The sequence below is a fragment of the Thermobia domestica genome, chromosome 18 (genome assembly GCF_964235325.1).
Source record: "Thermobia domestica chromosome 18, izTheDome1.hap1.1, whole genome shotgun sequence".
Classification (NCBI taxonomy): Eukaryota; Metazoa; Arthropoda; class Insecta; order Zygentoma; family Lepismatidae; genus Thermobia; species Thermobia domestica.
In genome coordinates this window covers 138925209-138994750 of record NC_137471.1, presented here as the reverse complement: position 1 = coordinate 138994750, position 69542 = coordinate 138925209, and the positions used below count along the sequence as shown (strand labels likewise).

The window sequence follows — 69542 nt, the reverse complement described above, 5'->3', positions numbered from 1 at the left end:
CTATTTTCCAAGTGGATTTGTATACAACCAATGGTAGTTTTGTCAAGTTTAACAAAACTAATGTAAACCTAATGAAAACAGCTCTTATTTGTAAAAGAATACATAATGATCGCTTTCAGCTGTTGCAATGGTCTATCCAAGCAGCTTGATAAAAATTCAGCGTAGTGTTAACGCAGAAAAGTGTTTCTCTTATATGTTTTAAAAAAAAAAATCTTGATAAGGTGTGTATGGGGCGCCGAATTCTACTTTGCCTGGGCGGAAAAATCTAGCTACGGCTCTGGTCGTACCACTGAAACAGTTTATAAACTGTGGAGAATATATACGTGTGTGTTGTAAAACTTTTAAATTTTTTTTTCTAATGTACTTCTTATTATTTCTGAAACCTTAAAGATGATTAAGAGAGAGAAGTGAGAAATGATCATTTACAAATTGTCACTCAATGTTGCCTTCCCATTCGAACTATCAGTCATATAATAATAATTGTAGCACTATAGTCCACTATGATATTCAATTTCGAGAGATAGACAATCGAATGTACGAGGGATGTCCAGTAAGTTGTCTACCTAGACAGGAAGGAATGCAGATAGGCTCACCTGGTCATCACTGTTTTCTGATGTAGTCCCCATGGAGGTTTATGCATCGTCGCCACTTTGTGGACAGCAAAGAAATTCCAGAGAAAAAGTAGTCTTTGTTATGACATGCAAACCACTGCAAAACAGCCTGTTGGACCTAATTGTCCGATGAAAAATATTTCTTCAGGTCTCGGAAGAAGAAATAGTCATTAGGAGCCATGTCCGGATTGTAAAGAGGATGATTCAACACTTGAAAGCCACAATCCAACTTCTGCAAATCCATTGTTCGCGGCGTAACACACAAACACTGCGTTGTTCCGACTGACCTCAAATTGCACAGCGGTGTTCCCCACAGTGGGCTTGGCGTGCGTGTCAGGCGTCATGCCCCGCTCCTCCCTTCCTGTCTAGGTAGATAACTTATTGGACGCCCCTCGTATCTATGTGTTGATTTACTCATTATGTGTAATTATAACTTCATAGCCATTAGTGACCGAGTATTGGATTCGCTAGTTGTTGCTTAGAGAAATTCACTCGATACCGAAATTAAAGACGAACAGCATATAATTCCTTTGTTTGCGTGACCTCTTGGTTTTTCTGTTTCAGTGTGAAGAATTACTCAGTAAGAAAAGTATTTGTTACACAAAGCGTGTCATTTTGTACATTTATAATGAATATCAACTGCATACTGTACAATACGTACTTTATCAATAAATGATTTATATGACAGATAGTTCTATGTATGATCTTGTACATACAAGTAGTACTGTAAATCTGTTAATTGTAATTTAATAAATATGTTATTTGACTATCTAGTTTGTTTTTAATAGCAAGAAACTAGCTTGTATATACGAGGGATGATCGAAAAAGTTACACAGCATAAAAGTTTTATGTTTAACCGTAACTTAAGGAAAATTTATTTGTAGATTAATAATGTGTCTTGGTGCAGGGTTGAAGACTTTAGATTCTGATCATGTATAGCCGAGAAGCGGATATTAAAAATGATTCGTCTGAAAAATTGGTCGAGAGTAGAAGTGAAGTCAGTGGTGCGGTTCTGTTGGGCAAAAACATTACACTTGCTGACATTCATAGACAGATTGTGAAGGTGTATTGGGAGGGAAAAATTACAAGGCAATATGTAGGGAATTGGTATCGTGCCTTGAAAGAAAGACGGACCAATATTGTTAATGACAACTCAGAACACAGCGGTAGATCCCAGTACCTCAACCATTGACGTTTACGCTTGGAACGACTAAAGCGCCCCTTCTATAGCCCTGACCTAGCCCCCAGTGACTCATATTTTCCCTGTTCTACAGCAAAAAATGACTGGCCACCATTATCTAGCATATGATTGTCAAAACCGCTGCCTCACAGTGACTATGAGAACTTTACACGGATTTCTATGCAAATGGTATGGAATATTTTATCTACCGTTGTGATAAGTGGTTGAACAAAAATTGTGATTATATCGATGACTATTGATGAGTGTCCTTTATCATCAGGTCTGTTGATCTTCCAGCTATGTTTCACACATAAGGCATAATAATAGTAGGTTTTGTAACTTTTTTCGATCAGCCTTCGTACTCACTAGAAGTACTAAATGAAAGTATACAAGGAGTGCACAAAAATATGGAAACACCTACAAAAGACGCATTACGTTGACTAATATGGAATAGGACGATCCTTTCTTTAGAACAGTTTCTTTCTTTTTTTTCCCCTCATCTGGCAATAGATAAGTAGAAATTCTGTGTGGTTTTCAAGGGAATCTTGTATATACTTTTAGAAATGACAGTGGAGGTGATAACCCGGTAACACATTTGTTTCCAATACTGAAATGAAATCTTTGAGTTTTACGTCCCACGGTTATGCCGGTTGGGCTAAAGGAGACGGTGATGATGAGTAATGAATGAAATTGTGGAATGAAGAAAGTGGGAGGAAACGGGAGAACCCCTAGAAAACCCACGCACACGGTGTTTGTCCACCACAAAGTTCACTTGGCGGGGGCTGGAATCGAACCCGGGACCCCAAGCTCCAGAGGTGAACGCTCTACTACTGAGCCGTTTCCAATACTGATCACAAGGGCTCAATAATATTCCATCAAGCGATTACGAAGACCACGATGAAGTAACACTTCAACTTCATTCTTAGAAAACAAAAATGAAATGAAATCTTTACATTTAACGTCCCAGGATTATGCCTGTTAGGCTAAGGGAGACGATGATTAATAAAGCAAGTGAGTGATGATGGAAAAATTGGTAAAATGAGAAAGTGGGAGGAAACAGGAATACCCCGAGAAAATCCACGAGCACGAGCTTAGAAAACAACTTATGGACGATGTGAGCTGTGTGAGTAGGGGAATTGTAATCTTGGTAAATGGTATCACCGTGGAAAATGGTTTATCTGAACGAATGAGTTTGGTCACCCAAAAATAGGCACATAGTCTCGTTGATAGTGACGCGGTCTTCTAAGAAAACGATGGTCCGATAGAATACCACGATATGGTTCTCCAAGCCATCACTGATTCAGCACAATACTACATTCTTGGCGACAAACGATCCGGATCTTGCGTTGGGGGTTGTGTTCTCCACGTGTAAATTCGGAGAGAAGTCGGAAATAGTTAATTCATCCTACCAAGTACCAAATGACTATCTTTCATTGCTCCATAACCCAGGTTTTATGACTGGTATCACTGTCTCCTCTTACGATTAGTAGAATTTCGATCACTAATTAGTGGTTTTGGAAACAGCTCGTTTAGAAATACTCTGATTATTGAGATCTACAATGTGTGATCAAAAAGAGTACGGTGAATGTAGTTGTACAGTGCCATCTATCGACGTTGTATCCATTTCAATTAGTAAGACTGGTAGCTTAAATCTTTGGTACAGTCGGTGTCGAGTGTGAATGAGTTGTGACATGTTAGTTGGCTTCCAGAAACAAAAGACTGAGGACGTGTTAAGTATTGCGCGCCTATATTAAGTTTTGTTCTCAGCTGGAAAAAATGAAACTGCCAAACAAGCACACGAAATATCAAAATCAGTGTATGACGATGAAGCGATGGCATTGAAGACTGTTTACCTGTTTAGAAGTGGTATGAGCGAGTAAAAGCGGCAAGGAGTCGGTTGAAAACTAGCAACGATCGAGACGTTCTTCGACGTCAAAAACATGAAAACGTGCGAAAAGTGGCACAAAATGATTTGTTTAAACAGGTGAATGACTATTCGAGGGCTTTCCGAAGAACTAAACATCTCGTATGAGTCCGCGAAAAGCATTTCAACCATCGATTAAATGCGCAAATGCTTTCCTCCTCCACTACGAAAACGCGCCGTGCAACACCTTGTTTTTGATCCGCGAGTTTTTGGCCAAAAAAAAATATTAGTCTGTCCACATTCTCTCCAGACATAGCACCATGCGACTTCTAGCTCTTTCCAAAAATTAAAACCGTGCTTAAAGGAAAACGTTTTGACACCATTCGTGACATTGAGGGGGCACGACAGAGCAGCTTCCAAAAGAAGCCTTCCAGAAATGCGTACAGTCATGGATTCAACATTGGGATAAGTGTATTGCTAGTCAAGGACAGTACTTTGAAGGAGATTAAATCAAATTTCATGTAAGCTTGTTACTTTGTTTCTAATAAAAATTATTCACCGTATTTTTTGATCACGCCTTGTACGAGGGGGAGCCAAATGAAAACCATAATTATTTTTTTAAAAAAATATTATTTATTGGTCACACAGGGTACAGAAGTAAATCACTTTTCAACATAGTCCCCTCCTCGTTCAATGCAAGTCCGCCTGAAGAGCCTGAATACCTGCAGAAAAAAAGTCTTTTGGGCGACGGCGCAACCACTCGTGCACCGCTTTGCATACCTCTTCATCGGAATGGAACTTCCTGCCGCCCATTGCTTCTGGGCACCGGCTGACAGCAGTCCACGTCGTTTCGTTTTGATGGCAGGCCGGAGATGATTTTTTAGGAGGTCCGAGTACGTAGCACTCGTCACAGAAGTTCCTCGTGGCGTGTAGTGTTCCAAGATGATGCCCTTTTCATCCCAAAAGAGGGTCAGCATAACCTTCCCTGCAGACGTCTGTGTCCGAAACTTTTTGGGTTCCGGTGATGAGGAGTGGCGCCACTCCTTGCTCGCTCGCTTTGTTTCAGGCTGATGGTAATGCACCCATGTTTCGTCACCAGTGACGATTCGTGACAGGAAGGCATTACCGTCACGTTCAGCACGCCGCAAAATGTCTTCGCACGCATCAACACGTCGCTGTTTCAGTTCAGGCGTCAGTTGTCGGGGCACCCATCTTGCAGACACCTTATGAAACTGGAGAACATCATTCAAAATATGATGTGCCGATCCATGACTCATGTGTACACATGCTGCAATTTCGTCTATTGTCACACGGCGGTTTTCCAAAACGATGGCTTTAACGGCTGCAATGGTCTCTGGAGTCACTACGCGCCGAGCCTGGCCGGGGCGTGGAGCATCGGCCACAGACGAAACACCATTTGCAAATTTCCGGCATCATTCATAGATTTGCGGCTGTGACAAACACGCATCTCCATACTGAACCTTCATTCACCTAAAAATGTCAATCGGTTTCACACCTTCACTTCGCAAAAACCGAATCACAGAACGCTGCTCCTCGCTGGTGCATGTGGCTAGTGGGGCTGCCATTTTGGAACTGTTGTTGCGCCGGTGTTTGTGCATCTGCTGGCTGCTGCCTCCTAGGAGACATCCGGCATACTATCGTAAACAGGCATGCCAACTTACAGCTCACTGGCGCCATATGCGGATTTTTATTTCTACTTTTATGGTTTTCAGTTGACTTACCCTCGTATTTGTATTGGTTTTGTGCTGATAGAATTTGTGAGCATGGAATTCACTTCTGCAACTCTCTATTTTTCGTCACAATCCTACCCAATGTTCATCTATCTCTATCACTTGAGTGCACAGTGGTGTTTCATGAATGCAGTTTATTCAGTTCCTTTTGTATACGGTTGCGATCTTTGATACTGTACCTGGTGATATACCAAATACTTCCGCCACCTTGCTTACAGAGGCAACCACTAAACGGTTCCTAACAATTTGCCCACGTTTATTGTGTTGAGAATGTTGTACCGATGACTGAATTGGGCAGAAACAACAACGCTATTCACAACTCAGCTATGATGAAAATGATACACCAGTCATGCATGTTACAAAGCGTCCCCGCATTGTTCATTCCTGTATATAAAGCAACGTCGCCCTCACTTGAACGCCTCTTAGCTTATATATGAGTGGGTGGGTGTATTTGAATAATGAAAGAACTTATTTTTTCCGTATCATAATTTACTCGTTTCATACAGAAGTATCATTATAGGAATAGCATTTTCAAACAACGTTTGGCGCATACTAGTGTACGAGTTCTTTCGAACATTTAAAGAAAGGATGTACGTCCATATAAGGGAAAATTTATCTTATTCGAAATTGAAAACATTATATGAATATGATTCAATAGGTTTCTGGCTCTCTGTCTACTGGTAACTTCGAGTTGATGAAGGTTTTTTACAATCATGTTCCCAAATAGTTCCAAAAACAAATGTGAAACGAATTGTTTGTCACATCCATTGTTCGCATCAATCAGTTTTTTTTTCTCTTTCCTGAAAAATTTCTATGTGGATAAGGTGCTTTACATTAACTTATCTCTCTCTCTCTCTAATATACTTACATTCATAATTAGAGCAGCAGAGAATTAAGAACCCTGCAAAACCTGTACGAAAGACACTTCTGGGTAAACGGTTGCTGTTATTGTACTGATTGGAATTGCTGCAAGCCGTAAAGCCGGAGCCAGAAAATCGCAGTCAATAAGAATATGAAAAATCTTGCTTTATGAAATCTTCATGCTTAATACGTCACAATGCAACAAATTACTTTTGGATATAGTTAATCTGGAGGATGAAAAGCTTACATGCTTGCTTAGCGTATATGGCGACTTCCATGAAGAAATACGTTTTGCACTCATATAATAGTGTATGGCCTTTCTTTTCCAATACTGCAGCTGGAACACAGTTATGATTAAGTTTTCGTAAACGTCGATTCCAAGCTTTCATCAGCAAATCAGAAGTGAGTTGAATAATCAATTACCAAACAAATGAATTGCTATGTTGATATCTTATTATACTTGTTTGGTTTATACAATCATTTTTTTTTTCAGCACGTATTCGAAGGTAGGTTGTGCAATAATTTACCACAGACCATGTCATATATAAGATGTGAATTTTAACGCACAGAATCAGTGGCGTATTTAGGGGAGGAAAATTGGGCTTAAGCCCTCATCCTCCCGAAATAAATTTGTTATATGCACAACTTCCTTAAAATTTGTCGGTACCCAAAAACAAACATATCAGTGCTTATTCACGTGTTGTGCACCCCTCCCCTGAAACAAAATTCTAAATATGCCACTGCACAGAAGTCATCTGATTATGTACTGCGCCAAAGACAATGTTTCGTTTGTTCTGCAGATGTTGGGTAGCGAAAGTCTTAACAACATATCTGTTACTCCGATTGGATCCACACTTCAATGTAATCTCTCTTGTGGTAGCAGTAAGGGTGTCAAGGAAAACAATATAGTGCTAGCAGTCGCGTCCTCGTTTCATCATTGCGCAAGATAAAGTTTTAGAAGAAATATGTCTGTATACGCCAAATATACGAGGGTGGGTTGATAAGTTCTCAACCTCACTAAGAAAATAAGTAGATAGGAAGCGAAGCTTGGTGTTCTTATTCAACATATTCCCCTTGTAGTGCAATGCACTTTTCACATCGCTGCTGCAGTGCTTGCAGGCCAGACAAATAGAACTCGGATCAATGTTCTGCAAACCAGGCCTCTGTTTGAGAAATGACGTCATCGGCGCCATTGAAATGCGTTCCTTTTAAATATATAGTCAATTTAGGAAAGATAAAAGTCTGATGGAGCCAAATCAGGCGAATACAGTGGATGTTCCTGTATTTAAAACCGCAGGTCCTCCAATTTTTGCAATGTCAGATGTGCCTTGTTGTGAGGGCGCATTGTCCTGGAGGAAGATTACCCCTTTTCCTTTAGTGCTGCTTTCAGTTTGTCCAGAAGAGATGTATAATAAGTTGCATTGCTGTTTTCACCCAATTTCAGATAATCCAGCAATAGAAGTCCTTCACAATCCCAGAAGATCGTAGCAAGGACCTTCCAGCCTTCTTCGGACGTGGAGAACCGCTGTGGTACCATTCCGCCGATTGCTGTTTTGTCTTGGGATCGTAGAAATATAACAAGGTTTCGTCCACTGTTACCAGCCGTTGCAAAAAATTGGCCTTATCCGCTTGAAATTGGGACAGGACTGCCTCATTTGCTTCCACCCGTTCACGCTTCTGACCTGCGTTCAAAAGTTTCGGAATCCATTTTACCGCGATCTTCCTCATACCGAAAACTTCATGGATAATTTTCCACACCCGTTCATGACTAATGCCCAATGTGTCCTCTCTCTGTTTGAGTGGGATTCGGCGATTGTCGAGAATCATCCGGTGAATAGCGTCATCATCTCAGGAGAGGTCACTGAAATTGGTCTGCCACACCTTGAATCATCGTTCAGACCAAACTGCCCACGTTTGAAGTTCGCTGCCCATTTCTTCACAGTGGTGCCTTGTCCCCCAATGTCGTGACAAGGTCATTGTGGATCTCCTTCGGCGAGAGTCTCTTTAGGAAGAGGTACTTGATAAATGCACGGTGTTCAAATTTACTAATTTCTGGGACGTGGGCTGACATCCTCACTTTGGACCTGGAAAAAAAAATTAAAATTGGTTTAGTCAAACCAAATTTTGCACAGTAGCTTCACAAATTATAAAACTCATAAACGTTTATAACTTTTATATCTAGCTTTGTTTGAACCTGGGTAAGCTGAGAACCTGTCAACCTCCACTCGTATATGAGGAATATCATTGAGATAATGAATTTCTTTAGAAACGGAAGAAAAAGTAACTGCGAGACACGCTTCGAACTTAGGAGATTGTTTCAGTAAGTTGTACTTCGATCAATAATTAACACCTTTTTGTTTGTTAGTCCTTATGGACTAAGAAAAGGAGCTGATCTCTTTCCGATTTGTAGGCGCATAGCAAGAAACTACACATTTTTTATGAGCAATATAACATATTAATCGGAAAAATCCCGATGAGAAGTTCATTTCCAGTATAAACTGCAATGTAAGGTTACGCAAAGTATATGCATTAGTAAATGAGCGACGAAACATTATTCAATTATTGGACGATCCTATCGCACGACCTGTGCTAATACAGGCACTTCGGCATACACAGCAATCCAGTGTCGGAAGGCAAACGGAAGCGTCGAAGCAGTTCGTTCGCGGTTGTTTGCTGTATGACTTCTATGCTGTACTACAAGGTAGGCCTGTCAGTATCAAGCTGTTGAATACATCATGCATTTGGGAAGGATGTCCCGAACGAACGCACTACCAGTCTTCGTTCCGGAAGTTTAGGTTGGGAGACCTCAGCCTTTCTGATGAACCTCAATTTAAGACGACCACAAGTGTTGAATGATGAGGCCTTGAAAGCAAAAAAAAAAAGAAATTAAGTTTTACGTCCCACGGTTATGCCGGTTAGGCTAAAGGAGACGGTGATGATGAGAGATGAGTGAAATGGTGGAATGAAGAAAGTGGGAGGAAACGGGAGAACCCCGAAAAAACCCACGAGCACGATGTTTGTCCACCACAAAGTTCACTTGGCGGGGGCTGGGATCGAACCCGGGACCCCAAGCACCAGAGGTAAACGCTCTACCACTGAGCCACCGCGCCCCCTAGGCCTTGAAAGCAGTCACAGGGGAGGACAGCAGTCAAACATGTGGTGAACTTCCTGAACGCTTCCAGGTTTCCGATGAAATAGTCAAGACTGCACCTGCACCGTATAGGAAAGGTACAAGTTGAGAAAATGAATACTTCACACACCGTTGACAGCTAACAAGAAAAAGCGAGCGACAGCCTGGTTTGTCATCGAATGACAGTCTCGACACCGCAACATATCCATATTTGATCGAATGCTACGAGTGACGAAAATTGCGTCCAGTATAACATTCCTAAGTACACCAGACACCGTTTATCACCACGTGCCCTGTGCCTCACATGTCAGGACCATCTCTGGCATCCAAGATCAAGGTCTTATGTTTGGTGCACTAGTTGCCAAGTGGTGCATTGCGTGTTCTTACCACCAGATCCAGCATTCATTGTAGCAAGAGCCAGCGTTTGTTTATTGCAAGTATATGCTGTACTTCAACGACAATGCTGGACCATAAGTGGCAAGAACGATTTGGATGGGAGACCCTGTGCCGACCACCACATTCAGCAGACCTAGCGCAATCAGATTGTCATCTATCCGTTTCCTGGTAAACACTCCATGGGAAATCCTTCGACAATGAAGCAGACCTGTGGCACGCACTCACAAGTTTCTTTACGTTCAAGAGCCTTCATCACCAGGGCATTGCACAGCTGCAAGAACTTGGCAAAGGTGCTAGATGTTGATAGGAGTTACTTCGAAAGTTAACACTAGGTACCATGTGCTCTATGTGTCTGTTTCTGACGATCACGAACGCAAACAGCTTTTTTGGTTGCTTTGTAAATATTTGATTGGCTACTATTTATTCCTTTGTGCTTGACTGGTGCCTCGTAGTCTTCTTTTTCCTGCACATCGACTTATTTGTATTTATGATTTGAATTTATTAGTTTTTCGCAATGTATATTTTTATATTATTATTATTTCCTAGTTATACATGTTGTGCTTTTTTTTTATTTATTAAAATGTGGACTTCTATTACGATTAACAATTTTAGGATCAAATTAGATACATATTATACCCATATGCGATTTACTGCCATGTTTCAAGTGAAATTTAGCGCGTGATATTTATATGTCAAGTCTGCGCAGATGACGTGTACGTAATCTGGTTATATACTTTTTGAAATGTTTCGTAAGTGCTTAATTCCATGAGAAACCGAATTCCGCATTATACGTGAGTGTTTCAAAACAACATCGACAACGTTTGGGAGGTGATTTTTGACACCAAGATAAATGTAGACCAACTTATGTGCACAAATGCTTCCTTTCGGAATTACAGCTTGCCGAAAACCTGAAGAAATGAACTTTAAAGGTTCATAGCTCCAATAGTATGGGACCCACCGTAGTCAGGTCAAGATTTCAATTAGAAACTACAGGGTTATTATAAACGATTGGAGCGATTTCACAGCTCTATAATAACTGCATTACTGTATATACTGCGATATATATATATATATATATATATATATATATATATATATATATATATATATATATATATATATATATATATATATATATATATATATATATATATATATATATATATTTTACACAAAGGAAAACTGAAAAAGTTTTTCTTAACAATTACAAATGTTCGATATGTGACCCCTTAGTGATTCGACAGACATCAAGCCGAAAATCAAGTTCTTCCCACACTGGGCGCAGCATGTCCCTATCAATAAGTTCAAAAGCATTGTTGATGCGGGCTCGCAGTTCTGGCAGGTTTGCTGGTAGAGGTGGTGTGAACACTGAATCTTTCATATAGCCCCCCCCCCCAAAAAAAAATCTATGCATGGGGTTAGTCAGAAGAGCCTGGGGACCATGACATGAAGTGCTTCCTCGGCGCCTGTCACCATCTTGCCTCACTGCTCACTGCTGCGCTCTCGTGGAAGAAATCTGACGTACACCTGGAAAAACAAAACTTTTGGAGTTTTTCTACGTTACTGTTGAGTTTTGTTACAATATCTCAATTACTAGAGCTACAGTGAATTTATGAAATCGCTTCAATCATTTATAATAACCCTGTAATATGTTTGCTATCCAAAAATACACGTTTCAGTATCCTAAAGTACTCAAGCAACAATTTTTCATAGAGGGAGTTTGGCTACGGGCATATAATTTGAAGTACTCGCCAACTACTTCTATAAAAGTTGTTGCGAAAGTACCGTAGGATTCTGAAAATTAAGATATTTGGATAGGGCACATACTAGTTCCTAAGTGGTCTTGACCCGCCTACGGTAGGTCCTATAGTTTTAGAGCTAGGGAAGGTTTTTTTTTTTTTTTTTGTGTGTGTGTGTGTGTGTGTGTGTGTGTGTGTTTTCGGCAGCCTATAACTTTACAAGGAAGCATTTGTGCACCCAGGTTGGTCTATACTTTGTCTCATCTTGGTGTCAGGAATCATCTCCCGAACGTTGTTGGTGTTGTTTTGAAACACCCTGTATATACATCTCTTGAAACTGAATAACTCCAATTAATGGATTAATTTCAAGAGGTGAATGTACTATGACTCAGTATCAAGTGCTCATTTCCAGCCCGAGGGGTGACTAGTTCGATCTCAAGACCATGTGACTTGTAGCATTTTTAGTTCACTGATTATTTCGTATCCTTTGCCCCTATAAAACATCCATCTTATTTTTTATAGCAAAAAGGGCGTATCCGTGTGATGAATTGATTTCCTCTTTAATTCCTAGAACTTCTTAACAGATTCGTTTTAAAGGAAACATTATATGATATTAATGGCCTTCTTTATTGGTTTATTCTGCAAATAAGAGTTATACAGCACTTAATACAATCATGTTTTTACATAACAATGGTTATAAACAAATATCAAAAACTTGTATGTGTTCCATAATAATTTGAAAGCTGTTATCAAAGCTTTACAGTACTTGTGAATTGCAACATTAGTGAGTGAGCAGAATTTAAACAAGAATCACCTTGAACACTATTGCACCTGTTTCACCTCTGCACTATGGAAAACTTTAATACAACATTTGAAGACCCTCCACTAAGCTTTTTCTCTTCTCCTCACTATTTCAAGTTTCGGAGGTGATGCTGATTCTCACTTTACTCGTCTCTTTCACTGTTCTTTTCATTCTGGTGCAAAAATTACAGTTCATCATCAGAATCTAGAGCTGCCCTTCGCCTATCAAACTGGAATAGAAAATAATTACAAGAAAAAGGTAGAAAATGCGATTTCGAGATGAAGTTAAGGTTCGCATTTTGCGCTTCATTTAATAAATTAATTATCTGTTATACTCACCAATCTCCACTGTGTTACTTACAAGAATAAAAACTTGCTTCGCGAAATAATAGAAAAATTCCACGTATATTGGTGAGTATCGTATTTTTTTATACAAAAATTAAATTCGTCACTACAAGTATTCCCTACAGTGTTGCTTTAATGCATAAATGAAACTCAACCATTTCAAATTAATGAAAATAGCGACTAGATAAGGTAGAAGGTAAAGGAGGGAAAGAAGAGGGGATTTAACTAAAAGGATAGGAATACGCACTTGGCTGCTACTCTTGGTCCTTGATGAAATTGTAGCCGTGAAAAATGATGAATGCATTTCTCAAAGCACTTTTCCACTTCCTGGCTGGCAATTGTAGAAAGCAAATGAAATTGACGACTGGATATTTATCCCATCAAATCTGCTAGACGACGACGAATGAAATTCTGAAGTGGCTCAATTATAATCGCTAGATGATGACCTAGGATTTCCTCATAGACTCTTTCTGCTGCGTTGAACCTTCGCGCTTTAGGGTCCGGGATGGTGGCCTGGAGCCACCATCTGGCTCCAATGTGTTTGAGTGTTTTCCTACTTCTTGTTGCACTCTTGACAGTTGTTCCACGACTACCACTTAAATCGTGTCTCCTATAGTTTTGATAAAGAAGGGCAATGATATCTGAGATCATTCAACTAGAAGGCTCGTGCAATCTAAAGGAATGTGTTATGATAGTGAATGGGACACTAGTCTTTCGTTTATTGACTGATTTACACAATGACGAAGGGAATATAATGGTTTTACACATATTTGTCTGATAATGCACATCCATAGTTAAAAGTGTTATGAAACTAAATTAATGAATTTAATAAAATTTAAAGTGATTTGATTTTAACAATTATTTGAATAGTCTAAAGAACCGTAATTATAACTGCTTTTAGTTATGACACAATACAGCAATACCAGGGCGTCTTAAACAATAAGTGGAGGAACTGCCATATACCACTATAGTTCACAAAACATAGTTCCAAATTCCAATACCAGATGGCGCGTCGAGCGTTTGGTTTGAAAGGAAGAGCGGGTTTCTCGTTTCGAAGGGTAGTGTTTTTATGGTGGCTAACTGGCTATTTAATTTTTCTTTTGTTTAATTTTTTATTGGGTGTTTAGTGGTGGTAGTAAAATATTAAATAGCTTAATTGACAGGATGCCTAGTTGTTTTATGCCAGGCTGCAAATCTCGATACCGTAAAGGAGATGGTAGACATTTGTTTAGGCCTTCAAAATCTTCTTTAGAGGAATGGAACAAAAAAATCCCTCGAGTTGACCGAGTACTGACCCTGACTGACCGTGTGTGCGATTTACATTTTAGCGAGGAGATGTTGGTGAAAGCGGATACTTTTATGATAAATGGGAAAAGTGTGGAATTAGCTCGTGGAAAATGGAAATTAACTGAGAATGCAGTGCCGCATAAATTTCCGGGTATTCCAAGCTACCTCAGTTTCGAATGCTACCTCAGTTTCGAATGCTACCTCAGTTTCGAACCTCGGAAAAGGAAAGCGCCAAACCTCGTTGCTCCCCTCAGAAGAAGAAACGTGTGACAACTGCTCGAGCAGAGGACAATTTTCACCAGACGAAATCCGTGGATGAAAGCCTGCAATCCATTAACAACAGCAAATCTTCGGTTTCAATTTCTGGTATCAACTTATCAAACGAAGTAACGCGGTTACGAAAGGATGTGAATCGACTTAAACGTTTACTCACAGTAAACAAGAAGAAACAATGTGAATATCGCAAACAGACAATAAACTTGAAATCTATCGTTTGCAAATATAAAATTCAAAAGTTAAGTGAAAAACAAAAACTTGTGATCCGCACGATGACTAAGAAAAGTGAGACAAGTTTACGAGGCATGCGATACAAACCAGAGTTTATTCTGACGAGTTTGTTATTGTTAATTAAGTCTAGGAAGGGTTATGAGCATTGTGTCAAAAATGAATTGTTACCTTTGCCATCAGTTTCTCTTTTAAGAAAATTATCGAGGGGACTGAAATGTGATTATGGTCTGAACCCTCATGCTTTACAAGCAATTTCACAAAACGTGGAGGACAGTGATGAGAATCATCGGAATTGTGTGTTAATATTTGATGAAGTCAAGTTGAGAGAAGATATAAGATACAATTCCAGCCGGTGTACATTTGATGGGTTTGTAAATCTGGGGGAATTCACTCCAAGTGAAGATAAGGGAGTTCTTGATGACCATGCGTTAGTATTTTTTATTGTGCCTCTTATAAAAAAACTGGGTTCAACCTATTGCTGCTTTCTTGTCAAAAAATTCAATTCCAGGTTCCATCCTAGCAACAATTATTCTGCAAATTATCCTACAATTAAGAATAATAATGTAAGGGTTGTGGCATTTGTGTGTGATGGGAGTCAGCCAAATAAAAAAGCATGGAATGAACTGGGTATTTCGGGTAACACAGGGAATGTGAAAAATTTAATCGTAAATCCATGTGACTCTAATAGAAAGATTTTTGTTCTGGGGGACATCTGTCACGAAATTAAATGTATCAGGAATCATTTGCGCAAAATAAATAAAGCCACTTACGACGGACATGATGTAGAATATATTCATATTATGAGAAGCTTTATGTCATAGAAACAAAGTCCAGAAGTAAAAGAGTAACGCCTTATTTAACTTCGTCTCACATCAACCCGCGAGCTTTTCAAAAAATGAGTATGAAGTTGGCCGTGCAGTTCCTCAGTAATTCGGTTGCCACAGGCTTAGAATTTTATCGAGAACTTGGTGTTCACGGGTTTGAAGGTAGCGAAGGGACACAACTATTTACGCGCGACTTGAACAACCTGTTCGATGCAATGAATGCAAAATTGCCAGTTGAGGGAATTCAGAGGAACGACAGGAAACATTTAATTTTAGTCTTTTTATGAAATTCTGGAAAGTAATGAAAACACATTCGCTTCGAAACAGACTTTGGAGTCACTTCGTGTGACAATCAAAAGCACACTCGACTTGTCAGAATCTCTCTGGGAAGCAGGATACAAATACATCTTGACCGCAAAACTGAATCAAGATCCTGCGGAAAGGCACTTTGGACTTATCCGAGGTTTAAGCAGTGATGATCATCCTACTTCTATCGACTTGCTTCAGTTACATTTACTACAATCAATATACGTGCCAGTTAAAGGTGTGCTTTCCTCTACAGCCAACTGTGTAAATGAAGTTGACGAAAGACTCACTTCCTTCACAAAGCAAATGCGATCTCTGGCTCGAGCAGAAGTCACCAAAAGTAAGACCATCAAGGAGAGTGTAGAGAGCAAAATAAAAGACACTATCACGTTAACAGATTTGGAGCCTGAGTTAAATCCTCTAGATCTGTCAGTTAGTGGAAATACAACGAGAGCAAATGATAATATTGTGTATTACTTGTGCGGGTACGTACTTCATGCAGCAAGTAAAAACTTGTTGATTGCAGCGAGTGTGTGCAATTATTGGAAAGCCATTCGCAATTAGACGGTGTTGTTCCCACTAACGTGGAACTTCTGTGCAAATTGCGAGACTTCGGCGGCAATGAACAAAAATATCTGAAGTACCTTTCCCTTGCCTTTTTCGATACCATGAAACGGGTTGATTTGGCAGTAGAAAATAAAATACAAAAGAGAACGCACTATGAGGGGATATATTTTCAGACTGTATAGACGAACGAACTCCCAGCAAACAGAAATTTAGGATGTTCCAAAGATCACGTGCTCCTGTATCTGCCTAAACTGGTTTTTCACTACATAAAGTGTCATTTTTCATGCCAAGCAAATTTCAAAGGAATTGAGATCAAAATCCAGTGCACAAAGCGCGAGGAAATTAATGAAAGTAGCTTCCAATTAAAGATAAGCTTACTATTTTAACGCGTTTTTGCTTTTTTTTTTTTTTTTTTTTTTTTTTTTTTTTTTTTAAATCTTTAAGTTGAATTTAATGCATATTTATTGAAAGTGTTCAAACTAACGGGGGATGGCGGGGAAATCAAACTCTTGTAAAAGTTTATAACCGGCTCGTATCACAGAAATAACATTTCATACCTAGCACGGATGACCATTTCCCTCTTATATATACTGAAAATACACACACATCTCCCCTCGTTTGAAAGATTAATTCGAACACTGTTTTTTGATTAGTGTTTGTTTAAATATTTTTCATGTGTATTGTGCTATTTTTTGTTAAAACATCGATCAAATTAGCGTTCTTTACATTGGACATTGTTGTTCCGAGGAAAAGTTCGGACCAAACGGAGCTAGCGCCGCTGTGCGGAGGAAACATAGTACTACAGCAGTTCCTCCACTTATTGTTTAAGACGGTCTGGCAATACTGTACATGCTTGTGGGGTACTGCACACTATCCAAGCCTACCTAATAACAAATAGGGTAATTCAAAAACATATAATGTGAGCACTGCACTGAAGGGGACTCGAATCTTGAATCTCCGTTTGCCTGATAGTTGATTCACCAACTGAGATACAACACAAATCTGTACATGTACTTGAGCTTAGAAAATGCGAGTCCTCGTCAGTCCAGCATCAGATTTTACTGTCTATTTGTTTATTTATCACCTATGACAGAACTACTGTCCCAATTAAAATAGATTTACAAGAATTATATAGAAATACTTATCTATATGTGCAATAACAAAAATAATGAACAGAAAGCAAAAATAAGGAAAGAAAGAAGAATAAATAAAAATAAAGTAAAATAAAATAAAGACAAATATACATAAAATTGGCATTAGTGTACAGAAAAACAATGTTACATCTATAAATACAAGAAAAAAATATATATACAATATTCCAGTAATCCTTTGATGCATTTCTTATCTAATATTTGTTTCAAGTCAGATATAAAGGATATGAAAGAAAAAATTCAACCTCTGGACTTATCCTCGATACATTACAGTAAAGTCCCGAAAACTAGGCCTAATGTGGACCAAACGGTGGCTCAGTTTGTGAAAATGCCGGGTTATTGGGAATTTGGTTTAAAAAAGTACGAATGTTTTCTCAGACAATACAATGCTGTATTTGTATGTATTCGTTACTTGAGAATGCAATACAGAACAAACTGCCCAACAGACTCCTCTACCCTAATGTCATACTCTTAAACAAAGGAAAAGTACATACTTTATGAAGGCATAAAGCCTTTATTATACATGAAAATGAAAATTAATAAATAACACACTGTACAGTAATTTACCTGACAAGACAGACCTCAGAAAAATAATTCATGAAGGCATAAAGCTGTCTATAATGAAAATTAGCCGTTTTATTATTATTATTAAAGAAATGTATAAAGTCATGTTTTGCATTGCAGGGATATTTTCGCCCTGCCAGGGTGTAAACGAGTTATCCGGACTGCCGGGTTATGGATTGCAGTTTTGGGGACTCTCTCTCTACTGTATTATAACTCCGACAAAGTCGAAAAAATGAAATGAAATCTTTGAGTTTTACGTCCCACGTTTATGCCGGTTAGGCTAAAGGAGACGGTGATGATGAGAGATGAGTGAAATGGTGGAATGAAGAAAGTGGGAGGAAACGGGAGAACCCCAAGAAAACCCACGAGCACGGTGTTTGTCCACCACAAAGTTCACTTAGCGGGGTCTGGGATCGAACCCGGGACCCCAAGCACCAGAGGTGAACGCTCTACCACTGAGCCACCGCGCCCCCTCCGACAAATTCGAATTACAGGAGAGTTCACATGCATAGAAATTATAGATTTCGAATTATAAAATAGTGTTCTAGTTCTTATGCTTGTTTTGATGATATTAAAATTTAACATACTTATGCACATGATTATCCATAATGCCATTCGCCAATTTAAATAAGAAATCAATTGAGATATTTCCCGCCGTGTAGTTAATGATGAATATTTAAATATGCCCAATAATGTACTATAAAATCCCCTCATGTCATAGGAATTCACCCTATAGATTTTAAAATATACAAATTACCCTCATGTCATAAGAATTCACCCTATACATATTAGAATACAAATTACCCTAATGCCATAGGAATTCACCCTATACATTTTAAAACACAAATTACCCTCAGTCATAGGAACTCGCCCTATACACTTTAAAATACAAATTACCCTCATGTCATAAGAATTTCCTCTATACTTTTAAAATACAAATTACTCTCATGTCATAGAAATTCGCCCTATACACTTTAAAATGCAAATTACCCTAATGTCATAGGAATTAAAATACAAATATGATAAAAACTTATACTGTAATTTATTCTTATTTTGTTGCTTATACTATTGACGCATATTCAAATAATTAATGTTCAGTTTTACTTGTACCTTTTTTCCCCCTCATCTTACATTAGTATCATTAACTAAACCGTACGTACCTTTACTTTGCAATTTTTTTGTGTCTGGTCATTGACTCTCTCCAAGATGTTAATCAGTTCACTCTCTCCTAGTTTCCCCATTATCTGCCCCGTCTGTGCCATGCTTAGCAACATGTTCTCCACCAATTTGCCTTTCTCTGGTTTTCCTACCATCAATGTATTCACTGCAACACAATTAATTAATGAACAGAACGTAACACCATAAATTAACAACATAAGTGTAAAGTACCCAAAATTCAAACATATATATTTTGGAAATTTCTTTTGGTTATTGTAAAATAAGAAAGCGACAATCAAGCTATTTGTTTAAGGAAATAAAAACAAACAGGTAGCGCAGGCATTACACCACAGTTATAGGAAGTTTTCGTATAAGGAAATAATAGAACAAGGAATTTCATAAGAAAGCCTGAACTAAGCTCTTCGCTACAACCAGGAAGCGTCCGGATCCCGGAAAAAGGTCATGCTGGTTGGGTACGGAGAGTTGACTCGGGGAGTCTGAATTAAGATCTGATAATGGAAAGTCATAGTTAGAAGAACATCGAAGCTGATTTAGCCAGTATTACATCTATTTATGATGTTGATTGTTGCATTGTAGAACCTGTATTTTCCCGTAACACATGCATTGCTTATTACTCTGTATGCTAGCCACCTATCTACTTAGAAAATTGGCCGCACTGTGATACATAATTAAACTTAAGTGCATTAAATTATATAAGTAAGGATAAAACAAGAGGAAAGAACGTATATGACCAATGACACTTAAGTACTTGGTTTTGATTTTTTTTTTTTCTTTCAGAAGAGGTAATGTGATAGATAATTAAAGTTAAGTGTAATAAGTCTCTATAAATTTGTAATATTTGTAGTCAAACGAAATTAGTTGGTTTCCAAAAATGAAAAATAACCAACCTCACTTCCTAGAAAACAAAAATCAACAAGAGTGAAAGTGATCACAATAACGAATTGAAAGCAGGATGACACAGGTGAAAACACGAATTGAAAACTATACAGGGTGTAACATAAATGCACGGCCAAAAGTGACGAGGTGATTGCGGACATCCAAATAAAGAAAAATGTTCCTATAAACATGTATCTGATGCCGCACCGGTTTCGAGATACAGGATGTTCAAAAAATCCCTGGCAAAAATACTGACCTTTATAGGAAGTGGGCAACATTGTTACCCAAGGTCCATCGACCCTACTATTCCGCGCTTTTACAGGTCCCTTCATAACTCCCTGTTTCTGCGTAGCCACTTTCTCCAGCTGTAGTGTGACGTCACCGCGGTGAAGCAGGGACAAATGTCGTGTGCTAAGCCTATGTTCCGCCGTAGCGATTTACAAAGGAAAACAAATTTTTAAATGCAATAAAAGTAAAGACTACATACAGATAAAATATGTACTCACTATAGCATTGAGTAGCACTTGAAGAATAGCTTTGCATCCACTATCTTAAAGAACATTCCTCCTGCGGAATTCCTGTGTTTTTCTATTCAAAAACCGAATTCTGAAGTATGTCTTAGCCGTGTCGAATAGTTTCAAGATCGAAGTGTCTTTCTTAGGACATGAAACGGTCGGCCAATCACATTCTTTTTCTTTTCTTCGATTCACAGTTTTTTGTGAAATATTCGAAATATAACTTCATACTATTTTATTGCTTCCATCCACCTGGAAGAAGGTAAAACGAGACCACCACGTAGCCTCATATTGCCACCATTGAACTTCGAAAGAATCGTAACTATCTTGAATCTTGAGCCTTAACTTTAGATATGATTTCGAAGAGTAATTTTTTACTTTTCATAGTCTTATCGAAATCATAATGCACTGGCTGTTTCTAAACATCTATTAAGCCTCGAATCATTGCCACCTGGACATTTCTGTGTGGTCCTAAAAATAAATAAACCTCTTGGTCATAGCATACGCGCCTATTGACATTCAATTCATCAAATATAAGCACTGAAAATTTTTCCATACTCTTTAAGTAGCGCCCTTGCTAAGTCAAAATTTTCAAAACTGGGGTAAGAATACCAGGAAAAAACGGTAATTTTTGCATACAACGTCGAAATGTTGACACATTGGGTACGGGGATTCGAACTTGTAACGCCAGATGATTGTATAATTTATCAATGAGGCGTGTTGTGTTAATGCACGAATGATATCTTAATCAATCCATCTTAGTTTTTTCTTGCCATTTATTAGCATATTTACTTGGTCTAGTGTAAAACTTTTTCGTAATATATCATCACCCTGTTATTAACCACATTATTGAAACGATCACAATATTATATTTTAGAACTGGCCTTTGAAATTAATTCTTTATTATATTTGCTTTCCAATTATTTTAACTTCGTTTGTAAACATATTACGTATTTTGGCTTTGTACATACTGTTAGACTTCAGTTTTTCATTCTCTTTACCCAAAAAGGAGAGCTCTTCTTTTGGTTTATGCCCCTCACTCTCCACAGAACAAACGGAAAATAACATAAACAAAGAATTATTTTTCGTTTCAATCACAATAGTTATCTCATCTGGCTGCACCTCAATGTCTGATTTGTTTTTTCTTTGAACACCTAACTTCCGTACATTTAATTCTTTCATTATTTACATCAACACGGTTTCGTATGGTAATGGTAAGTTTAGTGAAGGCACATCTCGTTTAAACTTTTTCTTGGGTAGAATATTTAGAAGCTCACATTTTAAATTATGTCCATAAGCTTCGGAAATAAAATGATCGGAATAGACGCTGACGTTTTCAACTTTCAAGATGTCTTTCCAACAGCATTTCTTTTGCCAAACTTTCCGCAAAAAATCCGAGGGAAATACATGATAAATAACTTTGGAACCCGTAGTATTTCTACTATAATTACGACAAGTACTTAGTGCAGAATTCGACATGCTTATAGGTTAACACGAGCACTACAGTAATTAATGTTTTCTTAATACAGGAAAGCAAGAATCACTCACTTTCCTGCAAAAATCAAAGAAACAAGCAAGGGTGAATGACAAGGACCTTAGGCGAAAGTTGTTTCTGCTCCCGCCGTGACGTCACAATTTTACTGCATCTTCGGTTTTCAAAGAAGGGTAGTTATGACGCGACCTTAAAGAGAAAAGGAAGAGTAGGGTCGACGGACGTTGATTGTTACCCAATAACATCACTTTGTGGCTTCATACGTATATTACTGTCATGGGCATTCATATGTAACGACACAGTAACACTTTCACGCAAGCATTGTGATCTATGAACCGTTGTTTACTATTGTAAGCCGTTAATTGACTTCACACTTGGACGCCTTGTTTTTCGAAAACAAACTGTAATCTGCCCCATGTTTAGGAACGTTTTGATTTCAGCAATCATATGCTAACGTGTGACGTCTAGTGATATTTGAAAACATAACACTTTGTACCAGGTTGGCAACACTGAAAACCCAATAACCTCAAATTTTGATTAGTTTCATTCTCTATGTTAGTGTAAATGTATTTGCACAGACATAATTCCACTTGATTGTATTATTCCTGTAATATTGAACATTTTCATTCACTCTCCCATAGTGAGCCATTGGAGGAACTCGATATTTGAATACCCTGTATCTCGGAAACGAAGCGGCATCGGACCCATGTTTATAGGAACGTTTTTACTTATTTCAATGTACGCAATCACCTCGTCACTTTTGGGCATGCATTTATGTTACATCCTGTATAAACTGCCGGTAAAATAAATAAAGTGAGAAACTCGTAAACTAGTGACTGCACTCTTTTGGATTGGCCACTTGAGTCTCACAGAGAAACTGGTCTCGCCAGAGAAAATGATCTTCAGACATCCAAGTTTTGCAACCCATAACCTGTAAGTGTGTACCTTTTATGTTATGTAGAATCATGAAACTGCGGAGGTTGTAATGTGCCATTACCATATTGTAATGTGGTCTCCGTTCGGAGGGGCCCACTAATTTGATCACATACTGTACCATGCTAATTTTTCCAAAATATGTTTCGATTTATATATGATATTTGATTGATTATAATTATACTCACAATTAATGTTGAAACTCGGGATAATGTAGTAGCAGCTATATTTTGGGGAATAACATCCTTATTCGTACGTTGTTTCATGATAATATTTAGCATGTGGATATTTCAAATAGGGAATCATTGAAACCATCAGCTTAATGCTATACAAAAAACTAGGCCCGATATTGGGCAGGAATTCTTGGAAGAATCTACCAATCTAAATTTTGGCAGAATAATCTGGACCCCCCTCGTCCTTCTTGAGATGCTCATATCCTCTTTGAAATCCGGTTTGATCCAGATTTTACCATTTCCTATTCGTTTCATATTTTCCGCCACCAAAATTCTCTGCTGTGATTGGAACTATTTCCGGAACTATGGTATTACGGTGCGAGAATCTTCATTCCAGACCCGGCGTTGAACGAAGACACAACACGCCAGTTTGTACAAGACAGATATTGGGATTTATCGCTACAGACGCAGTAATATAGGGTAAAATTAGTTTCACATTAGAAATTAAGATGTTGGAAGCCGAACTGGGCCCGAGACAGTAAAAAATTCAACCGTAAATTCGTTAAAACAGTGAAACATAGGAGTTGGCTTTGAAGACACCATGTTTGTAGATATAAATAGTGATGGACAGGATTGGCAGTGCCGTGTGGTTATTCTCAGTTTTAAATAAAGTTTCAGTGATCTAAACATTTAAATTTCCTCTTTATCCCTCCCGGATTTCCTGTTAGGGTTCGATAGGACTGTCATCATATAGCTTCAGTTTGTGTATGTAGTGTGAATTTTTTAAAAATAATTACTAACATGGCGGTACGGTCGGGTTTAGAGTTATTAGAGTAATTTCTACAATGTCAGTGTAAACAAAAACTAAGGGATTCCCATCTTCTCCTGATTTGAACATCGTCCCAGTAAACATGGGTTGAACGGAAGTCTTAGGGATTCTTTTCCTTACAGAAAGAGGGTCCCCTTTTCCATTGATAGCTGCACAGTTCCTTACTCAGATAGTTAACTAAAGAACCATGAGTTAATTTGTAACAGGGTCACTTGGGCCCTGATTCATTTCAATCACTCCCTTCCCAATATACGGAGCCGATTACCAACATGGTAAAAACTGTACATTGTTTAATGTACGATTAAACTGCGTTGTAGTGTTGGTTAACATGTGTAATAGCATGTATTAAGCTTTGTGTTTTAGTTTATGTGGAATGTAGTGGCATGTGTATGTGTGTAATGTAGTATTCTGACAGTAGAAGTAGTGTGTGAGTGAGAGTATGGCATGTTTAAGTTGGGACAGTGTATCATTTATTATATGATTTTTCATACTTTGTTCGTCGTAAAAAGTATTAAGATTCACTTGAAATCCATAGAAATATCATATAGTGATTTAGTGTACAAGGGCACATTCGATCGTGCATAGGTTATTTAGATACTACTAATGGCATCTCCGTTGTTTTCAAGAACTAGTGGTTTGTTGCTCCGAACAATAACGATTTAGTCAACTCGAAAATGACCTTTTTCTCTAAATAAATTAAGCGTAAATATTATTTCTGAAATATATAAATGAACAGTTAGGTAAATTGATTCTAAATTGAGCTTTCCTCAAAATTACAACGCTCTATATGGACCAGTAATTAAAATATTAACAAAAATAAACTTTGCGTTCGTCATTAAGCAGAAGCTAGAATATATGTTATTTCTTCCGTTCTTAGATTACGATGCTAAATTTTTCTTCTTTCTTTTATTCGTGCTGTAGAATAAACCTCATTGTTGCCATCAGAATAAAAATGTACTTAAATTAATATTATCGTTGATAATATTGCTGTTCTTTGAACCTATATGCATTTCTAAACTGTGAAGTGGTATATAGTTTGGCTTTGATTGAAAAAGGTCTGGGTTCGTGAGATGTTTCTGTGTATTGGTCCGTGCGCGATTATTTTGTAGTGGCGTATATGTCGTAATTATATGATATGACTGCTTTGAACAGTCTTTGATATATTTAAAGTATAGGGTGTCCATTGGCGAATCTTCGTTACAGAGTGTTATAAAAATAAATAAGAGGTAGATATATAAATATAGATATTAAAATGAATGTGAATGAATAATAGGACATCCCCAAATGTATGTGTTTAATGTATTTATTTGCCACGAGGTAAAGTAATGAGTATTTATGTATAATGAAAAATATTTCGAGCACTGACCCCTACACTATAATTTCTCACGAGGATGTAGGTGTGGTTTAGTGAACGTACTATGTTAGCACTTCGTAGTTTGGCGATCAGGCGTAATAGTAGCTATTCGTTGAGAACCAAGTCTAGCGGGATGAATAACATCATATAATAAACCATTCGAAATGTTTTATAATTAATCACGGAAGCATAATAGTTGCTTAAAAAACGTGGTGCCGTTGAATTATATGCATTTGTTTTGACGTTAACGTGCAACATTATTTTTTTTCCAAGTCACCTTTTCCGACTAAGTTACCCTGGTTCGTAGAAGCGAAGGAATGGATCGAGTCAAACAATTTCATAAATTAATTACAGTAAACTTTGGTACTTTCGTACCCAGGTGTCGACTCTCTCTCCCCTTCAAATATTTTTCATTTTCTTTCTTAGTTTTAACTTAGGTAGCTATTGAAATTAATCGACACCTCAAAACGTGGCGTTCTTGCGAATGTGGGAGCCACTGGTGAGATTTGGCAAATAAATCACCAGTATAAAAGTAAAATTTATTTATTTATTTATTTTTTTATTTTTGGCAAATCCCTGGTTAGGATTTTTCTATTTTATCGACTTTACTCTAGTTTTCCGTACTGTCCTCGGAATTCAGTTTCTGAGGGGTCGGATTATTATTTTTTTTTTTATTATTATTATCTGGAAATCCTAAATTGAAAATCTACGTTGATTCTCGATAGTGCCGGAGTCCCCAAGGTCTCAGTCGGATTACAGCGAGGAGGAGGATTTCCCTAAAGCCCTTGTCTTTGGGAAAATCCCCTTGAGGGCACAGACTTACTGTTGCGTTGAGGGCATTTAGTTTCTAGGCATTATATTTGAGTAGGCCACTTTATTTCGCATATATAAGTATATTTGGCTCTGGAATGTTGTATGTGGAAATTCGACCACTTACCTTTGTAGTTTTAGTGTCCTAACTTATTTTTCCTTTGGCGCGCCGCTGTCTTTCTCCTTCAGCTATCTCTCTAATCTCTTCTCAAGATTAAAAAAAAATTAACCTCCCCCCCCCCCCGAAGTATTGAACTTTACAAATATTGATCATTTAGTATATAGCTTTTGAACCTAATTTAATAACAGACATCGTGAGACATGATTCGTGGAGGTATTCATCGACGTCGAGTATCGAGAGACTGGTTTTCCCATCGTATTTGACCGCGGAGTGAATGATGGTTCGGTACAGTATAATGTTGTTTTTTTTTAATTTCATCATTATCCGTCTGAAGTTCTCTGTCGAACTACCAGCTATTTCTACTTTCCTGCTATAAGGTTTACTAAACGTTAAGGTTGTAGTAGTTTGGGCCCAATAGTGAAATTAACACTCTAGGTTTATAAATATGTGTACATGCCTGCCTTATACATCAAGGGTTTATGGTTACAAGTGAAATACAAATTTTTTGAAGTGAAGTGAAATATATTGAAATACAAATTTTATGTTTTATGCTCGGAAAATCCGCCGATTATCAAGGATGTCAGAAATTTCTCATTTGTTGGAAGTGTTGCAACTTATTAGCGAATTATTTGTCGGGGTTTTCTTTTAAGTACTATGTGTAAATAATTATTGAAAATATATGTATATGATGAGACGTAAATGTATGTGAAACGTAAATATGATATTGAAGTAAAATGTGGAATTGAATTGAGAAAATGAATATGTATAAAGGGTTTAGTACCTACCCCGAACGATCATTGGTTGCCGTAGTTCGAGACAACCGACGAATGTACAAGATAAATTTTAGAAATACCGCCGCATACATTTTTTTTTTTCTTGTAGATTCATTGAATGTTATATGTGATCTTTAACCGCATTGTTACAATACAAATTGCATGTCATACGAGACGAAGGCAGGTCGTATTTGTAACCCTAAGGTACCATCAAGTCCGTTTTTAAGTTCACAAACATAACATCTTTGTACCAACCTTTCATCTAAAATCCGTTCCTCTCATCCGAATCTTTTTCCATCTAATCTGTCTGTGTTACCCTAACCCCTGTGCATTGATACAAGCAAAATACTCTTCGAACGAAAAAAAAAAAAAGAAAAAAAAAGAAAAAAAAAAGAAAAAAAAGAAAAAGAAAGAGAATAATAATAACCTCAAAAATCTCACGAGTCAGACATTGATGATATAAGTTTATTAGTGTGTGCGTCTACTAACTGATATAATGATTTAGAGACAATTGTTTCAATGTCTTATTACTGCATCCATAAAACCATGTAGATGGACTGGATTGGATTGGATAAACCGCTCACATCATAAACCTTTGAGCTATTTTGTCTTTACATCGCTATACTGATCTTATACAATTATGTAAAAATATTTAAATAAATAAAACTAAACCAAGGATTTTTTTACACTTGTTTGTTATCATTAATAAAAAAGTTAATAATTATATTTCTGAAACTTTCTCAAACACGATTATTTTGAATACAAAGATTTATCAGTTAATTTATTAATCTTCCCAAGATTACTCGCAATTGACAATGAATGAAATGCATTCATTTCTCGAAGTGTACTTAGCCTCATCAACTTTATATATATATATATATATATATATATAGGCTCTTATTAGCGTAGTAACTTTGTGCGCTGTATGTGCTCGTTTGAGAGGACATATTAAATTTGTGCACTTACTATCAAAAGACAAACTAAAATAAATGTTTACTCTTCATTTTTGAATTACCCAGCCCTTTCTTTGTTCGAGTATTGTTCGTATAAGAATCTACACTTTTCCAGTTATATACACGCTTAGAGACTGAGATCATAAGATTTTAGTAAGATAAGTAATCACTTCCAATTTCAATTCAATCCTTGTCGCTTGGAGGATGATACCATGGGTCACTGGTAGAGCGCTCACCTCTAGTGTGAGGCGTCCCTGGTTTGATCCAGCCGACGCAAATTTGTGGTGGACAACGCTGTAGCCGTAGTTTTCTTGGGGCTTTCCCATTTCCAAAAACATTCTCATTCCGCCAATTCTATCATAATCATTCGCTTCTATTACAGTCACCATGTTTTCTTCTCTCTTATCGTTACTGGAAAGTAAAAATTATCCAGAAAGTAACCAAAAGTGTTGTTGAATTAAAGCATTACTGATAAATCGGGACTATTTGATCATGCATATGGCAGTGATGGAATGAGACATGGGCCACTTGGATCTCGACTTTTGTCTGAGTCATCCGGGTCTGGGTCTCGCTTGTCAGACTCGGTGACTGAACGAACCCGGAGATCTAGTCATACCCGGAAACCCAGAAACACATGGTGACTGAGAATCAACCGAAATAGCTCTGCAGAATTACTGCAAAAATTTTATTTTATGCTTGATTAATGATGTTCACTGCTTGAGCTAGAAAATTCATTTGTCCGATCCTTGATGTGACATTTCTTAATCAAGATACCACGTTTTGAATATTTCAAATATAATTTTATGTTTATTCGTCTTCAAGCATGCGGTTTTTGATTATGGCCTATACAAAAAAGAATTAACAAAAACTGATTAACCTCAGCAGTATTTTTTATGTTCTAAACAGGAAGCTTTACAGGTCGATTAAACATTAGCGATCTCTCATATAAGAGGAACATGTGACTTGTCTTTTCTTTGCGATTTTGAATGTTGGTACTCTTATAAACATTGTAGTTATCTGTCAGTGCAATACTTGACACAAAAGCAAACAAGCGAAAAATAAAATTATACTTAGTATAAAGGCGATGAAAGAGAGAATCAGGTTTGTTAGAACTGCATTAGTAGCCTCACACATACTTCTCATGTATATGACGACGTTCCGTCTCTGGGTCTTATTGAATCATCGGGTCACTCCGGATTATGGGTCGTGGTTTCTCAGTCATGGGTCTTTTTGGGTCTGATTGCAGTGTGTCTTCCGAGTCATGTTTCACGAAGTTCGTGACCCATTCCATCAGTAGTAGACTATCTATATGGCAACATCAAACATGTTATAAGAAAAAGGAAAAACAGAAATATCGAAAGATATTGAAATATCAAAAAATCGAAAACACTGAATATCAAAAATATCAAATACCGAAAACACCGATTCGTAAATGTTTCGGTATTGATGTTTATGTATTCGAAAATATCTTATGGATGGATCAATATATCGAAATATCGCACAGCCCTAGTTAGGATGCAGATAAGCATGTAGCCACACGTCTCATATAGACTCGCTCTCGCATTCTCCAAACAAACGATGCTCAAATACACTGTCTAGTATCTAACTCGTGATTTCTGTGCTGTCAATATTTAACTTTGTTAATGAAAAACAAGTGACGTTCTCTACATGATCTTCGCTTTTTCATCAAATACAACTCAAACTCTCATTATAATAAACCAAATACCGTATTGGCCGTAATATAAGCCGAACATTTTATTACCATTTCAATTGTGAAAAATTAGGATGCGTTATATATTCCCGACCTTACTAAAATTATGGCACTTCCTCACATCATATGCTGTTTCAAATATGTTGATTCCTCATTTTGAAATAACGATCATACAGCAGCATTGTAGAAACTGGCCATATTATATATACCGTAATGTTATCCAACAATAACATTGTCGAAACTAACTTTCGGTAGTTAACAGAAGCAGATTGGCAACGGTTGATGACTGACAAAAATCAATAGGCAGCGCAAATTTTATAACACATTAAATATGTTAAAGCACTCAAAACAATTAGAAATACGTCAGATGCACATGTGTGAAAATGTCCCCCTTCTAAATTTCGATTCAAAACCAAAATCAATCATTTGTATTCTATTTGTGATAGATTTTTTTGAAGAAATAATAGTTTATTAAAAAAAAAAAGAAATATTTAAAAAATAAAGCTCACACTTCACACTACCCTCAATTTTTAAAATTTGATTGAAAACTAGGGACGCGCACAAGACGAGACGAGTCGAAATTTAAGTCTGCCTCTACTGGTCTCGACTCGGCAGATTTAAAATCTAAAGCCATCGTTTGTTTGATAAATATAAAAATAAATTTTTATATAATAAATATGTATATAGATAATTTATACAGACAGACAGACAGACAGACAGACAGACACACACACACACACACATATATATATATATATATATATATATATATATATATATATATAAAGATAGGCTTGGGCTTTGAATCGAAATTTGAAAATAAGTGAATATCGTTTCGCAGTGTGGAATTAAGACTTTCAAACTATGTGAATTCAATACTCAAACAAGAATTAGTGCATCTGTAAGTACCTGTTGCAACAGAGTAATAAGATCAAAGATAGAACCTGTTACTCGGACGCTAAATTCATATAAAAAAAACATTAGTCGCTGTCACTTATTGTTTTTATTCTAGGGCGATAAAGGTTGAAACTAAAAATCGTTTATTTCTACCACTTTCGGATTGAATAGAGGCCTAAGGAAGGAAATCAAACCTATTTTTGGGACACTGAATCAATTGTCAAAAACCACATCTTGATAGCACTTACAGTTTTCGCTCTATGGAAATCAGTATTGAAACCAGAAGTAATAGTATATTTTAGTCAATTTCGGTTTCGATACAGTTTGTGGATAGTCATAACATGTCGTCTTGAGACGCTCAATCGTTTACCAAAAAACTTTTGGCTATCTGTTACCTTTTTCGACATAAGTTAATGGTTATATACAATGAAACCGGAAGTAATAGTAAATTTGAGCCACTTCTTGTTTTGGTAGTATTGTGGATAGTCATATTATGTCTTGAAACGCTGAATCGTTTGTAAAAAACGTTTCTTGTTATCTGTTACCGTCAGGGTGGAAAAAAATCATGATTTTTTTTTTTAATCATTTTTGATGATTTTTTTTATTTAAATCAAATCTTTCTCCTCGTATAATACAAATCACCAACTGAAGAAAAATCATTAAGAATTAGTATTAAATGCTAGTTATGCCATTTAAGTGAAAGTATTGAGGTTGAATTTTGAATTAATCCCCAATCGTTAACCTATATCAATTCCAAACAATGTTTCTTAATTTAAATTATGGCTTTTTTTTTTCGTAAATTATAGGCTTTCAAACATCCTCCCTATTTATCCTAGGATCACGGTTCATACCTCATTCTCTTCAGAATAGAACAGCCTTTAAAACGGTAACATTCACATTTTCCCTATCATGTCCCTGAAGCGGAAAATTTTGAGAGAAGTCGGGATTTTTTCTGATTTTTTTTTTTTCAAATTTTGATCCCCTCCGGACTCCCCTGTGTTAACGCACAGATCTCAAAATCAACTGGGAAATACTAAGGGTGTACTAAATGTGTGTACAAAATTTCAAGCTTCTATCTTGAATAGGGCGGGAAAAAATATTTAACAATGAGCTAAGAACACCCCACAATACCCCAGATAACCCGGATGTAATATAAAAATTTCCTCAGACATCCATGTTTATCCTAGAATCATGATTTGTACATTATTCTCTTCAGAATAAAACAGTTTCAAACGGTACCAATCAAATGTCTCCATCGTGTAGGCTATCTGGGGCTAGAAAATCACGAAAAAAGTTTTTTTTTTTAAAGAAATATCCCCTTTTTTAAGTTTTACCCCTCTGTACCGCCTCTGTTTAAAGGCAAAGATCTGAAACAAATCTGAAAAATACTAAGGGGTGCAGTGAATGAGTGTCCAAAATTTCAAACTTCTAGGTGCAAAAGTAAGCCCGCGAAAAATAATATCCCCAAACACCCCAGATTTCCGTATAAAACAGAATCTCAGGTAACAGTTTCCTGAGACATTCATATTTATCCTAAGATCATGGTTCGTACATCATTCTCTTCAGAATAGAGCAGCCTTTTAGATGGTACCATTCATATGTCTCCATCTTAGGCGGGAAAATCGCGAAGAAAGCTAATTTTTGTTAAAAAATATCCGTCTTTTTACATTTTTGCCCCTCTGGACCCTCTGTTTTCACGCAGAGATCTGAAATCATCTGCAAAATACTAAGGTGCACTGAACGAGTGTGCAGAATTTCAGTCTTCTGAATGCAAAATGTAAGCCCGCCAAAAAATAATAAAAATAGGCACAATAAAAAATATCTTTTTTAAATTTATGACGTCATCACATCCTATGTCTCGACGCAGAGAGGTGTGAAATCATATGTAACGCGCTGCACAATGCCTTCAGCCCAGAAAAAGTTTTATTGGTACTTTTTTAATCGAATAATGTAGATTTCATCCTATCACCTAAAAATAGGTGATATAATTTAAAAGGTTAAGCGTTAAGGAAAAAGTACAACAATGCTTATCAAAGCAGGCCGGTAGCCAGCCCAAAAATGTGGAGGAGGCCTAGTAGAAATTAGGGAGGAGGGATTCAACCATAGTATAGTTCATCACGATATTATAGTTCATTTGCAAGTCTACCGTGAAAATATTAGGGGGCAAGCAAAAAATTTTTGGGGGGGGGGCACCCTAGCCCCCCGCGGATACGGGCCTGTATCAAAGTGACACTTTTTTCCATAAAAGTTACTGATATTTGGCAGGGGCATATTTTTAAGGAAATTGTAACTAGCTCGGGGCACGAAATACATAAATTTTGCCTAAAATTATCAAATCTAAAAAAAAATTCGGAGAGGGGATAGGACACTTCTAAATACGCCCTATTATCTGGGAACAAATATATAGACGCGCACACAAAAGAATCTTCGTCTTAAATTTCGATGGTGATTTCCCCGTTGGAATAGTTAACGATTTACGACATAAACCCTATGTTACAAAGAGAAGAAAACAGGATTGCCCTGTTACCCGTTCAAAACGGGATTTTCCCTAATCATCCTCTGCATGACACTTGTTTTCATACTATGCTGTACATACAGTACATTTGAGTCTCATTCTATTATGATTATCATCTTCCATAATCGAAATAACACAACAGAAACGGGACTTTACTTATTTTCACTTTAAATTATTTCGGAATTTGATTTAAATCAGACTGATTTAAATCAATCCACCCTGGTTACCGTTTTCGTTCTATGGTGAAAACGTTGAAACCTGAACCGGAAATAGCTAATTTGAATCACTTCCAGTACTAAAAGAGAGTTAACGAAGCAAGTGGAACTTACTCTTGAAACGATAAATCGTTTTCAAAACCTAAAACCCGCTTTTCGATATATGTTACCGTTTTCGTTCTATAGCGATAAACGTTGAAACGGGAAGTGTCTAATTTTAACCACTTCCGGTTTAAATAGAGAGTTAACGTAGGAGGTGGCAACTATCCTTGGTATTCTGAATCGATTGCAAAAATTCGCATCACGATATGTCTTGCCGTTTTTGCTCTGATACTTGTCAAGGGACGGACAGCGCCCCTTATGCACAGCATAGTTTGAAAGTCTAAAAGAGGGATCAGTGTGAAGTTCACCAAATTAATTTTGTAAATATATATTGAATTGTTTCGAAACGAACTATTTTTTTCAAAGCTGTCAATAACAAAGGATTGATTTTGGTTTTGAATCGAAATTTGAAAGGGGAGAAGCTCCATCAAAATACCGATATATTGTTTTTGATGCATTTATTTTTATACAGTCGTGCAACAGCTTTATCATTCTGTGTATATATATATTCAAAATTGCGAGTAAAATGAAAAATTACTGCATTTTACACAAGTAGGTGAATCGTATGATGTATACCGATGCTTCACTCTTCAGTTGATATGCTCCTATAGAACTTTTTTTTTTTTTTTTTTTTTTTTTTTTTGGATTGATTGGTTATAGTAAGGAGCGTAATCTACGGTTTACGTGGAATTCAAACCATATGAGCTCCCAAATTCGGGTCTTCTACGACGAAGACGCTTACGCTAAGCATATAGGCAATAGCTTATAGACTATTTTGTGTTTACATAGCTTAGGCATGTAGTATCTAAATTACTACTTTGAAAAAAATGGATACACTGTAACAGCTTTCTCCATAAATAAAACACTGACGCCCACCGCTATTGCTTCATTGCATGTATTTACGTTACATGCTTTCTTAACAAAAAATCGAATGTACACCTTTCATCTTCTTCTGCATCTCATAATGCATAGGAAGGGAGGTCATCAGTAGCGGATCTAGCCCAGGGCTGGGGGGCCTAGGCTCCCCAGTTTTTTGAGCGACATAAATAATTTAAGCTATTATTTATATATTTTCGAAGGTTTATAGTGAAATGATATACCTATCATAGTCTGGATTTTTGTAGGCCCCTCCAGTCTTTACCTTCTAGAATAAAAATATACTCTCTAACATGTAAGAGTACAGTTTTTATATATAACAATAAACTTAGCAAGAAATCTCACTATACTTGTTTTCTTCATCCGAAAAAAATAATAAAAAGTACGGGTCTCGTTCCCCTGATATTTCCTGGACGTAAGATTATGGCGGGTAATGGAATACACTGCGAGGATCGATCTTTCATGTTGATCTATGCACTAGCCAATTACGCAGCACTCAAGCCCCGTTTGTGGTTCGGAATTAATAGTTGGTTCCGTCCTTTATAATTTCTAAGTTGCATTGCTGCATAAGAACGAAAAACACAAAACTTCAAACCCAAACCGATTTTTAAAATTATATCAGGATATGCTGCAGTTAATACTGAAATATTACTTACAAAATATGAACAAAATCATAACAGACGTTTTCGGAAAACTACGTCAGAAGAAAACTCACCCCAAGTGTATACTACTCCTTTCCATGAGAAATAACATATAATATTGTGGGGAATCTAATGAAATATTTATTTATGAAGTGATTTGCTATAATTTATATATTGATATTTCGTAAATAAGATGCCACTCTAAAATGAACTAACAATTTAGCCACTTCTTTCATTAATTCCAAATATTTGATAATAACTATTGTATCTTCGTAAATGCAACAGTATTCTCTCTTGCTAATCTTGAAGTTAAAACTATTTTCCATTTCTCTCTCTCTCTCTTATATTGTCTTCATCGCTAAATAGCGTTATGACTCCACACCGACAGTACATTAAGTTTTAAAGGAGTAACGGATTTTAAAACTCCTATACTGGATAAAGAATTCAGATTTTTGTACTTTACACGTTAATATATTGTACAGATCAATGGTCTACGATATGAACTTGGGTGCTTGAACTCTTCTTTATAACGTTGTGTGTACGCCACTGGAGGTTCTTGTGTTCAATTTGAGTTACCATTTATGACATCTTTGATTAAATCTGAGCTGAGCAAATGTATTTAACTGCAATTCCAGTATCACGTGAACAAACACATGCAGTATACTACAAATACCGAAAGAAAAGTGTTCTCAGCAATCGGCATTTTCGCTATTCAGCGTTCTTTACAAGAAATGGAACGATTAGCTTCAAACTCCTCTTCCGCACAAGCTGCAGATTATAGGTCAGTGGTGTCTGGTTACTTAGAGGGATGGAAGTATCGAAAAAGAAAATTCCTACGAAGGTCACAGACAAACGACATCCCACACCCTCTGCCCCATCCTTCGCGAGGGAAAAAAAGAATAAAAAAGGGGAGATAAACTTCTAACTCAAAGGTTCTGTCCTATCTTCCAAATTGGGTTCGACAACAATGCCATCTATTTTTGTAAGTTTCGTAAAAACTGAAAACTATGCCCCCTGCGAACGTAAAATTGTACTTCTTTCTGACGACACTATTTCATGGCTTTGGACCAACCTTGATTCTAAGATTTGTGTCAGGTGCTATTTGAAAAAAGCGTGATGTTTTGAAAGTGACATGTGTACATCCTGTGTGTAATATTTTTCAAACAATGAGAAAAGAAATTTGCTGCAAGGGAGAAAACAATACAAGAAAATACGAACTTCCTTCTTCTTCATAAACGCAAGAATGAAAATATACGTATACTAATAAAACGAAGGAAAAGTAGGCCTCTTATTCCCTCCTTGAGAGCTTTGACGCCCACTAAAAATCCACAATGTTTGTAAATAAACATTACGTTCAACTGACTCTTTGAGTTGAGTTGATTTTGAGTCTTACGTCCCGTTCAGCAGCGAGGATATATGGGACGTGGACCTACTGATTAACGTGGAATCCGAACCACATGAGCTCCCGCCGGCAATCGAACCCGGGTCGCCCACGCCAAAGGCGCGTACGCTAACTGCTTAGCCACGAAGGATCTCCAACTGACTCTTGAATTCATACACATAGGTAACTGCATAAAGCAGAAATTTACTTCTTTTATCCCCGACATTTTCCACATTTCCAAATCACTAGTGTTCCTCGTAAGCCTTCGAGTCGCTTTGCACTAAGTTAAAATCGTCCTTAAAAACTTCTAATTATTTACATTTAACTTATATATATATATATATATATATATATATATATATATATATATATATATATATACACGAGGGGGTTAAACAAGTTTCCGGCCTAACACAATAAATGAACTTATATTTGAAAATACTTATAGGATGTTATGTAACTATATTTTAGAGGATGTTTTGCAAAATATCGTAAATGTATTTCAAATACATCTCTTTGCTGCAGGCTTGAGCACCTTGTGACTTCTACCAATGTAAGAAGAGTGTAATCACCAAATACCTCTTCTCAAAGGATATGGGATCGAAGGAAATTAATGAGGAATTGAAACAGACAATGGCCAATGACTGTCCTTCATATAGCACACTGCAATCGTGGGTGGCAGAGTTCAGGAGGGCAAAAGAAGCATTGAAAATGAGGAGGGATGAGGAAGACTCAAATAGTGGTGACCGTGGATCGTGTGCACGACATGCTCTTTGCAGACAGGCGAATTGGTCTGTCACGTATTGCAGAGACCCTAGAAATCAGTGTAGAGAATGTGCATTACATCGTGCATGAAGAAATTGGTCGGTAAAGTGGGTGCCCAAACTCCTCATAGCTGATCAGAAGCAGATAAGGCTGGACTGTGCACAGAGTGTGTTGCGCCGTTTTTCAGTGCTTCTAACTTTATTAAATAACTTGTTACTGTTGATGAAACGTAATTATACGTGTATGTTCCCGAGAACAGAACTGTCTATGCAGTGATGCTACAGTGGGTCACCAAGAGCGACAAAATGTCGCAGAGACAAACCCGCCGGGAAAGTGATGGCTGTCATTTCTTGGGATTGTCAGAGGATAATACTGAGCAAATATTTGGAAAAAGGCACTACTGAATGCTGGAAGATATGTGAACATGCTAGAAAAATTACATACCGTACTGAAGGAAAAGGAGCAAGGAAAACTGTTCAAACGCATCGACTTCTTACAAAGCAACTCTCCTTACTACAAAGCAGCCATCGCAATGCACAAACTGCGCGAACTGATGTTTGATATCACTAACCATTTCCCCTATTCTCCAGATCTGCCCCCTCGGACTATTAACTTTTCCCAAAACTTAAGATCCACCTGAAAGGAACTGAATTTAGACACACTAATGACGTCATAGCAGCTACAGACATGAAAATATTTCATCATCATAGGATAAAATTGCTGCAAGATAGCTGTGTTAAGTGTGTCGGCCTACAAGGGAATTACCTTGAATAAAATGCTATCACTTTGTACGTGGCGTCATGTTCTCACTCCGCAGCCAGAAACTTACCTAACCCCCCTCGTGTATATATATCTATATCTATGTATATATTAATGCTAAATTCTAAATATGGTTATGGCCTGTTAATGCTAGTATGCTTATGCTTCATGTGGGTTTGGCGGTATAGCTTATTAACTATTGCAGTGTTCTAAAGGTAAACGATAAGAACTGTCAGCAGTTTATATACTGTGTCCATGTTGCTTAATTACTAAATTATATTGTGCTTAACATAGAATAAATACTTATAGATTTCACGTAAGTAGTTACAACTTTATCAACAATTAACGTGGCCCCTGTCATAATAATAATAATAATAATAATAATAATAATAATAATAATAATAATAATAATAATAATAATAATAACACATTGCACGTTCCATGTTCACTATCACCACTGTCCGTTTTCAACTGAAGGCAGACAGCGAACATGGCGGAGCAGTGACTATTAAGAATTCAGCGTTACTCACAGACTGTGACTGTGACCTTTTCCTTTTATAATAAGGATTAACTATTTGAGATTACAGACTGACAGCAAAAAGAAAGAAAAAAAAACTGATTCCTAAACTTATACTGAAAAGCTGCAAAAGAGTGTCGCACCAGAACCTAATAAAGAAAGAGTCATTTAAAAAAGTTAAATCTTGCAATTATAAATTTAATCTAATATTAAAATTTTCAGAATTTTTAGAAAATTTTCTGAGTTTTGAGAACATTTACAAATTTCCTGATTTTTACAAGTTATTCACATTAGTAGACACCCCGATACGATGGCCAATAATAAGGTTTGAATATTCTAAATATATTCACAATGGAATTATGGTTTTATCTTTATTCTTTATTTATTATTTTTAAATTACCCATTAAGATCCAATAATTTATTTCTCATTATGTTTTACTTACGTCTTGCTCTGGCTGACTGATCCAATATCTGAGACAAAAGAACGTTCTTCACTTCATCTGCTTCCTTCTTTTTGTCCTCCTCATTGCCTGCATTCCCCTATACGAAATAATAATAAAAAATGAGTACGTTTCGTTTCACAGTGAGAAACTATGACAGGCTTCCAAACTACGAGGTGTATTCAAAGAGTATAGAACCTTTTCTCTGCGTAAACCAATGAAACAACGGAGACTTTCTTCAATATTGATGTAGAGGGAACATTCATGCGCAGACGTGATTTTTTTTCTCGTTCGCAAAAACCGTCAGTGGCTTCCAATTGACCAACGAGTGAAGACATGTAGTGAGCGGTCGTGGGATTTCAGTATTTTGTAAAATGACAAACACTTGAGCAGCGATATTGCATCAAATTTTGCGAAAAGCTTGGCTATTCTCAAATGGAAACCATTCAATCGGATCGGTTATTAAGTTTTGAACGAGAATTGGGGCATGAAGTGTGTGTCCGCGGAATTTGATTCAGGCTTGCATCGACAAACAGAACATTCCTGTGTGTCACCAAACTCCTTACTCACCCGACATGGCTTCGTGTGACTTTTGGTTATTTCCCCAAGCCGAAAATGTCAGTAAAGGGGCCTGATTTAAGTCAAGAGAAAACATCATGCGGATGCTCACCATTCCAAAAACTGCGTTCCAGAAGTGTTTTCAACAATGGCGGCAGACATGAAAGAAAGTGTGTGCATCAGCAAAGAGACTACTTTGAAGGCGACTACTGTTTCGGATTTCCAAATGGATAAATGTGTTTTTGCCAACCAAAAGTTCGATACTTTTTGAACACACTTTGTATGTGAAACCAATACTCGAATTTGAAGTACTACATCTATAACTACTGGTTGCGATAGAGGAATAAAATAAAAGTTCGAACCTGTTCCTCGGACGCTGAACCCATATGTAAACGCAAGTACTCGCTGTTCTTGTTCTATGGGAATTAACATTAAAAGTACAAGTGGTAATTGATGTCTACCACTTCTCTTGGAATAAAGAATTTTAAAAAATCGTAGATAAAATATATTCTTGGTACTGAAAGGAAATGAAATCTCCCACGATTATGCTCTATAGGCAAAGAAAGCCGATGATTAAGGCAAGTGAATGATGATGGAACAAATAATGAAATGAGAATGTGGGAGGAAACGCGAGAAAACTCACGGACACGACGTTGTCTACCATAAACTTACATGGCTGGGGATCGAACCCGGAACTCCGTGCACCAGAGGTAAGCACTCGATCACTGAGCCACTCTGCATCCATATTCTTAGTACTAAATCCGCATCAAAAATCTGCTTCTCGCTAATTACTTCCATTTTATTCATTATATGATCAGTTTTGTAATCGAATAAACGTCGATGTTCATTACTTCCTGTTTCAACAGACAGATAAAAGTGGTGATAAAACTTATTCTTGGGGCACTGAATCAGTATCAAAATCCGTTTTTTGATATGCCTTACTGCTTTTCAGTTAAAAGGGCATTACCGTGGCCACATATTTTTCAATTTACTTGTGCTTTAAAACATAGATTTCGATGAGCTGTATCCAGTGACAAAACTTTTGATTTCTGGAACCGATCGCGCTTCAAGTTCAAACTTACGAGGAAACGGTCTTAAGTGTAAACAACCGATTTGGCTGGGGTCCGGATATGTGTTACGACAGACCTAAGTAGGAGACACGTATTTTGGCGTTTGGGCCCATACACAGAAATTTCCTAAATACTGGGCCCCAAAGTGGCCCTACATGCGATAACTAGGAAGTGAATGACGTTACTTGTTCACAACCGATTTGGCTGGGGTCCGGATATGTGTTACAGGAGACCAAAGGAGACACGTATTTTGGCGTTTGGGTCCATATGCAGAAATTTCCGAAATACGGGGCCCCAAAGTGGCCCTACATGCTACAACAAGGAAGCGAATGACGTTACTTGTTCACAACCGATTTGGCTGGGGTCCGGATATGTGTTACGGGAGACCAAAGTACGAGACACGTATTTTGGCTTTTCGGCCCATACGCAGAAATTTCCGAAATACGGGGCCCCAAAATGGCCCTACATGCTATAACTAGGAAGCGAATGTCGTTACTTGTACACAGCCCAGTTGGCTGGGGTCCGGATGTGTGTTACGGGAGACCAAGGTAGGAGACATGTAATTTGGCGTTTGGGCAGTGCGGACCAGTGACCGACTGGGACGAAATGGGTGTCATTCGATTTGTGTTCACACATACATGAATAATTGATATGGCATTTCCCCGAAAATTCAATTTTGATCTGCAAAATTAACGAAAATCCAAGATCCAAAATTCCAGATTTTTGTTAATCTTCAGCAGTGTTGGCTGGTTTAAACCAGCTGTTTTTTTTTAAAGCAAATGGTTTAAACCCCCCCCCCCAAAAAAAAAAAATTAAATCATGTGAACTTCATGCTGACGTATCCACATATCAAACCATCTGCATCAGTTTCATCTCCTTTTCACTTCTTAATCAAGGCGTCCCATATTCAATTCTCAGTCGAACCACAACACCTCTTTCAAGTGTAAACCAAGTAGCGGTTCGGATGACACTTTAAGCGAAAGTCTTCTCCTTGATAACCTCAGAATTACACAAGGATGATAAGCCTAAACATACGAAACGACTCCGAACTCTATATTTCTGCTTGCCTGAACGCTAGTTGTTTTATAAATAAACCAAGGTTGCTTAAATATATTGATAGAAATTGGCAAAATTTATCGACTGCCTACGTAGCTTCCAACATTAGCTTGGATTGGACTTTCAGTTTAACTTTTATTGAATGATATCTACATACTAAATTTGTAATTTAATCCCTCAGTTTTACCGTACTGATTATGATACGTTGATCTTAAAATTTTACATACCAAGCAATAACGGTATTTTCTCAATGGCTAAGGCGTTAGTTTCCCGATTTATATACTGTATAATGGTTTCACGCGTGCAACTGTTTATCTTTTCGTCCTTCTGAAATGACTCTTGACGATTGCATTACAAGTATGTAAAGATCAGTACAACGTATCATTTTTATCAAGGGTACATCGTGAGTGAGTCGGCAGACTCATTGTATTTGTGTCCAATTATCCTGATGTCGAGTCCAAATGGAGGACAATTTTTCTCGGACGTAAGCCGAGAAGCGGCTGGGATTCCGCTTTAAGCTTATGTGACTCCTACCAGCATAACCCCGTTGTTGTATAACATCAAGGCGAAACAAACTTATTTCTGTCCATATATAATATAAATACATAGAGCAAATTATTAAAACTAAACTAAAAACTGATTCAAACCAAGAAAACCGGGTTTAAACCAAAAATCCAGGTCTTTTGTTTTTTTCGAAAAAATAAATGGTTTTTGCCAACCTTGATTTTCAGGAAAATGGAATACGGTATCAGTTATTGATGTACGTATAAATACGAATCGAATGACACCCATTTCGTCCCAGTCGATTACTGTCTCCATTGCCTAAAATCCAGGATTTTTGTTGCCGCCTTTTTCCATATATATTTTGCACCCTGTACTTCTGCATTATCGTACAACGGAAACGATAGTCTTCTCTAAGCTTGTTCATTTTTCCTTTCCTTTCCACACTTTCTACACTGTGTTTTCAAATTCATTAATCCGTGGGCCACACTGAAATATCGCACCCAACGCATTGATTCGCCGTGTTATACGACTATAGGTAGATTATTTTCGGAATGACTTTTGGCACGAAGCAAGTCAGCGAGCCGGAACATGAGAGGGGAGTGATGATTTGCGCACAGTGAAAGTGCTGTGGTCAGTATGTGTAGGCTGTTAGCCAATTGTTTTCGCGTTGTTGTAGAAACGTCATGCTGTGCGACTGGATTCAGAGCTGCACGTACGAATACTCACAACTGTTCTGAAAATACTCTACCTATATCATTCTTCTGAAGTATCGACACCTCCGTCGTCTTGCAAATAGTACCAACATATTTTTCATATTAAACTTAAGGTTCAGATCCACTGTACAGATCCACAAATCTGTAAACATCTGATAATTCACAAGACAAATTTGTAATATTGTTTCAATAGACCAGTGTGTAGCTAGCAAGATAATCAAATATGATGTGTTACCTGTGAGATGCGTATCTACATAGATATACAATAATGAAAGTCTAATTTGTTAAGCAACCACAAGGAAGCCATTAATCACAGTATACAAAATAAAGTGAAGTAAAGTATTTGAAATCAGTGTGATAACTCGTGACATGCAACCATAAAAGTGTCCCTGAGGGATCCACATATTTGTGAAATTTACATTGGTAATGTGTTGTTACTCTGGAATACTAATATGCAAGCAATAAAAGCATAGCGGGATATTCATAACGTCTTTAGCAACATACAATAAACCAACACATAAGATGTTTCTATGCCACATACAATGTTTTGCGCTAACCTTGTTTATGTGTATACCCCCCATCGCTGACACGCATGATCCCTACGGACACACCCTCTTACTAAAGCTTAGGCTCCCTTGGTGTGCTCCTGTCTCGACTCGGTTAGATAGTATTCGTGCTTTTATGGTCACCTAGCACAAGTTGGTTAGTCTTTGCACAACAGTTCTTATTGTATATCTAAACTAAAGCTATCCTAAAGTGAATCTGCACAGAGAAAGCAAATCCACACTTCAAGAAAGATTGTTAAAGATACACTGACGTTTTACTGAAAAAGAACGATAGATTTATGTATTTATAAAATTTATGTATGGATCCGTACAGGTCCCCTTTCCCATTTAGCTAAAATAAAGACAGAAAACAACGTGCCATGCGGGGCTCTAACCCGCCTTCACTCGCTAACGCTCGCTCGGAATGCTATGTGAATTAAATATTAAAATGCGATTCAAATATTAAAACTTAGTACAGAAAGGAACCGACCTAGCTACTAACCCATATGGGAGGGACCGGTGTTCTAGAACCTTCCCAATCCGTACAATAAATCTTCACCAAACATATCTTTACTCCCAAGCTTACCTAATGGTCAAATACAAACTCCCAATCACCATTTCCCACCTGCTTTCTCCTGTAAATTTCCAGAAATTTTACTATTAAAAAAAAAAAGGGGGGGGCGTTAAAGTTAACCTGCTTTGAGCACTGCCAACTATTTTTGTGACTCGGTCCGCGATTTTCAATAGTATGATGGAACACTCAAATCACTAGATTTTAATTTGCGACACCAAAGTGCAGGATTACCGTGGCATTATTTGAAGCCCTTGAAACTGAGATGGTGAAATAAATAACTGAAAAAAAAAGTATTAATAGTCATTTCATAACTTTCCCACTGGTGTTTGTCTATCTGTAACCCTTTTCATTTCTAATATATTGTATTTCGCGTGTATCCTGATTTTCTTATGATCTACTATACACCATATATGGCCGCCGTGCTGATACGGAATATGGCATTACTGTATGGGCTCCGTCAGCGGAGGGTGAAGCTGGTGGGCCGCGCTGTAGCACGTCGACAAAGAACTCTGTCCGCTATAGTTGGTATGAGCGTAATTGAAAAAATCTAAATATAGGTATTGTGTTCCTCATGTTACTTGATAATTTATATCTTACTTATTTGTTTCTTGAAATAACATCAGATATTTCTTCCATAAAATTGAGATTTATGCATCCGTAAACTGATATAAGACCTAATTCCTCTTCCTAACCTATTTGGTGTATCTTTAGTTACATGTAAACGGGTTCGCAATAAGGTAAGCTTGCTCCAAGCCCTGATTTTTTCGCATTAAAGAACAAATCTTACACTGCGGGTTGTGGTAGGTCATACACATGCTAGCTTATTCTTACTTACCCTTCTCTGAGATTGCAATTCTGCTAATCTTTTGGCTCTAAGCTCATCTAACTCAGGGTCTGCCATTTCAATCCAATAGTTATAATTATTAACTTCTCATTCTGTACTTTGTCGATTCGCTTTCCTAAGTTTCTAAATATACCTCACCACTTGCAACAAACTTCGAAGTGTGCCTTTCAAACCATCATCTTTTCGCACATCTTTAATCCATATTGGCCCCGTTCCGTTCATTCTCACACAATGAAAGTAAATTTTACCTCGGAGTAAAAAGTGACATTCAAACAAATTTTTATTGCCCCGCGTCGTAAATTACAATTAACAAATTATTAATGTTCAACTATTTAAAAATCCTAATGGGTTCTTTTCGAAAGGTTCAGAAGCAATGATAATATTAGCGTTAAATTCTTGCACTGAAACGATGAGATACTTTTTGTTTGTATCAAATTATTATTGTCAACGCTAGTATGATATATGGTCTGAAGTAAACAAATGAGAGAGTAACTAAATGAATAAAGATTAATACAGGTAGAAATAACATACATAGGCAAAGACTTATCATGCAACCAGGCCCGTATCCAGGGCGGTCTAGGGGGGCTGTTCCCCCCTAAATTTTCGCCGACCCCTAAAATTTTCACGGTAGGCTTGCAAATGAACTATAATATGGTGATGAACTATAATATGGTTGTATCGGCCCCCCCTAACATCGGCCGGCCTCCCTACATTTTTGGACTGGCTACCGGCCTGCATGCAACTCATTAAGTAAGGATCTTCAGAAATTCGAATGTCACAACGCAAAGAATGTAATAGGACGAAATTAATACCTATACTCAGGCTCGGACTGCCAGGGCAGGAGGGCAGGATTTCTTCCCGGAGCCCTCTAAAAATATATATAATAATGAATATTGAATAACATGGAAAGTATGATAAAACATGTCTGCTGTGTTGCAGCATAGTTTCTCGTAGTGATCTGTTCCGTTGCCCGAGTTAGGTGGCCCCCAGTATTAAATGTGGTCTCGGGGTCCCATTATTGGAATTAAACTAACGTATTATAAAGTAGTAGAAAATGCTTCAACAATATAAAGAAAGGGGGCCCCAACATCATCTTGTTGTGTGTACACATCATATTAAATGTGTATTAGGACCCCATGAATGCTCCTTCATGCTACATGGAAAGGGAAGACGGGGCCCTCGAAGTGAGGCTTCTGTCGGGGCCTTATACCTTCCAGTCCGAGTTTGTCTATACTGACCATTGTAAACTTTGTTAGAGGGCCCAGACTTAGAAAAGGGGACTCTTTTTTCAAAAGAGCCCCATTTTGGGGGAATTTTCTCTCTTCAGGTACATGATATCGACATGCGAGAGGTACTGTTTGAAACGCTGATTCATTCCTAAGAGAACGAGATACGATTTTAGGATATATAGTGATAATACTATAGATACTTCACTAAACTAATAAACTAAAAATTATAAATAGAGGGGGAAATTCAAAAAGTCAAATTTTTGGACACATTTCTGTTTATCCTAGGGTCATGATTAATACCTCGTTTTGTTTTAAATGAGGCTAGGTTTCAAACGGTACCACTTGCATGTCCCTATCGTGTACTTAAGGGAAGAAATACCCGAGAAAGGGAAAATTTCTCCTGAAAAATCTCCTTTTCCAATTTTGACAGAATTTTTCCGCTTCTAGTACATAATTGGGAAATTTGAGTAATATGGTTGGACACATTGTTTCATTAGAAACAAAACGAACTACGAACAATGACCCTAGGATAAAAGGGGTGTGTCAGGAATATTTTTTAAAAAGCTCTAAAATTTACCCCTTTTTCTTCTTCCATATCTGTGACGTCATTGCCCCCAGGAATTGCACGTGTGACTACAAAATGCCCATGAAACATGTTCTTTGATGTTTTCACGTTTGAATGAATATGAAAACCCCGGTGTCAAAACCTTTACTAGAGATTTATAAAGTAAATTCCGAAGGTTGATGCCTTGTCGATACATTAGCCATAAAGTGTAAATAGGTTAACAAACTCCCTTGCGTACAAACTCGGCATAAACGCAGTGGCGTATACTGGTTTGACGGCATAAGCTACCACAGACCTTGTATAATAATAATAATAATAATAATAATAATAATAATAATAATAATAATAATAATAATAATAATAATAATAATAATAATAATAATAATATGCATAATAATGAACAAAAAGTGGTTGGTATTTTAACTTTTGCTTTGAGACCATTAATGTGTTTCCACCGTAAATGAAATTTCATCGTACTTTTGCGCAGTTAACTTCTCGTGAATTGCATTCCTAAATTTTAATTTTTACCAATGTCACTTCCGTCAAGAATCGCCTCTTACTGATGTTTTTGTCATTCCGTACGTCTTCGCAAAAATTCTGAGTATAGAAACGTAATGCAAAAATGCAGACAGTCGATTATCGCTACCTACACTAAATCGACTCGCTGCATTTGCCACTAAATCGAAGCAACTAGGCCGAATCAAATCGATGGATGTGTTCAATTATTTCAACCACAGAAAATAAAACGTCTTTTAATTCAGTTGCCAGTCGATTAGTCGCTTTCGATCAACAAGCGATTAAGTTGAATTCCCGTTTACACGGTCGATTAAGTTGAAAGTGACGTCAATTCAACTGAATCGAACGCAAATCGACTAAGTGTAAACGCCCCATAAATCGAAACTTTTTCGTTGTGTTAACGGAAATGGTTACGGAACGTGCCCCATTATCAAATACATTTTTCGTTCAATTTGCATCACAAAATATGTATAGTGATTTTGCTATTTTATCTTAAATCAAATAATGTGTTGATTTTAGCATTACAAAGAGTCGTTCTATAATCAATTTATTATGTAACAAAAATAAAAATTGATAATTTTCTTCGTAGTATTTCATTTTCCCACTAGATACTACTCGCAATGCTCACGTGAGTAATAGAAGTTACATTCTCCAATTTACAATACTGTCTGCTGGCGTCATTTCGTAACGGTTGACGCAAAACAGCGGATTCAACTTAATGCAAATAACGGAATAAGTAATTATTAACTACAATAACAAGAATCGCAAAGCAAAATTTTGTACTGCATTGACGCAAAATGCTAAGAAATAATGCCTCAAAATTCTCACATAGCCCAAAAATGGTTCTATGTCATTCTTAACTTAGATTTACTCGCTCTCCTTAAGGAAACCGATCCACAGAGAGGAAACCTGCTTGGTTGCGAGCCCGTAGCTCCTTAGCACACTATTACGGAGGAACCTACGTGAACACGAAATTAGTTATACGTTTCTCTCTCCTGGCAGTAGACAGTTGTAACCTAGGGGTTGCGAAATCATCAGTGTCTACGAAAGCTAATGATATTGCATTCTAAGCGTTAACGACTGCCTTTTAGTACGTATTCACGTTTGCGAAAATACAGTGTCGGCGCTACAGGGGGACGAAGAGAGGCGACCGCCACCCCAATAGTTTTTCTCACCCCAGCTTCGCCCCATTTTTCTGTGTACAGCCAATGAATAATAATAATAATAATAATAATAATAATAATAATAATAATAATAATAATAATAATAATAATAAGTATAATAATAATAATAATGTGTACAACCAGTAATAATATTCAAAGCAAAACAAGTGTGGTTTCCTCGCCTCCCCAAATATTTTCTTGCCTCCCCCTCTTTTCACCCTATTATTACGAGCCTATCGCCGCTAGTGCGAAAATATAGAAAAACTAGTACCAATTGTGTTAAAAACAAATTTAATGAGGGAAAAAAGAGGAACCATTAATATGTTTTTTGCTTATAACAACTTGTCCTAAGGGACAATGGATATTAAAGGTAATGAGACTTTTTAATTGCAAAAAAATCATAAAGTCTTTAATGTGAAGTTAAAAAACTAATAAAATTGGGCAATATAATGAATTCAGGCTAACAAAAAGGAAAAAAGGAAAAAATCACGGAGGCAGTCGAGACGTCAAGAGTAATTTTGAGTTAACCATATGGGGATAAAAACAGACTTTGGGCGAGAGATTTTCAAATTTACCTATAAGCTTAACTACTAACTCTAGTAAAAAAAACTCAACTAAAAAAAACAATCTGAGGCATCGTAGTTGGTTTCCTAGCAAAAATCATATTAGTAACTTGTAACGTAAATATTACTCAAATAATCACATTATGTATATGGTGTAAATGAAATTGTAACTAAGCATCTTCAGGTAAATTAAAGTTCTTTTACTTTACCTCTATATAAAAAAATTAAAACCTGCCTTTCATGCTCTAATACGATAGCGTGAAATACGGTTTCTAAAATCATCTGCCAAACCTAACTCTAAATCTTTAATTTAACCATTTTTATTAATCACATGAAAAGAAGATAATAAACTGTAAACGTATTAGTTTAAATTAATTTACTATACGTGTTATATTAACTTTTTTTATCAATGTTGCAGGGCTACCGTCGGTAGCCTCGGTTGCCTATATAATACGCCACTGCATAAACCCTACCTCATATCCCTTATAAGCAGTAATAGTTAGGGCGAAAGAAAGAAAAGAGTATTGAAATATCATTCCTACCCACAATAGTAAAGTTATGAAAAATGTTCAATCGGGTAATAGATTTTATTTATAAATAGTCTATTTTATTCAACACAGTCTATTTTATTCTTAATAGGTAAATCAACTAGACAGCAAATTTTCGTTTTCTTGAAACCTATAGAAAGTTGCTCGATGGGAAAGAATTATATATAGAGATATTTTTGAATCTAACAAAAGCCTTTCATTTGGTAAATCATATATATATTGCTAGAAAAACTATTTTGCTATGGAATTAGAGGTCTATCAAATAAATGGTTTGGATTATACCTTAAAGATCGGAGACAAGTGAAATCACAGGAATAATTAATAACAAAAATAAAAAATGTTTATCAAGTGAAGGAATTATTAATCATGAAGTACCGCAGGAATCAATTCTACGGCCACTTCTCCACCTCTTTCTTCTTTATATAAATTAACTTTCTGAAAATATTAATAGTCATGTGTGACATTATATGCAGATGATTCCAATATAATATTTAGGGGGAAAGATGAAAACTAATTAGATTAAATTGCCAAATGGCAACGAACCAAGTTTCAAGTTGGATTAATAAAAACAACCTAATTATTAACACAAATAAAACATGTACCTTAAGGTTTCATACTGTTAAAAGTAATCAAAGCAACACAATAATATGAATAGATAATAAAACAGTTAAACACACACGTATATAGAAACTGCTACCTTTCTCGGAGTGAAAATCTAATCTAATATAAATAAAATAAAGATTTTGTTTGTGTTTGTCTGTCTGTCTCTCTGCGGCCTGAGGACCAGACGAGTAGACCGTGAGTTACCAACATTTGGTCACGGATACCTTGGTTCATGCTCCGGATCAAGACGAAACCTTTTTTCAAATTTCGAACCAGGGGGGTCAGGGGGGCATTGACCGTAACCGGCTTGGGAACCAGACAAATTGAGCGAGAGTTGCCAAATTTTGGTCACGGATATACCTTAGTCCAGGCCCCAGACCAAGGTGAAGCGTTTTTGTCAAAATTTGAATCAGAGGGGCTCTCAGGGGGGCGTTTACCGGAACATGTAAAAGTAGTAGAAATGACCGATATCATTGTTGAATTCATAGTTTTCGCGGTTTCTGAAATCAATGGTGAAACTGCGATCCATTAACTTCTAATTCACGCTATTCGGCTCCGGGCCGGGGCTCACCGGGGGGGGGAGATACCAAGACGTGTAAAAGTAATCCAGAATGACTGATATTAGTGTCATATCCATAGTTTTCACGGTCACTGAGATCAATAGCTACACTTCTATTAGCGATGACTTGCAAATTCAGCTAGCATTGCACGCGGGCCGGGAGTCAGCAGGAGTAGGGGTGATACCGATACATGTACAAGTAATCCAAAATGACCGATATTAGTGTCAAATCCATAATTCCCGCTGTCGCTGAGATCAATGGTTAAACTTCTTTTAGCAATGACTTGCAAATTCAGCTACAATTGAATGCGGACCGAATTTCAGCGGAAGGAAGGGGGAGGAATACTGAGACATGTAGAAGTAATCCAAAATGACCGAAATCCATGGGTTTCGCGGTCGCCGAAATGAATGGTAATACTTCCACAGGCGTTGACTTCCAAATACTGCCTCCATGCGAAGAATGGGTATACGAGGCCTGTCTAAAAAGTATCCGACCTTAATTTTTTCCACGCAAAGTAGTGATTCTCAGGCGGCGCCACCGTGCACGGTGGAAGGAGGAACCTTAATGCGCATGCTTGAATTTTTTCACCGCTTTCGCGTGTGCCAGTCGTGAGCTGGTGGTCGCGAAGTGAGGTGCTGTTGGTAGTGTTCGTCGGATTTAGTGTTTCTCGCAAGATGACTGAACGAATTGAGCAAAGATATTGCATCAAATTCTGTCAAAGGCTGGGTGATTCTCAAAGCCAAACAAATCGTAAGATTCAGCAGGTGTTTGGAGAAGATGCGATGGGTGTAACACAAATTAAACAATGGTTCAACCGATTCAAAGATGGCCGCACATCAGTCGAGAGTGAGCAGCGTAGCGGCAGGCCCCAAACTGCTCGGAATGCAGCTGTTGTTGAGCGGGTGCGAAATTTGGTGATGGCAGATCGCCGTTTGACAGTGCGGGAGATTGCAGAAGATGTTGGAGTGAGTAAAGATTCTGCACATACAATTTTGCGTGACGATTTGAACATGAAACGAGTGGCTGCTAAATTTGTACCCAAGTTGTCGTCTCAGGAACAAAAAGACACCCGTTTTGACGTTGCACAGGACCTTCTGGACACTACCAACACTGATCCTGGGTATCTGAATTCCGTGATAACTGGAGATGAGTCATGGGTGTACGGGTACGACCCAGAAACAAAACAACAATTGTCTCAATGGAAGCATCCCGATTCTCCAAGGCCGAAGAAAGCGCGGCAGGTGCGAAGCAAAATCAAGGTGTTGCTGACTGTTTTCTTCGATGCCCGTGGAATTGTGCATCACGAGTACGCACCGGAAGGACAAACAGTGACAAAGGAGTACTATCAAGATGTTCTCAGGCGACTCCGTGACGCAGTCCGGCGCAAAAGACCAGACATGTGGACAGCGAAGAACTGGCACGTCCATCATGACAACGCCCCAGCACATTCATCCCAATTGATCCACACGTTCTTAGCCAAACATGGAATTACAACCGTTCGCCAACCTCTCTACTCTCCAGACCTGGCTCCTTGTGACTTCTGGTAGTTTCCAAAATTGAAGACGCCTCTGAAGGGATCCCGTTTTGAGAGTAGAGAAGACATAATGCGGAACACGACGACGGAGCTGAACAACATTCCAAAAGAAGACTTCCAACGGTGTTTCCAGCAGTGGAAGGATCGGTGGGCTAAGTGTGTGGAAGCACAAGGGGCCTACTTTGAAGGGGATTAGGGTCCCAAATCTGTCAGGTATTCGCAACTATTTTTCTGGCCAAAGGTCTGATACTTTTTAGACAGTCCTCGTATTCAGCTAGTATCTAATAAATTCAACCGGAAACCACATATAGGACATTTAAGAAGTAAGTTAACGTAACTATTTATGCAATTAGATGTGTAAGTGATCAGATTACTGTAAAACAGTTAATTTTGTATATTATTGAAATTTCATTCTATAATAAAATATGTCTTGACGTTTTAGTGAAGTACACTTAAAAGTCTTGTCATCTTTATTGCAGGCTACAGAAGAAAATGGTGAGGATACTAGCAGGGGTAGAATGGAACTCTCCTTGCAGACAAGTTTTTAAGAAACTTGAAATAATGATTCTGTCCTCAATATATTTGTTCGAAACATTTACATAGATATATGAAAAATCCAACGTCGTTTTGCTACCTTATTATTGCTATTTTATTTCTTTCTTGTAATTACTCTATTATAACATAGGATATTGTTATACTAACTTTCCCCTCGGTCAACTTTGAAAAGAAATTAGAGGACGATTTCTAATCGATCAAAGGAGGACAAAAGCGACAAATAGTCTTCAATTTTGGTTGAAATAATTGAACATAATTCAAAGAACGGTTTCGACGTAGTCTCTTCAACTTGAACTCTAGAGAGTCGATAAGTATGCAACCAAAGAAAGCAAATGAATACAGGACTTAAGTGGTATACCGATTATCAAAAACTAAACGGCAAATGTGAGTCTATGCAAAATTTTGCAGACTGCTCTGTAAGTACTCCAAGTTACAATAACGTTAAAAAGGTATTTCCTGCGCTTTTGGTTCCTTAGACAAATATGCTTCTGAACACTATCAATGGTAATTAGATTCTCATAATCCCTATGGATTACGTAGCAAATGCTCTCGTGCTATCATACCTACTCAAATATTGCAATAGAGAGGTTTTAACGCATTAAGTGGCTCATTCCATAATGGTTTCGTGAACTACATGCGAAATATGCGTTTTAATTTGTGATAATCATAATTTGTTCTGGACTTTCGACATTAGTAAAACTTTTACTTGAAAATATACGTCTTTCTAAAGGTTACTTCAATGTGAAAGCCAGTTATTGGGTATTGCGCCGAGTATAGGCAGCGAAGAATTGTTTTAGGGGATTCATTCGGTAACTGTTTGCATTATAGTTTGCAATAGTCGGCATAGCATTTATAATTGGTTATTAACTTTTTGGCAATTGTCTTACGATTCGCAAATTTTGCAAATACCTAAGAGGTCATTTCGTAACAGTCCTCATTAACATTAGCGGACCAGGACGTGTTGCAAAAATTGGGACAGGCAAATTTATGTTGAATACTTTATCGGAACTGAAATGGAATATTTTTCTTTGTGTGACGCAAACCCGTGTACGGAATGAGACTGGAGCTTTTTTCTTAAATCAAGACTAGTAACTTTGAAAGTATGCCCCAGTATAAGATATTAAGTAAAAATAATAAATAGAAATGAGTTTCTGTTTCGAACACTGTTCTCGTTGAACAAAGTTATGGTGTTGTCATTAAAAGTTATATGTTGATGAATGAGTCATACACTTTGCGTTTATTCGATATGTGTTTTCTTCAAATTCGAGGGGTGACAAGCAGGGTAAAGTGTGCAAAACGCAATTATAACAAATATGACAATTATCGCAATCTCAACACAAAATTTTCGTTGCATCAACGCAAACCATCTCGGAATGATGCTCTCTTCGTTGAACCTAAGCGCAAGTTTTATTTCGTGACAATTTTCCATTTGTTTATACGGAGTTTTTCCTGTTTGTACACCGTAAATTCTCTTTAATGGTACATTTGATTTACCGTCCTTCATTGACAAATGCGCAGTAGCGAGGCGCAGTGGAGTATATCAGAAAAATAGTACAATCAAGTGAAATTGGAAGAAAATAAAATGCAGTAGTGAACAAGAAATTTGTTTGTACGTGTAGTTGTTCATCAAAAAATGATATATAGTGATACTACAGGAAGGGTGATGAGCACCCAGTGAATCTGCTTTAGAAGGTAAGGGAATCAAGTTATAATGCCCAATAGGATATGAAGAAATGGCTGTGACCAACTCCTTCGTCTGGGTCTCATTAGTAAAATATCGTTTAACATTATATGTTAAACCAATCACTTGAGATGTGTTACTGGTTTACATTTTTCAGGCTATTAATTTGCATAATGTTCAATATAATGAAGAGAAACTCGGATGTAATTGTCTAGCAATGCTAGAAGATATTCTGCTAGAGACTTTTAGTAAATTGTGTGTTTTATTTACCAACATGTTTACATGAAGGGTTAGCTACGGCATATGCCTCTTACGTAAAGACTTTTTACTCTTACGAAAACTATTAGTGTACGTTGATCCAAACTGGATTTTACATCCTGTAATTAGTATAGCAAGTAATTTGTACGTTATGATAATTGTAGGTTGTGGTTTACAATCATGTTCGCATTAAAATGGTAGTTCTACCACGAGTAAAATGTCATATATCATGTAAGTTATGTTCTATATCTAATTGATTTACATAAGCGAATGCCTCCATGTAGTGATAAGGGAGAAATAAGAAATTTAAAAATAATTACCATACAACTCCCCATAAGAAAAGTACTATATAGGCCTACACACTCAGTCCTTCACTGGGTTTACATAACTTTGTTATGTGCAATTTCGTGGCAGAATGTCTAAAGTACGTAGTGCGGAGTTCGATTCTTGGTGAGATTTGCCATGGATACAAACGTGGTTACTATTTCGAGACCCGGAATAGTTCTCTCGTCTGATACCAGCTCGGTGCTGGAAGGGACTTTAAACTCCAAATCATTGAAATGGTGTGTTTTTTCACATTGGATTATCAATTCCACTCTGATAAAATCCATATTCAGCTGTACTTACTTCTTAAGTAGTAGAATATATGTCTTAGTTCCTTAGTTGGTATCCCGTTAAAATAAATGATGTTTCAAATGGTTATCTGAATAGTGAAAATAATGTTTCTGAAAGAAAATTGGCCAAATTTAAAGTAGAGAAGGGTAGGAAGCTGTAAAATAAAAACTAACTATTTCCCAGTAGCTCAATGCAGAAAGTTGTAGCACAGCTATGATGTAAGCCTTTCTACTTCCTTTTTCGTCGATATTCTTCCGAAAGTCAGTTAGGATTTCACTATTTCAATAGTCTTAATAACCAGTTTCAACTCATGCACGTTACGAATAAAACGACAAAATCAAATCGAGATTCACAAAATTATAACATCGACCTCCGACAAACAGTAAGAGGAAAAAATGTTAACAGTATCCCGTGACCGAATAGCTAATTCACACAGTCACTACACAGACAAGATAGACACATTGGATAACAGCAGTACGTCACGGAAAGTTTCTAGAACATAGAAGTAATGAAGTATATTTTACGTACATTGTTTTGGTTCCTTATTCGTTTGTCTTCTTTTCTTCCAGTTTTTGGATTTTTTATTGTTGAAAATATTATTACCGAAACTAAAAACACTGTATTTCAGTCTTTGAACAGTCCACTACTATGTATGTTTACTTCCACACTAGTAAATGTACTAGTTAGTCATATGTAGGTCTGTTGGTTTATACATGAAGTAATAATAATGTTTTAATTAATTATAATTTTGGATGGCATTTAGTGTCTCCCTCAACTCTTTAATTTGCCTATTTTATGTTGAGAACAGAACCCAACCAACCCCTGCGGGGCTTTTAACCCGTTCCTACTACAACAACTACTACGTAGATTGAGAGAGATACTACATATGAGACATAATTTTAGATAAATTAAGTTTGTTTTTTGTTATTTCTTTGATTGGCCTTGAAAAGTAGTTGTTGTAAACAATTACCCTATCCTAGGTCCAGCATTTTTTCTTTAAAAAAAAGTTACAATTTCGGGAATTTCTCTTCAGATTAAATTAGTTAAGTTGAGGTTAGTTTATGTTAGATTATATTAGTGTAGGGTTTGTAGTATAAAAATATTTCCCACCTGTAAGTAGTATTATTAATACTATAATGGTCAAAAACCATTCATTTCTCTCTATCTCACCAGTCTTCTTCGAACTGAATTGGAAAATCAATATACTACATAAATAAAAAATAAAATACGGGATTATGTCTAATTAATCCTCCTTTACTGGCTTCTATCAAAAACATGCTAGGGGTATGATTACAAATATTGAAAAACGGAAAAGTTTCTCTATGAAACGCAGCAAGAGTTCTCGTTCAGAACTCTTAAAACTTTACTCGTGAAGGATCGAACTCAGAATCTATCACTCCCTAACTAGACACTATTATATGCTAAAGTATGCTCTAATTTTTTTGAGGGCCATGTGGCATAAGTTTCTCTGCCCTCGCTAGCGGCACAGCTTCACTTAGCGTTCACTTTAAAAGCAATTCCTTGACTCGAAGAAAATGCTTGGCCTATCTACACAGGACTCTCAAGAGAACCTGTGAAAAGGGATACCTTACTAAAAAAATTACTACAAGTTGATAGTTCATGGAAAAAACAAGCCTCTTTCATGAGATTATAAACTGGCCCGTAAAGTGGACCTTTCCCTAACCAAAGTCTTTCTCTGCGAGACAATAAACTGGCCACCAACAATTAGGCCTTGCCCTAATAAAGGTCTCGCTCTAAAAGAGACCAGAAACTTATCTCTTTTTCAAGAGATAATCACTGACACAAGATTAGGATCAGGAAAGAAAAAAAAAACTCGAGAAACAAAGTTCTCGATCCAGAGGGGCCTTGAACCCAAAACCATTGGAGTTCGAAATTAGAATTCCTTAATAGGCCTACCCAAGAGATTAAAACATATCCCAAAATATAAAACCTATTTAATGCATTATCCCCACGTCCCCGGCGGGGTTAAAATTCAAGACCTAATAAACAAAAAAGAATTCTCCCCAGAAAACGATCCTTAGGTATCTACCAAAACTCCCTATTTCCTATCCTCGGTCATTCCGTGTATTTTGGTACTCATTTGTGTATGTCGGCTTTAGCGGTCACGAAGTTACCTGAAGTACAATTGCATCCGAAGACGATGTTTATTTCATTGAAAAGTGCCGTTCCTTCTTTTTTGTAGGAAATAGTTGACATTAATACTTTCCATGTACGGTTTCACGGGTCACGGTAGCCCAATGGTAGAGCGCCCATCTCTAGTGCATGGAGTCCATGGTTCGATCTTAGCCTGTGGCATTTCGACCTTATGTTGGACATACATCCTGCGGGGTTTTCGCAGCGTTCTCCCTTCGTTTCTCTGCATGATCGTGAGACATTAAGCTAATAAGATGTACTTTCTGTGTTCTTTTTATTTATTTACCGTTGTCGTTCTGCATATTTACCGGTGTCGTTACCTAATTAAATACGGATATATTGCAGTCTACAGTTTTTGAGCCTCCTATGAACCATGGATGATCGCACAGTGGGTGGAGCTCCACCCACATTAACTCCAGGTTTCATTTTTCCTGCAACTAATTTAGTTTGTTTTCTGTATGTGGCTCATGTTACTTTCTGGTGAAAAGTCTATTCCTATGAACATAAATTTTTAAGATTTTAGTGAAAAATTTAAAATGAAATGAAATCTTTAAGTTTTACGTCTCACATTTATGCCGGTTAGGCTAAAGGAGACGATGATGATGAGAAATGAGTGAAATGATGGAATGAAGAAAGTGGGAGGAAACGGGAGAACCCCGAGAAAACCCACGAGTAGGGTGTTTTTCAACGACAAAGTCCACGGCTCGAGCTGGGATCGAACCAGGGACCCCAAGCACTAAAGGTGAACTCTCTACCACTGAGTCACCGCGCCGCGCGAAAAATTTATGGCTATGGTTCCATTCGACAGGAGGTTGTAGTCATAAGATCTCTTGTACTTGTATTTAAGTAATTTATATTGTGACACATGTATATACTCTTACACACTTGGGATTTTCTCCAATATTTTCTGGAATACATCCATAGTTTACAAGTACGTGTGCAGTTTCTCCATATATGCAATTTCTTTAAATATATGCTTTTTTTGTACTTAGATCAATCAACGAAGGAAAAAGTAATAGTAAAGATAAATCGTGTATAGATTGGAAGTTTGGTACGTGTGGCGGGGAGGGGTGTGTCCTAAACGAGATACAAAAAGTTCCCGTGGATGCGGGCTCGGCACATGATGGAGGGGATTTAAAGATAGTTCTTTCAAGTTGTTAAATATATCAAGAACTGTGGAGTTTAGGAGGAAACATTTCAACTGCAAAATTAAACTACATTAAATTTCGTATGAAAATAGCCCTATACATTTTTCATAGAAAAATAAATTTAGACGATAGAGAAGGTGGAAAGTACATATTTCAGAAAAACTTTTAATGGTGAAATCAACTGAAAATATTCAAGTAACGTTCAGAATTAAAAAAAATAATAATAACAACCATGAAAAAGTATACAAAGGTAATACACAACTTCGTGTACAAGCACACTATTGCAAGGGCTTGGGTGCGGTTCGTTTGCGCGTAGCATTGCACATTTTGTTTTAGCTTCCCTAACGTTCCGATCATGTGCAAGGATAGTTTTAAAATCAAATTGGGATGAACGCAAGCATGAGGCTAAAACACACTGTTGAAGGCTGCTTTCAAGTGTTTTTGAATGATTCATGTTGTAAATTGTTTTTTCTATTGCAAGAAAGGATGAAATTTTTTGAGAGAAGAAAAGGATTGTTCTTCATGCTTCTTGCATGAAGAACAATCCTTTTCTTCTCTCAAAAAATTTCATCCTTTCTTGCAATAGTTGCCCTTATTAATCCGTCTATCCCTTTCCACCTACTGTACATCACATATGTTTCCTCCAGCATCATTATCGGAGGCGCAGTGGCTCAGTGGTTGAGCGTTCACCTCAGGTTGATGGGGTCCTTGGTTCGATCCCAGCTTGCGCCAAGTGGACTTCGTGCTGGGCAAACATCGTGTGTGTGAGTTTCCTCCCACTTTCTTCATTCCACCATTCTCATTTCTCATCACCGTCTCCTTTAGCCTAGTTGGTATAGTCTTGGGACGTAAAACTTGATTTCGTTTAATTTTTTCAACGTCATTGTCATATATAAACAATGCCCAGTTATTCTCGTACATTGTGTACCTGCTAATGTCGGTATAACGCACAAACACTAGACACACATGCTTCAAGCGTTAGAAATAAATAAAATATGGAATGTGAATAGTACAAAAGCGATCTGCACCTAAGACTCCGCCCGTACTCGCACGATAGTGTGTTCTTGTACGAAGTTGTGCATTGTCCTTGTATAGTGTTTAAAGTGTGAGATTTTTTAAAGTTACCTGGACAGTTTTAGTTGATTTGTCATTAAAAGATTTTTTTATTATTGTTGATGTTTTCTGTAGTAGCATTTTAAAATAGAGATCAGAACAAATTTACAAAAATAGGTTCTGTATTACATTCGAAAGATTCATGATGGTATGTAGGAATTGCGTAACAGGACTTTCAAATAATTGAGTGGATTAAGTTGAAAAGCACACAGTCATATAAGTTTGTAATTACAACAGTGACTTTGTGTAAGTACGTTTGTGGTTAACACAGTTCAGTAAAAGTAGTTTTAAATTACATATATGTAGTTACAAGAAAAGTTCTATTCTGATTTTCACGAAGCTTTGCACCCTTTGTAAACAATGCAGACTGCAGTGCAGAAATGTTGCCAACTAATTAAACAAAAAATGTTATATGTACTTGGGGAGTTCAGAAATGATTGGCACTACAATTAATTTGTTTTTACAGAAACCATTTATTGAACAAACGATTACAGTTTATTTTAGAGGTATTCCCCGGCAATGTCTGTGCACCTTTGCCACCGTTCTGGATGCTTCCTTATTTGTGTAGCAAACCATTCTTTGGGGGTATCTCTGCCACTGGCGGACAAATGCGTGGAGCTCATCATTTGTGTTGAACGTTTTACCTCTCATACCCTCTTTCATTATGTCGAATAAAGCATAGTCGCTTGGAGCCAGATCCAGCGAATATGGAGGATGCGGCAGTACACACCGTAGTTCATGCACTGTGGCAAATTGTTTGGCGAATGACATGTGGCCGTGCATTGTCGTTTTGGAGAAGAACTCCACGGCCCCATTTTCCTTGTCGCGTTGTTGGATGCGTCGGCGGAGTCTATGCAGTTAACTGCAGTAGCTTTCACTGTCGATGGACGTGTTGGAAGGGAGCCATTCCACCAGCAGTATCCCTTCCTGATCCCAGAAAACGGTCGCCATTTGTTTCCGCACGAATAGTCCCATCCGTGCCTACTTGAGACGAGGGCTTCCAGTATGCCTCCATTCCATGGATTGGCGTTTCTTTTCTGGAGTCTCGTAGAGGAACCAAGTTTCGTCGACGGTCACCAGACGCTCAAAGAACGCGGTCGGATTTTCACTCTACTGTTGCATCAACTGCTGGCAAATCTCCACACGCTTTTGTTTCTGTACAACGGTGAGGCCATGAGGCACCCATTGTGCACACACCTTGTGCAGCTTCAAATCCTCATGAATGATAGTGTAGAGGGAACTCCGTGATAGACCTGTTTCTTTCTCTAGTTCATCAAACGTGGTTCTCCTGTGCTCCATTATCAAATCATTCACTCGCGCGGCATTGCTTGGTCTGCGTGAAGTTGCAGGACGCCCAGTGCTTTTGTTTTTGCAGCACTGTCTTTGCCTTCTTTGAATTCAGATATCCAGCGAAACACGGATCTGCAACTTGGTGCTGTGCCCTCACATACGGCTAATAATCTGTTGTGGATGTCTGAAGTATTCACTCCTTCCCTCCAGAGAAACCGCACTGTCCACCAGCGTCCTGGCAAGTTGGAACAACTGCTGCTACAATGTGCTACCTACGGAAAGAAACAAAACTATTTAGTTGGGTTTGATAGTACTATAGTCGATCTTAATGCATACATCAACAAACATTTCAAACTGCTACTTGGCACCAGTTATAGGGGGGAGTGCCAATCATTATTGAACGAACTAAGTAGTTTTGTGCTAAGAAATGAATAAACAAACTGAAAGGGGGAAACAGTGAGATTAAAAATGAAATGGCATGGGCTTGTGCCGCGGTGGCTCAGTGGTAGTGTTCACCTCTGGCGAATGGGGTCCCTGGTTCGATCCCAGCTCGCGCCAAATGTACCTTGTGGTGGACAAACATCGGGTGCGTGAGTTTCCTCGAGGTTCTTCCTTTTCCTCCCACTTTCTTCATTCCACCATTTCATTCATTTTTCATCATCACCGTCTCCTTTAGCCTAGTCGGCATAAACATGGGATTTAAAACTCAAAAGATTTCATTTTATTTCAAAATTGAGCTTCTTGTGCGTTTTCATTACAGGCGAGCGAGTGTGTGAAACAAGCAATTGTTGATTTTTCATGAACTTGAAAACTACTGAGTTGAGTTATTTATTGAATAGAGAATGTATTATTCTATTTCCTTTGTTATATGTAATAAAATACGTATAAAATACATTTTGACTCCTCGTGACTTATCCTTTTATTTGATATCTAACAGAAAAGTTACGACATAAACAAATATCAGTCATGAGGGTATGAAGACTGTATCGATATCTTATATATCAAATTCCAAGAAACTTTAGATTCTACTAAGGAATAAAGACACATTATCTAACATGCATATAGTACCTCCTCGTAATTTCGCTGCAGCCAGAAAAAAAATAAATAAAACTCAAAAATTATGAACATTCCTACCCAATATTACAAAATTCTTAAGTGTTGAAGATTCCTTTGTACATTTTGTCAGTCCTAGCACCGAATATTCAGTTTTTGCATCTCTTAAATGGTCATTTAATCTGATCGCAGTTTTAAAAAACGAAATGCGAATTATAACTGAAAAAAAATAACTTATATTACTTCGTAATGAATCAGTAAAACAGTTTTTATTCTCTTTGACTTCTTTCTCTCTCTCTTTCTTTCTCTCTCTCTCTCTCTCTTTTTTTTTTTTTTTTTTTTTTTAATTGACTATTCCCTCATCTCGAATGGAAGGTCAAACAATGACCTGAGATACTATAAGAAACTTAATATCTTCAATAAGAACAGCGAGTACACTTGATTTCTCTTTTTCTTAGCTCATTTTCATGAAATGGCATAACTGTTTGACAACGATTGTTTATGAAAAACTGAAAAATAACTATAAGTTAGCAACACTGAAAATAAGATTAATAACAGTGGATTCTTCCATAAGTAGTACACAACACAACAATGGTAATTAATGTATTGTTAAGGCATAGTAAGAACATTTAGGATTCGACTCAAAGTGTGTATCTATATGGGATCGAAATCTTGAACCAAAATCAAAATTGTAAGAGAAAACTGTTACAACAAATGGCAAAATACGCGGAGTGCGCGCCACAATTTAAAGATGTCGCCCAAGGAAGCCAGCAGGTTACCTGCTGTTCCGAGTTATTCTGTTAAACATAAACAAGGCAAACCTGTTAGTGCAGAAGAAAAGCAAATAGTTCATCAAACTATATCAACGTTGTTCAATTCACTTGAAGAAAATTAAGATTTTAAGTAGCTAATTTTCATGTTCTAATGGAATAGTATATACACATTATTTATTTACTTACTTTGTAGTACTGAAGTTACTATTTGTATGTTCGCATGCTATACAATGTAAGAAAGCACATCAAGAAATTGAACTTAAGGAGGAAAGTACCATCTGTTTTGATGGATATACGTAATGATTAAGGTAATAGATGAAAAAGAAGTAATCTCCCATAATGATAAATATGCTTGCTGTTACATATCAGCGCCATCTCTTTATCGTTCAATTGATAATTTGACATAACTCATTGTAGTTTCATCTGCAATTACAATTTGGAGTAAAACAACAATGTTCAGTTCCTCTTAAAGGAGGGGGATTATATAGTGTTGGGTATTTTGCCCCATATCACGGCGATGGTGTGAGAGACGAGTAATCCACAAACATGCACCTGCTGCAGCAGAAATATTGCGGGAAACAAGACGAAACAATTTCCTCTTCACCAATCACCAAATAGTCGTGCGCGCAGTGATACAACATCGAGTTACGCAGTTTGTTTTTAAAGGACTGTGAAAAACGCTTTAGTAATAAGTGTTTTCAGCAATAGAACATTCAAAACAAGATAAATATGTTGTTTACTATGTGCGCAAGGAAAGGTACCTTCTGACCGTTAGGTAGAGCATGTGGAGTATTAGAGGCGCTGTTGCAGCTCTGGCGATAAACTTAAGACGTTTAACAAGTTGTCTTAACTACCAACAACAGCGCGATCAGTGACCTTTGTTGCCTAGAAACAGCGTGAAAGAATACTGCTGTAATTGGGGAACAATCATCTTTCTCGCTTTGTTTACAACATGTGCAGCTATCTGTCAGAGGCCACCTTTCAGTAGCTCGAGAGTAAGAACAAGGAATTACATTAACAAGCATTTAAATCTCTTCGTATTTCAACAGGGCACATGAAGAAAGTGCAAAATAATACTGAGAGATTCCCAGAACTACTAACGAAGGCGACAGAGATTGCTGAAATAATTTTAATACAATTAATGTGCACGTGGACTCAGTAAGTTCTGTTATGTATACATAACAGTAGAAATGGCTCATCATCCCTCAGGCCACACTACTATAGGTAAAACGGGAAATTTGGACAGAATACTCCTTTTGTCAGGAAAACAAGATATATAAGGAAGAATGTTTGTAAGAGAATAACCGGGTTAGAATGGGAGGGAAGGTCAGTCTTTTTCCAAGAATAGTATATCTCACGAATCACTCAAGTTAGAGAGATGAAACTTGGTATATAAACTCTTCATCAACAATAAGATAAAACTTATTTCAGCGTTCTTCAAAATTTTGGTCTTAAAGGAGGAAACGGAAATATTTTTAAAATAGTCAAATTTCCCTTAATTTAATCAAAAAGTTACCAATGTGAGGTAGGTTGGGAATTTTTCACCCCAAAAATACCCAGTACTTTTTGTTTGTGAAATCCACATTAAAAAAATAGTCCTCCGAAAGAAAAAACACTTCCAAAAATATACTTCTAAACGGGGATTGAAGTAATAATGTGATTATAATTACTTTCTTTAATCGTGTCTCTCAGTGCATGCCTAGTTTAAATACGTATCTGAACGTACGCGCAAATCAGAACTTGGTTTAAATACGTATTTATCAAGAGATCTACAGAACTGAATGCCATTGAGAAAAGTTGTTTTTTTGAAAAAAATCTTGCATAACTAATTTTGTTCACACTTGATCAGATTCGCTTTAACTGTGTGTAACTGTAATCTAGAACAAAAAGCAATGCAATTAATTGCTTTGTAGTGCATACTAGCGTATTAGTACAAACAAATAATAAATGGTATCAGTTAATTAAAAATTTAATCTCTTCACTTAAAAAAAGAAAATTACTAAAACTACTCTATTTTCTCAACACTACATAAATACATATATACGAACGAAAAAAGTTACATTAAGATTGGTGTAAACAAAAAGGGACAAGTTTTGCCGATAGATGTCACTACGGTCTTCGTATATCTCTCATGTATTTTTTACCTTTCACGAAGATTTGCAATTTCTCTTACAAATTTCAGCCTAGAGACTTAAAATTTTTAGATGAGAAACTTCATAACCTATCGAAGGCAACAATCCGTGCCAATTTTTTATTTATAATTTTCTTCATTGTTTAAACAGTTCCATTGTTAAAGGTTTGGATATCCATTTCAACAGTGAAGAAAATTATAAATAAAAAATCGGCACGAATTGTTGCCTTCGATAGGTTATGAAGTTCCTTCTCTCAAAATTTGAAGTATGTAGGTTGAAATTTATAAGAGAAATTGTGAATTTTTGTGAAAGGTAAAAAAAATACATGAGAGGGATACGAAGACTGTAGTGCCATCTATCGGCAAAACTTGTCCCTTTACACCAACCTTAAAAATGAAACAAAATATTCTAGTATCATAACTACAAATGCACAAATCAGACTGTTAGACATTACAAACTCTTCACTTAAATAAAAGGTACGAATCATCTCAGCAAACTTCCTCGTATCAATTTCTTAAACTAAATGATTTTACGCTGCAGTTATCATTGAAATACTTCCTTATAAAATACGAACAAAATTGTGTTCTCGGAAATTTCATTCTAAGAAAACCCACCCCTCAAAAATAAAGTACTGTTTGTGGACATTATCATGAGAATTCTGTCGGTTGGACGATTATTGTTTGTTTAAGTAAGAGAGGGGAAAAAAAAGCACTTTAGAGAATCATGATGCGAAGGGAAGAATTTTATTTGTGCTTACAATGTCCGGTTGCTAAAGAGGAGAAAGCATGATCTAGGTTATTTTCCTTTCTTGTATTGAACATGTTACATTGTTTTAATCCCAGCACGTGAATAAAAGTGTCCATGAACCTTGAGCATGCTTTGTAATGCCTTATATGGGTGTAAGCCACTGGATCGACAAATTGAATTCACCATATAAAATTCTGTCGTCATTGAGAATTGCCGCTAAAACAGTCACAACAGGCATCTAGAACGGATAGGGGCGCTTCTCCATGTGATCGATAGAAACCTCTTACAAGCACTTCCTCTACTTCAACTACATTTCGAAAGCTTCGTGTCATTTTCCATCAATTTTTCGAAATGTCCATGTTTTTGACCGATACAGTATAAAACTCTATACGAAATATTTTGAGTCTTTCTCAAGTCTTGATTCAAGGTCCCAAGAAATAGTCTTTTCTTTCTCCTAAAGGCTTCTTTCGCCATTCCTATCCTTGCTTTTATTTCACGTTAATGGAATTGTAGATAACTGTTAATCACTTTCGAAAACTGAGACTAACTCAACTTCTTGGAAAAGTATGATGAATAATTTAAACGCAAACTACTAGATTAAAATCTTTGTTCATCCTGTACGTGATAAATGGAGTAAAATTTTAGATGACTGTAATTTACGTATCGTGTTGGTTGTAAACTTAACATACAGGAAAAGTTCATGATAAAAGGTAACCCTGATCATTTGAATATGCGTCCTATAACATCTATCAGTAATTATTTGGCCGTGTATTTTTGATACACCGTGCATGTGACCTTAGCGTAGCATTTTGCACAGAATGTTCATTGTTGTAGTGTTACCAATAAAGCAAGTAAAAAACGTTGAATTCCATGGTAAAAACTGTTCTGAAGACATTTGAAATTCGAGACCATCGTTGCTCTCGCCTTCGGTGCGAGTGGTCCTGTGTTCGATTCCCGGTGGGGGCAGTCGGTTGGAAATGTATAAAAAAGCTTTTTTAGGCCAGGCAAAATGCCGGGGTGCTACCTAATTTATAGGTCTCAGACCGCTTCCTTCCCTTTCCCCGGATAGTGTGCTCGCCGAGGGACGTCATCCCTCATACTGACAGACTAAATGGACATAAATGTCAAAAGCCCAGAAATCTACATTCTAAATAAATAAATAAATAAATAAATAAAAATCGAGACCATTGTTGCAGGTACTTCTTACTCTGAGTTGAAATGAAGTTATAGCTAAATGAGCTTAAGGATAATTTTGAGTGGTAAAACAAACAAATTATGAAAATCGTATACCATAGTTAAAAGGAACGATAAAACAAAATACATAAATTTAAAATATTCAGGAAATAATGAGAGATCATATTAAAGGATGATGTATAATATTATATGAATACTGGTACCGATAGATTTAAAGAAAGAGGATAAGAAGCCAGATGAAGACATAAAATTAACGGTATGTTAAAAAAGGATAAGCTGACAAACTTATCATAACGGTAAACACATATTATGAAGTATGTTATTGATTAGCATACTCTAGTACAGCGTTTCCCAACCTTTTTCAACTTGCGGCACACTACAGGTGTAACTTGGATTCTCGCGGCACACTCATATAGATATTATTTGTAAATATAAAATACCATGGTAATTCTTTTCTGTGGTTACTGATCTCCTTCTCACAGAGAAGAAAGCTCCATCGCTGGTTTTCCTCCGTGGTAAATCATTATGCTTATTTTTCATTCTAATTTAAAAACAGAAAACAATTGCAATGAGATATAGGAATCAGGTTTTTAAAAGTACACCTTCTTTTTCGAAAACTGTATCCAACCTTTCACTAAGAGGGAAGATCATTAAATAACGAATGAACAAACAAATCTCTTTTACTTTTAAAACACAAATGTACTTAATTTTTATGCACGTTTGCTTTGTTGAAAGGATTGAATGATATTTTAAAATTTCAATTTATGAAATAGTCTGCAACAATAAAGAAGCAATAATGATAACAAATACTTTTTTCAACATTAAAAATGTTCAGTAAAGTAACACAGTACGAAACTTAAAATTGTAGATTCATAGTAGAAGTTTATAATAATATGAAATACACGTACACATTTCCCCCCTTGTCTTGCAATTTGATTGCTATAGAATTAATAATTTTGTTTCGATTTCCTCGCGGCACACCAGCGGCCCATTGGTGGCACACTAGTGTGCCGCGGCACACAGGTTGGGAAACGCTGCTCTAGTAGATAGGTTAGTCTACAGCTCTGCTAAAAGAATCACTGGTACAGATATACATATATAGTTATGCTAGTTAGACGTATAATCTACTCAAGTATTCGGAAACCTGCTTCAGTATACAAATAAATACACACTTTAACACATTCATAGTATTTATATATCTATGCTTACGTTTGGGGGATTGGGCTTACTGGAGCTGGTGTAGATTTACAAATAGAAGTACAGTATCTTTAATTATTATCATAGAGAGCACGTGAAAAGTATCGGAAATTAAAAGCATTGCTATCGAAAAGACGCTGTTTTTCATTTCAAGACTACAAAATAAATAAATGAAAAATAAAAAAAATAGTTAGATCCTAATTATAAAATTCTTATATGCTGTTCTGTGTTCAGTTCACTTCTATTTTGCTACAGTGTAGTTTAAGGTAAGTAGATACAGTGAAGGAACAAAACGGATCAGAAATACCAGTGCAGAAGACTATTTATGCATTTCACTCCACTGTAATAATTATTGTGTTTGTTCCCTGCCAAAACAGCCGTACTCATTACTCCGTTTCACATAACGTAGAAGGAATTAATTTTGACCTTTGATAACGCTTTCCATTCTTTGTTTCCATCCTTTCTCTAGAGCAGTGATCACCAAACCGTCGATCGCGAGCTACTAGTAGCTCGCGGGGACATTTTCAGTAGATTGGTTAATGCTCCTGTTGGCTAACCGTGATTCCTCTATAAACAAATGTAAGATTTAAAAAAAAACGAAAAAAATTGTAGTTCTTTTGGATGGTAGCTCACAGTAAGATTTAAAATCGGTACGGTAGCTCACAGTTGAGTTGATTTTGAGTTTGTCTCGTTCAGCAGCTAGGCTATATGAGACGTGGACCTACTGATTAACGTGAAATCCGAACCACATGAGCTCCCGCCGGGAATCGAACCCGGGTCTCCCACGCCAAAGGCTACGGTAGCTCAGAAGCTTCATAAGTTTGGCGAGCACTGCTGTAGAGTGTTCTGTGGACAATTACTAGTGATCAAGGAATTGGTCTAGCGCCTTGTGGTAATAAATTTCCGACATAAGGACTTTTCTTAAACAAGCTGTACGATTTTCAGCTACTGTTTGGTTTCCTTTTCATTCAAAGCTTGTGATAAAGTAACAGGTGTGACATTCGTCATGAAATACCGCGTAAGTTTACTTACCTGAACACATTTAAGTATCGTGCATTTAAGTCGAAATAATCTAGTGAAGCTTTGAGCAAGTAAAAGTTCTGTGGCTAGCGTTGAGTGCAGGCTTATTTCTATTTCGAAATATTTCCCTGGCGATTGTTTGTAGTTGAATGCAAAGGTGCCACTTTGACCTAAGACCTCGTTCACATTGTCAATCCATCACACTCATTTAACTTCACGTTCACAAAGCAATTTCCACATCTCATTCACAATATCAAGCTCACTCAGCCGCATGATCCACATCAATCAAACGGTACGCTTACTTGACGAGGGTTGCACTGAAAGTTTCGGGAAGATGATAGAACGCAAGAATATCAAAGAACAGGATTTTTTTTTATTGCTTTTCAAAAGTATTCTCCCTGTGCAGCAATGCATTGTTTCATGCAATAGAACCACATCTTGAAACAGATATGCCACTCCGAAGTTGCTGCCTGTGAAACATGCAGTTTGTATGCCTCGATAGCTTCTTCTCAAATGCAAAAGCGCTTCCCACGCAACATGTTATTGATTGTTGGAAACAAAAGGAAATCACTGGGTGCTAAATCAGGGGAATAAGTCTGATGTGTCATGACTTCACCGTTTTCCTGGTCCAGAAAATCACTTGTGACAAGTGCTATGTGCGAGCTGGCATTGTCGTGATCCAAAATGATTCTACAATTGGGGTGGGATTGTCTGCTCATATTCAGTATTTCTGGTAGACATATGGTTGTTTACCAT

General features: G+C 37.1%; 2 protein-coding genes across 3 annotated transcripts in view; one reads left to right on the top strand and one right to left on the bottom strand.

Annotated features, from left to right (window-relative positions):
* Positions 1-12145: 12145 nt before the first annotated feature.
* PDCD-5 (programmed cell death 5) lies at positions 12146-44773 on the bottom strand. Its single transcript, XM_081745000.1, has 4 exons — positions 44567-44773; positions 38715-38811; positions 19045-19208; positions 12146-12563 (listed from the first exon to the last, which is right to left on the bottom strand). The coding sequence occupies exons 1-4, from the start codon at positions 44630-44632 to the stop codon at positions 12519-12521; spliced, it is 372 nt and encodes a 123-aa protein (XP_081601126.1). The 5' UTR covers positions 44633-44773; the 3' UTR covers positions 12146-12518.
* A 9139-nt stretch (positions 44774-53912) lies between these two features.
* Positions 53913-69542, top strand: part of Snrk (SNF related kinase) — a 58072-nt gene continuing 42442 nt past the window's right edge. The window contains exon 1 of one of the 2 annotated variants that reach the window (XM_081744997.1): positions 53913-54103. The gene's annotated coding sequence lies outside the window, so the exon portion shown is untranslated. Of the gene's footprint in view, positions 54104-54417; positions 54441-69542 lie in introns of those variants that run through there. The other variant, XM_081744998.1, reaches the window with a different exon arrangement.

Bases quoted from the DNA above. Each gene is read 5' to 3' on its own strand.
- PDCD-5 (XM_081745000.1), bottom strand. From the start codon at position 44,632: ATGGCAGACCCTGAGTTAGATGAGCTTAGAGCCAAAAGATTAGCAGAA. The intron at 38,812-44,566 runs GTAAGTAAGAAT...TATTTCGTATAG, and splicing joins AATTGCAATCTCAGAGAAGG to GGGAATGCAGGCAATGAGGA. The intron at 19,209-38,714 runs GTAAGTAAAACA...ATTGTGTTGCAG, and splicing joins TCAGTCAGCCAGAGCAAGAC to TGAATACATTGATGGTAGGA.